This window comes from Balaenoptera acutorostrata, chromosome 2, assembly GCF_949987535.1.
Source record: "Balaenoptera acutorostrata chromosome 2, mBalAcu1.1, whole genome shotgun sequence".
In the NCBI taxonomy this organism is placed as follows: domain Eukaryota; kingdom Metazoa; phylum Chordata; class Mammalia; order Artiodactyla; family Balaenopteridae; genus Balaenoptera; species Balaenoptera acutorostrata.
In genome coordinates this window covers 24,886,105-24,958,193 of record NC_080065.1, presented here as the reverse complement: position 1 = coordinate 24,958,193, position 72,089 = coordinate 24,886,105, and the positions used below count along the sequence as shown (strand labels likewise).

The 72,089-nt window shown below is 33.5% G+C and overlaps 1 pseudogene; it reads left to right on the top strand.

Moving 5' to 3' along the window:
• The first annotated feature begins 40,207 nt into the window (after positions 1 to 40,207).
• On the top strand, positions 40,208 to 42,420 carry LOC130707079 (tigger transposable element-derived protein 1-like; annotated as a pseudogene).
• The last annotated feature ends 29,669 nt before the right edge of the window (positions 42,421 to 72,089 follow it).

Sequence of the window (72,089 nt, the reverse complement as noted above, 5' to 3'; positions counted from 1 at the left end):
AATACATGGGAACAGTAATAGAATTACAGCTTCTAATGAGTAAGTTGAACCTGAGATGTGGTTATTGGCTTGGCGTATTCCACTCCCGCAGCTATGAGCCCTTGTCCTCATCACACATGGTCCTAGAATTCGAGAGGTAAAATGGCCTTGCATTACAGGCATAAATCCCTGTATATACCTAGGGCCTTTTCTACAAAAGCTATTGTATCATTTAGCATTTTATTTCATCTGCGTGTATCAGATACCCCTTAGTGGTTTAACCAAGTACAAGGATTTTTCTCACTCTGTTCAATGGTTTGTGACCCATGGCTGTTCAAAAGCAAACTTCTTTCTGCTCTGCTCTTCTTAGTATATAATTTTTATCTTCATAATTTTAAGGGGGTTTGTCCTCCTTTGCTAATAATTTCCTAATTCCATCAGGAAAAAGAGAGAAGGGAAAGGACAAAAGACATGCACAAACTGATTCTGTCCCTTTTTATAATAAAATGAAAAGTTTTATGAAAGATGAAACGTGGACATGTGGACACGGGGGAGAAGGGGAGGGTGGGATGAATTGGGAGATTAGGTTGGACATAAATGCACTACCATGTGCAAAGTAGATAGCTAGTGGGAACCTGCTGTATATCACAGGGAGCTCAGCTCGGTGCTCTGTGATGGCCTAGGTGGGCAGGATGGTGGGGGGAGAGGGAGGTCCCAGAGGGAGGGGATATATGTATACATATAGCTGATTCACTTCGTTGTACAGCAGAAACTAACACAACATTGTAAAGCAATTATACTTCAATTTAAAAAACAAAGCACAATGCATTTTTCTTATGTATCATAGGGCAGAAGTACAGAGATGGCTAGATGAAGCTACAAGGAAATCAGGTTTATAAAGTTAAATGCACTGATTTTCTCATTAACCAAATCATTGTTCACTTAATGAACTAGACCAAAAAAAAAAAAATATGTGAATCAGTAACTAACTCTATCTGTAACCCTCTCAATATAAAAACTGTTACCTGCTATTTGTATCTTACAATTACTTGCCTGAGAGACCCAGGTCCTAGCAACATGTACTCCAATAATTCAGAGATATTTACCATCATGGAAACCCACGCACAAAACCACACAAAATCTTTTATGATATGGTTTGGCTCTGAGTTATAAGGACCTAAAATACAGCGGTTAAATATGGTGCAGATCTACCTCTTTTTCAGTTACTGTATCCTGGATCGATAAGGCAGTGTGGCACCACAAAAAAATCTCAGGTATCCAACTTCTTCCATGTTTCCACTTCACCATTAGTAGCTATGACCCCTTCATCTTAGTACTCCAAAACAGAGCTCATTCCCTCAGTAAAACAGTACAGCTTTCTCTTTCAGAAGGCTCCTGCAAGCCACTGAACAGTTCTCCTGTTTATCTTCAGTTTTCTGAGGTTTAGTCACTTGGTATACTCACCATGAAGGGAGTCTGAATTATTGGAAATCAGCTAATGAATGAACATTGAGGGTTTGAGGAAAACTAGTAGTCTCTGCAACAACAGTCTTTTAATACAAAAGTCATCATTCCCACCCAGCTCCTGGAATGCCTAGCAACAAGTTAACCTCCAAGATGTTCGGATCTATGCCAGTGCTATACAATGAAATTGTCTGTGATGATGGAAATGTACTTCTGAACATTCCAGTATGGTAGCCACCAGCCACATCTGGCTATTAAGCACATGGAATGTGTTTAGATTGACCAAGTAATTTAGTTTCCTTTTTGAATTAATTTTAGTTAAATTAAATTTAAATTTAAAAAGCCACATGTAAATAGCGGCTACCATACTGGACTATGCAGGTCTAGATTTTCCAAATAAGGAAATTAAAGGATTAAGTTCCTCAAATGTGAGTTATGCTTTTGCAATAAGGGTAAATCTTCAAACCGCTTTCACTAGAACAAAGAAAATAATGTAAAGATCCATCAAGATATTTTTAACTCAATAATTTGCTCTTTACATTTTTATTTTGTCATTGGGTTATACTTTCATGTGATAGAAAACTAAGAAATCATTGCTTCTATTGGCAGTTGACTCAGTAAATTTTAGATAAGAACAAACAGAAAATGACAAAAAACTTTTTTTTGTTTGTTTTTTTGTAGCTCTGTTCATGTGTATTTTGAGGCAGAACTTTAACCCAGGTTTTCAGAGAGTAAGAACATTTCCACAAACACCCTCTCCACTATAAGATCCTTATATAAATCTGCTGCAAAAGTGACCTGCAAAGCTATAACTTACTGAAATGAGCCCTCAGAGTCTTGCTCAGGATCTGGAGCCCACAACGAAGGATTATTGATGTTTTCAGCAAAGAAGCTGTCAATTAGATGTACAGTTGGCCATAACAGCTCCAGGGTATAAGCCTGAACTCTTCTGTGAATTTGCTGGATCTACTTTGCAGCCACAGGGCCTAGCACACAACTCTCCATTTGCTTCAGGAGATCCAGATGTTCACCTTATTTGGATGTGTGCCAGAAATTGGATTGTAAATTTGATGCATTCTGGCCTTATAGCATTATCGGGTTTTAGCCTAATTGCTTATTTTTAAAAGTATGTTAATTTTTTTCTGACTATAAAGTGATACATGTTGAACGTGGCTAATTTAGAATGTATGAAAAATATGAACAAAGTTATTGTTACTTGTAATTCTACAACATAGTGATAAGGACTGTTATCATGTATCCTCTAAGTTGAGAAAAACTGCTATTTTCATTAACTTTGCTTTGCTATGGAACATTTTAAAAGTGTTTTCTTCCCTCTGTCTCTTGCTTGCTCATTTATCATTCATACTTCTCAGTGCACTGCCACCTGGCTCCCTTTCTGTCAATCCATTGTGACTTTTGTTGCCAAGGTCACCAATGTTTTTTTTTTAATTATTTAATTAATTAATTATTTATTTATTTATTTTATTTTTGGCTGTGTTGGGTCTTCGTTTCTGTGCGAGGGCTTTCTTTAGTTGTGGCAAGCGGGGACCACTCTTCATCGCGGTGCGCGGGCCTCTCACTGTCGCGGCCTCTCTTGTTGCGGAGCACAGGCTCCAGACGCGCAGGCTCAGTAGTTGGGGCTCACGGGCCTAGTTGCTCCGCGGCATGTGGGATCTTCCCAGACCAGGGCTCGAACCCGTGTGCCCTGCATTGGCAGGCAGATTCTCAACCACTGCGCCACCAGGGAAGCCCCTCACCAATGTTTTTTGGTCACTAATTTGAACGGACGCAATTCAGTCTTTATCTTACTTGAATTCTCTGCAATAGCTTAGAATCCTGCCCAGTCACTTAGGGAAGTTTGTAAAAGCTGCTGAGTCAGACTGCTTCCAAATTACTGCTTAAACTTCTGAGACTCAACCCAGTCAACTTTTTGTGCCAAAAGAGAATAAAGACTAAGTCTATTTTGCTTCACATGCTAGTTTACCTCAAAAAATCCCCAAGGGGCAAGTATATCTGCTCAAGGCTTATAAAGTAGTCATCGTTGGCATTGCTTTTTGCCCATTTCTCCCCCATGGTTATCTTATCTCCCAGAACATGCCTTTCTGGGGGAAAAAAAAAAATGTGGTTAATCGCACCCAATACAAAAACAGACATATAACTCTGATCCTTCTTCTTGAATTCCAGTCTTCCACAATAGTGGTCATTACAGAGTTGAGCATAAGTCTCTGCAGTGTCAGAGACATTTGGGGGCACTGAATGTAGATGTGACAAATTTTAAGGACTTGAAGCGCAGAGAAGCTGATTTTTGCACGTTGGAAGGAACTTGATGGAAATTGAAGCAAACACAAAAGCGAGAAAAGCAGAAAGGAGAAAGCAAAAGATACCTGATAAAGTAGTTTGAGCCCGGGAATCTAGCTAGCTCTTGGTATTTTCATTTATGAGTCAGTGAACTACTTTTCCAGCTTTTTCCTTTTTCTCTCTCTCTTTCTTTCTTTCATTTTCTTTATCTCTGCTTCCTCCCTTCCTCCCTCCCCCCCTTCCTTCCTTCCTTCCTTCCATCTTCCTGTCATTCTTCATGTATGTATGTATGTATGTGTGTGTGTATGTATGTATGTATGTATCTATCTATCAAATCATCATGGTAAAGCAACAGAGCTTGGACTGATAGCTCCTGAACACTGCTCCTGAAAACTTTGCATAACTTCATATGCACCAACTCTCATCTCTCTCCTCTTGCCATATTTCCCCTATTCCATCTGGAAATCCTGAGCCATAATGACAAAAATCATATTTATTTTATATTTCCTTATTAATTTCTCTGCCTTCTCTTTGCTTTTCTGAAAACTGACTATTAATTTGAGGACCTACAGCTGTCCCAAGCTGCTAACTTTGGCTAACATTGGAACCATCAGGATGGCTTGTTAAAACACAGATTGCTGGCCTCCCCACAAAGTTTCTATTTATTCTAGTAAGAGGCCCAAGAATTGTCATTTCTAAAAAAATATTGATGCCCCTGATCTGTGATCACAGTTTTATCTGTTATCGTGGTAGAGTGATGACTTCCTAGTTCCTTATTTGTCAGACCAGAAACTAGAAGTTTCTGTCAGTCAGACTTTATCAACTTATGTGAAGGTTAACCAGTAACCTTCTTTTCACTGAAGATATGCTGAAGAAATTACCACAAATATGGAAGATTTTTAGGAATAACAATAATCCTTATAAAACTAAAAAAAAAAAGTAATAATAATTTGAACATAAAAAAGCTAAGCAAACATCACATTTATATTGAATAAAAAGTAAAAAAGCAATTAAAATAAAAATTATGAAAATTTTAGCAGTTATTTGAAATATATACATACATTAATAAAACAAATGCGATTAAAACTGATATGATTAAACTGTATAAAGAAGATAATAATAAACCAAAAAATACAATTACACAAAAATATTTACCTGTAAAAATAACATTTACAGTGCTAACCATTCTTTGCATTTTGTGATTAGGGGATTTTCTAATGTAAAATCTTTGTACAGTATCCACATTTTCTATACTGAGCCTGTTGCTTTTACAACAAAGATTATTTCTTTATATGTTATGAAAAAAGTTAATTGCTCACTCCTTGCATATCTCCAAGGGAACCTGGAATCATGTTGACCCTTGACCAACTCTTGGGAATGTGGCCCTCAGAAGGGTCTTAATGTTAATTATTAAGGATTTTGTTGTTTACACCTAGAACAATGGGCCATGCTGCAGCAGCTTGTCAAGCTTCCTTGGCACAAGCCTCAAGAGTGATGATTTGCATCGTGGCTCAGTTGGTTAGAGAGTGGTGCTAAAAAAAAGATTGATGATTTGCACTTTCTGTGCTTGTTGGGGGTCCTGACTTTTTGTTGCCATGGCTGGGAATATAATAGGATGGGCCTATGTGACCTGCCTTCCATACATCCCCAAATTCTTAGACTTAAATGGATTTCTATGGGCAGAGAAATTCCACATATATTCTGGTAGTATGCTTCTAGAAAAAAAAGCATATTCTGTGTAGCCTTAGGTGAGAAAGAACTTAGATGCCTGTGTCTTTTCTTTGTGGACTCCACCCAATGTACATTTGTTTTCTGCTGCTTTTGATCTGTATCGGTTGCTGTAATAAACCTTAGCCATGCATATAACTTGCTATTTATGGAGACTTATGTATCCTTACAGTGACATCAAATTTGAAATGGTCATTCAACCTCCAAACAATATCTATATATGTATGTATGAATGTAGGTGTGTACGTGTGTGATGAACATACAGCAAATGATTATCCAATAATTCTGTTCCTATCATAGGCAACTTATATACTTTATTAGAAATAAACGGTCCCTGGGAACTCTACTCAATACTCTTTAAGGGCCTATATGGGAAAAGAATCTAAAAAAAAAAGAGTGGATATATGTATACATATAACTGATTCACTTTGCTGTACACCTGAAACTAACACAACATTGTAAATCAATTATACTCCAATAAAAATTTAAAAAATGGAAAGAAATATAAAGGGTCAAGTATACAAACTATTAAACAATTTAATCAGTCACACCTGTAAGTTTCCTGAAAAATTTCATTCATTTATGCATGAATTTGTTAATTTATTTAACAAATACTTTGTTAAATAAATATATTATATGCTATATACTTGGTATATAGCAGAGAACAAAATAGTCCTGCCTTCATTTTTACAATTCTTATTTTTAAAAAACTAAAGACCATACAGAACACTGCAATGCAGAGTTAAAAGTTACATCAATAAAGGAAATCAATAATATCTTCATTATTGTTAGTGCTAGTTTATATTTGTTGAGGAGTTACTCTGTGCCAGCCAATATTCTAAGCATTACCATATAATATTTCATAAGTCATATAAATTTCTATGATGTATGTCTAATTATGATTCAGATTCTGCAGATGCAGAATTGTGTCACTGAAAGATTGAGTAATTTGCAAACCATCACAAGACCAGTACTGGGTATTGCGATTTAAACGCAGTTTAGTCTGATCCTGGAAACCATACTCTTCACCTACATCAATACCACAAATTGTTTCAGAAATATAGAGATTTCAAGTCTTTTGAAAGGGTTAGTTGGAAAAGGCACCATAGATAAACTATACATTTACAAAACCCAAAGTATGAGTAGAACAAAGTTTACAAAGGGCACTGAAGTTTATAGGAAGGAAGAGGATAAGTGTTCTAGACAGAGGGAACAGCATGTTCAAAGACCCAACTCTGAAAGCAGGGATGGCTTCAGGGATATGTCCTTAGAGGGACTGTGTACTTGGGTTTTAATGATCTGTGATTACCATCTTGAAATGCTTAATAATTTTATCTTCGAATTTGTGTTTCAAGAGAAGTCTGATCAGTCAATAGAGCATGTGCACTGAACTCCCATTGCCTCTCTGTCTCCTTGGAAAAATTCTCTGTAGTTCCCCTATCCCGGGAGCCCCAGGTATCCCACTTGGCTTCACTTTCTTGGCCCTGATCCAGTGAAGTCTGCCACACTTAGTCTTTGGTGGGGATCTGGGCAAGGGTGCAGGGAGGGTCAGAATTGGCAAGTCCCCTGCAGCCTTGCGGCAGAGCATGATGGAAGACATCTCTATCATGGGGTAGCAGTGCCATACACTTTCCCAAGGCTACTTGGTGGGAGTGAGCCTGTTGCCCACCACTGATTCAGGTACATGTCCTGACACAGAGTTTCCAGTCTCTTGGGTGTTCCTTTGTGGGTAGGGAGGGGAATCATGAGACGGGGAGATCCTTGCATGAGGCAATTTGATATTAAATAGAAAATGAAAAACACTATGTTGGGTTGAGAGTGAGGGTTTAGAAGAATGGAAAATCTTTTGTATCTTAATACCATCAATGGCACTCTTTACTGGCTTTTTGAACAAGCGTACCAGCAGTCTTTCATTTTGCACTGAGCCCTTCAAATTATGTTGCAGCCATGTGTGAGAGTCCATGGTATGCTATGCTTTAATAACCAAAAAGATACCAGTATGTGTATCAGATGGTCTTTAATGATGTGACTAAATTCTGGAGAGAAAAAGGAAGAACAAATTAGATCATACAGGAAGTTATATTCTAAAAGCAATGAAGAATGAGTGAGATGTTTTAGGTATAAGAATCTGGTGAACATATTTGTGAAATACATGGCTAATTCTCACTTATATTCTTGAGATGGATTTTATGGAATCAAGACTAGAATCAGAAAGGCTTGTTAGGATACAATTACTCTCATTTAGATAGTAGATTATTATGACCTGAATGGAGTGATGACAATGGAGACAACTGGACTGCCTTAAAAATTTTTTGGAGATGAAATAGACAGAAATTTATGAATGAGAAGATATGGGGGATGTTACAGGGTCAAGAAACATAACTTGGATTCTTGCTTGGCCACAAATATATAGAGGTGTAATTTACTAAAATTGTGGCAAAATCTTACTTTGAGATAATAGTTTGGAAATTCATTAACATAAAAACAATTATTTAAGCAATGAGAATAAAGTAGATGACCTGTGGAGTGTGTCTTATTTGAAAAGATAGGAATGATTGAGTCATTACCTCTAAAACCGTGCTGTTTATTACATTAGTCACTAGCCACATATGGTTTTTTTTATGATATTAATAAAATTTAAAAATAACTTCCTTAGATGCACCAGTCACATGTTAAATGTTCGATAGCCACATGTGGCTATTGGCTGCTGTATTGGACATTGCAGATTACAGAACATTTCTTTCATTACATAATGTTCAACTGGACCGCACTGTCTAAAACTTCTGGATTTCAAGGATAGACGAAGGGATAGTAATTATCATACAAGACTGAGAACTGGTAGCTAGAAAAAGAGGAGAAAAACAGAAAGAAATGATGTGAAGGAAAGAGAGAGAGTTTTTCAAGGAGAGAATGTTCAACCACATCATATGCTAAGGGGAGTTCAAACAGCATTAGAATAAAAAAGGTCCTTTCTCAATCCCAAAACATTCAACTGGTTTTATTACTGACTTTCAAAGTCAAGCATATAACATATTAACTGGCTAGAAGATGCTTAGACAAGTGAGATTTGGAAGTTACCTTTGACATATATATATATTCTGAAAATTTTGAAAATTTTTGCTTCCTCACTAATTTTTCTACATTCAGTAAGCACTATACTATACTATACACTATACAGTACATTACAAGAAGGTGTAAAGAGCAAGATATAAACACTTAATGTTTAAGTAATGAACCAACAAATTTTCAAAGATTGTTTTGCTCATCTGAGCAGATTAAGATAATATGTACACAGGATCATTTCCAGGAAAAGTTAAGGGTCATTAATATTGCTAAATAGAAATAATACTGTCATCACAATAAAAGAAAAGTGGGCTTTTCTAGCAAAACACGTTACCTTTCTACACTTTAGAAACATTGCTGAAGTGGAGGCTGAATTTCTCATCTTTTATTCTGAAAAATATTGGTTGTAGAAAATAGTTTTGAGAGGCACTAAATAAAGTATATTCCACTTGCTTTTATTTGAAGGTGAGAGTCCTTGAAAATGCTTTATATACCTCTTGTTACACATAATCATTTCATTCCTGGAGACTTTTGTTCCTTTTTTTATTGTATTGCTGGTATTTTATTTCCATGCAGGCTTTACAGATTTCTTCTTTCAATATGTAATATTGAATATCTCCTTTCTTTAATATTTGATATAGAATTATCTTCATAGCTGTCTGTGAATGCCAAACTCTCCTGACATTCACCTACCTTCTCCATTTTCTCCATCTCTTTTTTTTTTGGCTTGAAGATCTATTTATGTTAGGAAAATCTTTTCACATTGCTAAAATGATAACTTTCTGGGGAAAAAATGAATGTGTAGGAATAAAACAAGCCAAGGAGAAAAAAAGAGGTAAGAGCATATCAATAACATATATACACCAGGAAATAAAGAGACAGATATTTATAAGTGTGTTTACACGCACACACATAAATAAGTCCATTTAACACAAAGGAAGATTTGGAATAGTAGTGAACCATTTTATAGGATGTATAATAATCATAGAAGTTCTTGAAGAAAAAGAAAATGCAATTAGAGTTGTGAAAACTGATTTAGGATTTATGAAGCATAATTATAATTTAATAAAATGTATATTTATGTGATACTTATTAAAACAGTTTATGATTTCTAGAAACAAACTTGTATTTAGCATGACAGTGAAATATTAAAATTAATGAAATTATAAGATCATTTGTGAAAAATCATTTTGGAATTGATACAGCAAATAAATAGTAAAAGCTAATAAAATATGTGTAATCTACCATGTTTATTTGACTTTGGAAAAGCTGCTTAACTTAGTCAACACTATAAATTCTATTAAAACTTTTAATTTGTTTGTTTATGTACATGATTTTTTAATGTGGAAATTATAACTTTTCTCACTACATACAGGAGCTTTATGATGAGACAAGGCAACCATAGAATGAAATAATTGAAACATTTGAGTCTATACTTAATTATTTTTCTTAATTGATTTTCCCCTTATTGACATGGCAGAAGAAACAAATACTGTAAAATATTTATTGTGCCAAAGTGTGTCTTTTAATGCATCATTACTTTTGAATAAATATATCCAAAAGAGAAATATTCTTTGATTGTACAGTATTATATAAAAATTAGCAACAGATAAAAGCTAATAAATATTTGAAAAATTCTCCTTCAGTATTTGTCTTGTGAGAGTTATTCAAATGAAAATAATCTATTCTCAAAAAATCTCCTTTTGAGTGGTATAGAACTTTTAGTATACCATTGTGCTGCACATTACAGTGTACCCTGAAATTACAGGGTTAGGCTCAAATCTTCTTGCTTAATTTTTGCGTGTGCCTTTGGGAAAGGTTGGTTCTTTGCTGTACTTTTATCATTTGCAAAATGGGGATAATTATGCCTAACATGCAGGACAATTACAAAGATATTAAGTAATAATACACTTAAAACATTTAGTGCAGAATGTTGTACTAGATATCTGTATGTTATTTCTCTTAAGTATATTCAAAACACATGCAAATAAGTGGGTAGGGTTTGACATTAAGGAATTGTTGGCAGGCATTGTTTTTTTTTAAGTCTACTGTATTTTTGCATTTCTTACTATTGTGAATAACAAAGATGTTTGTATTCAGTGAAATGAAAATGTCTATACTATAAATGAAAGACACACTTGTAATAGTGAAGATAGAAAATGCTTGCACAGGATGATTATGTTACTATTGTGAACATTTAAAAAATTATATGATATAATTGATCGAACATATAAGTTTAACCATATTTATTATATTATTTAGTCCTGAGGGGTCACCTTTTTTTTTTAAACTGGGGAGAAAAATATTAAACAGAATCTCACTGAGATGTGATTTCCCAGATTGAAATTTGAATCTGGATGAGCCAACTCACCAAGTTTCCTTTGGCTCTCCTTTTGAAAGGACTGTTCATTGTCATTTTACATTCATGAAGCAATCCAATTTAATACTGAAAAATGAAATCTAAATTCTCAAAGGCACAAGAAAGAAGATTGTTGATAAGGTTATTTGTGTATGAAACACAGAATATTTTTTCTACAAAACAGAATAATCCTCAAAGTCTTTCAGTACTTAAAGTGACTTATTGTTCTTGGTATTATTTGAATAACACACACATATGCACAAACTAAAGAAAAATCATTAATTACTATATAATCATCAGATTTCTTATTTTTAAAAAAATGGTAGCTTAAAAAGTTTTCACTTTAAACTAGTGAATTCCTACTTTAAAAAATTATAGCTTTAAAACTTTAAAAAAATTTTATCATAGAATAAACTTCATTTGCTCATTCTCTGGCATTTTCAGTTTAAATTTTTTTACATTTAAATATTCAATGTTTTTAGAGTTAATTCTGGTTTTCTTATGAGGTACAAATTAAATTACCATTTCTAAGTCTTTGAAGTTGATTATGCAATTTTATTCTTTTACTGATTCATCTGAATATTTACATTAATAGATTTTCTAGTAATGGATAACCTTTGAAATTATGAAATACATGTCTCGATTATTATGTGTGACAATTTTTAAATGCAGTTTATTCTGTTGGAGAGTATTTAATTTTAGTATTTTATATCCATATTAATATGTGAAATTGGTTACTATTTTACATTTTTAGGCAATCCCGATCAGCCCTGAACTTTTAAATAAATATAATTTATATGGTTTCCTTCGTTAACCATTCTCAAAAACCATGTAAATGCAACGGAATTACCTGCCATTAATAATCTGAGTAGAATTATCTGAAATATTCTGGTCTGGTTCTTTGGAGCATTATTCTTTGAGAACTTTTTCTGTTTTTCATATGGTGATAGATATTTTTGACTTTGTACCTCTACAGTGAATTTTAATGCAGCATTTTTCAAGAAAATTACACATTTTTTAGGACTCAAAATTTATTTTAAGATGTGGTAAAAAGTAGTCACATTATTTATTATTCATTGCCCCCCCCCTTTTTTTAAACACCTTCATTGGAGTATAATTGCTTTACAATGGTGTGTTAGTTTCTGCTTTATAACAAAGTGAATCAGCTATACATGTACACATATCCCCATATCTCCTCCCTCTTGCGTCTCCCTCCCACCCTCCCTATCCCACCCCTCTAGGTAGTCACAAAGCACTGGGCTGATCTCCCTGTGCTATGTGGCTGCTTCCCAGTAGCTATCTATTTTACATTTGGTAGTGTATATATGTCCATGCCACTCTCTCACTTCGTCCCAGCTTGCCCTTCCCCCTCCCCGTGTCCTCAAGTCCATTCTCTACATCTGCATCTTTATTCCTGTCCTGCCCCTAGGTTTTTCAGAACCACTTTTTTTTTAGATTCCATATATATGTGTTAGCATATGGTATTTGTTTTTCTCTTTCTGACTTATTTCACTCTGTATGACAGACTCTAGGTCCATCCACCTCACTACAAATAACTCAATTTTGTTTCTTTTTATGGCTGAGTAATATTCCATTGTATATATGTGTCACATCTTCTTTATCCATTCATCTGTCGATGGACATTTAGGTTGCTTCCATGTTCTGGCTATTGTAAATAGAGCTGCAATGAACATTGTGGTACATGACTCTTTTTGAATTATGGTTTTCTCAGGGTATATGCCCAGTAGTGGGATTGCTGGGTCATATGGCAGTTCTATTTTTAGTTTTTTAAGGAACCTCCACTGTTCTCCATAGTGACTGTATCAATTTACATTCCTACCAACAGTGCAAGAGGGTTCCCGTTCCTCCACACCCTCTCCAGCATTTATTGTTTGTAGATTTTTTGGTGATGGCCATTCTGACCGGTGTGAGGTGATACCTCATTGTAGTTTTGATTTGCATTTCTCTAATGATTAGTAATGTTGAGCATCCTTTCATGTGTTTGTTGGCAATCTGTATATCTTCTTTGGAGAAATGTCTATTTAGGTCTTCTGCCCATTTTTGGATTGTATTGTTTGTTTTTTTGACATTGAGCTGCATGAGCCGCTTGTAAATTTTGGAGATTAACCCTTTGTCAGTTGTTTCATTTGCAAATATTTTGTCCCATTCTGAGGGTTGTCTTTTCATCTTGTTTATGGTTTCCTTCGCTGTGCAAAAGCTTTTGAGTTTCATTAGGTCCCACTTGTTTATGTTTTTATTTCCATTTCTGTAGGGGATGGGTCAAAAAGGATCTTGCTGTGATTTATGTCATAGAGTGTTCTGCCTATGTTTTCCTCTAAGACTTTGATAGTGTCTGGCCTTACATTTAGGTCTTTAATCCATTTTGAGTTTATTTTTGTGTATGGTGTTAGAGAGTGTTCTAATTTCATTCTTTTACATGTAGCTGTCCAGTTTCCCCAGCACCACTTATTGAAGAGGCTGTCTTTTCTCATTGTATATTCTTGCCTCCTTTATCAAAAATAAGGTGACCATATGTGCATGGGTTTATCTCTGAGCTTTCTATCCTGTTCCATTGATCTATATTTCTGTTCTTGTGCCAGTACCATACTGTCTTGATTACTGTAGCTTTGTAGTATAGTCTGAAGTCAGGGAACATGATGCCTCCAGCTCTGTCTTACTTTCTCAAGATTGCTTTGGCTATTCAGGGTCTTCTGTGTTTCCATACAAATTGTGAAATTTTTTGTTCTCGTTCTGTGAAAAATGCCATTGGTATTTTGATAGGGATTGCATTGAATCTGTAGGTTGCTTTGGGTTGTATAGTCATTTTCACAATGTTGATTCTTCCAATCCAAGAACATGGTATATCTCTCCATCTGTTTGTATCATCTTTAATTTCTTTCATCAGTGTCTTATAGTTTTCTGCATACAGGTCTTTTGTCTCCTTAGGTAGGTTTATTCCTAGGTATTTTATTCTTTTTGTTGCAATGGTAAATGGGAGTGTTTCCTTAATTTCTCTTTCAGATTTTTCATCATAAGTGTATAGAAATGCAAGAGATTTCTGTGCATTAGTTTTGTATCCTGCTCCTTTCCAAATTCATTGATTAGCTCTAGTAGTTTTCTATTGCCCCCTTTTTAATTGTTCTTTTCTCCTAGTTACATCTTATTTTGAATATTGTTAGCTTTCTGTTCTTTTTCTTTATTAGAGGAGTTGATGGTTTTCTCTAGTTTTTAAATGTTTTAAAATATTGTCTGGCTTTCCCTATGAATTCTCTTTTTACTGTGTTCTAATAAATTGGTATCTGCTTTCCTTTTTTTGTTTATATTGTTGTACTTCATTTAACTTTTATATCTGATGGCTAAATCTAATAGCTAAATATATATACCTATGCACACAGACATACATATGTATAATGTGTATATATATACACTAATATCCATAGCATATGTGTATATAATGTATAATGTATGTATAATGCATATATACACATACATATAAATATATATTTAATATATATAACATACATATTGATTTTAAGTGTTTAAGGCTTTAAATCAATCCTTAAGTATTGAATTATGTATTCATACATATATTAATATATGATATTCTCAATGTCATTTTTTTAGAAAAATTCTATAATTTTAATTTTTGTCCAAGAGTTATTTGATAGACGTTTTGTGGTATTGCTTTGTTTTGTTTGACTTTTTTTTTGTGAGCATGTGTATGTGTTTGTTTTTAACCCAAGGTAGTCAGAGAATGCTGTCCATATTTTTTTTTCTAAATTAGTAAATTTAGTGAATTGATCTTTTATCTTTTGCAATATATGGAAAATTTCCATGACTTTCCATGGCTACTTGCCAAGAATATATATTTTCTTTTATTAGGATTACATATTTCAATACATATATTTATAAGATTTATTTTTTACCTTGCTATTTAGATTGCCTATATCCACAGTTTTTTGACCATCTCATTTCTCTTGACTGTAGACATGTTTCAAAATCTACAATTAGTATATATTTGTTTTCTTATATATCCTATAGATGTTAATATATTTAAAATTCTTCTATGATATTTGTTGCATAGATATCTCTAACTTTTAAATAGTCTTTTTAAATTGTATCCTTTAGTCATATATTTTTTGGTCATAAATGCCAGTAAAATTGATAAAACTTTTGGAAGTCTGATTAAATAAATATGTGGAAAAGGAGAAAAAACACACATAGATATTGGAAACAAACAAAGAAACAAAAATTCTGAAACTATTTTCAGGCAACACTATGGCAAAAATCAGAAATCCTGGAAGCAATGGTAAATTCTGCCAAAACAGAAATTTTGATAAATAGAAAGCAAAGATTATAATTTTCCTTGAGTAAATAGTTTTGAGTTTTGTTAACTCAGACATGTTATTTCTTTTATGCAATCCTTCATATATTTTATCTGAAAAATAGTGCTAATTATTGATAATTATGGCACCAACTTAATAAGATTTTTGTAATTATTAAATGAGTTAGTTTATGGAAGTGCTTAAAACAGACTGGCATATTTTAAGTGGTATATATGTATATGCTATTATAGTCTTATTATCACATTTATTATTAATAGATAGCTACCTTTTTTTAAACCTAAAAACAAATGATGGCATTTGAGGATCATATTTAAAGTTTCTAACAGTATTTTCTTTATATTTATTTTTATATTTTTACTTATTTCTGACTTTGTAAATCCAGAAAATTATTGAAATTTGCCTTTCTTATTTTTATGAGGCCAGCAAAGAATTCTTTTAAAATATGTATGGAGGGTAGTGTCAAGAAAGAAACATTTAACTAATCTTTTAAAATAAATATTTAGTAAAAATTGTAAAAAATGTAAAAATTAGGGCTTCCCTGATGGCGCAGTGGTTGAGAATCTGCCTGCTAATGCAGGGGACATGGGTTCGAGCCCTGGTCTGGGAAGATCCCACATGCCACGGAGCGGCTGGGCCTGTGAGCCACAACTACTGAGCCTGCGCGTCTGGAGCCTGTGCCCCGCAACGGGAGGGGCCGCGATAGTGAAAGGCCCGTGCACCGCGATGAAGAGCGGTCCCTGCACCGCGATGAAGAGTGGCCCCCACTTGCCGTAACTAGAGAAAGCCCTCGCACGAACCGAAGACCCAACACAGCCAAAAATAAAGAAATAAATAAATAATAAAGTAGCTATAAAATTAAAAAAAAAAAAATGTAAAAATTAAAGAAAAATATTAAGAAATTAAACAATACACTATAATACAAAATAAGATACTGTATTTTAACATAATAATTAAGACATAATAAATACATAATAATACATTGTATGAAAAAATTAATACTAATTGACTAAGTAGTTTCTAGTCCATAAATGCAAGAATGGCTCAATGAAGTTAAATATTAAAAACAATCAAAAAAATAAAATGAGGGTAGTTAATAGCATAAAGTTTATTAATCACAAATCAATTTATAAATATAAATCCAATTAGAATTCTGTAAATTAGATTAAATATTTTATAGTTCCAAAGTAATAAAAGTGATACGAGGATAGCCTAGAAACGTTAAAATCACCACCATATTAGAATAGTTAAGAGAACAAATTCTGGAGTCAAATTCTGGGGTTAAATTCTGAATATGCAACCTTACAATTTTTCCCTTACCTATAAAATAGAGATGATGATGATGTATCCTTAATTGGATTTTATGAGAATTAGTTGAGTAAAAGAGTTGTAAAAGTCTCAGAACAATGCTTGGCACATAGTAAGTAAAGACTCTTTGTTGAGTAAATAAAAATAGAAAAAAATATGCCAAGTAGGCACTGGACTTAAATGTTATTAGTATGATTAAACAATGATGTTAATGGCATAGGGATCAACAAAATTATTGGTGAAAGAGGTTAGGAACACACCCAAATAGTTCACTTTACATGCCAATAAATCACTTTCTTGTACTTAATCTCTTGCCCTCATTCCCACCCCTGTTCCACATTACTTCTTTGGCTACTAGCTACCCAAGTATTTCTTTCCCCTCATGTTCAGCATATGTAATTGTTGTTGAACTGTTATTTGATAATTTGTTAACGTACCAATTAATAATACTATACCATATGAAAGAAAAGCATTACAGTCTACAATCATTCCTGTTCATTGTGAACAAAATTATTGGTAAATGTAGATATCAATTTTTGTAACTGAACAATGGCAACTAAATTATCTTACTTGTCTTAATTCTTAGTGACTATTTTAAAACAGAATGCAGATCTCATTTCTAAATCCTATAAATCAGTACAGGAAGAACGTTTGCATACTGGAGAAACTATTTGAAGGATTGATAAATTGATAGTATTTGTCCAAAAAATTACTATTCTTCTCTTTAGAAAGATTTGGAACTTTGTATCAAAGACAAAGCTTGAAAATACAAAAAAATAAAATGTAATAAAATTATCTAGGAGCTTATGATAGACACATTGTTTAGGCATAGGGAAGTATGATATTTCCCAGCCCCATTTTGGTTAGATGAGAATCTTTTGATTGAATTCTAACTAATGGGATGAGGGTGGAAAAAGTATAGCATTTCTAGACCAGACCATGAAATCATTTACCATATTACACACCCCTTCCCATTCTTCAACGACCATGGTGGCTATGTACAATATCATAAGATGGAAGAGGCCACAGTTATCTAACTTCAGAAAATGTAAATACACTAATTGGAGGAGTACCACCAAGGATAGTGGTTCAAACTCATTCTCGAAAGGGGTGTGAAGGAGAAATAAGATTCTCTTGAAAAATGTTACTAAGATTGGGGGGAGGGGATGTTTACTACAAAGAACTAATGTTAATTCTGCTACACAATACTGAGCCATCTAACTTAATATGATGGATGCCCACAAGTATTAATCAGTATCCCCAAAAAATGTTTAAAGGGGAAAGTCATTAAAAACTTATATTTGAATCATTTTACATTAACTAGAACATAAATACATCTATTTTGAGGAAGATATAGGTCCAACTTTTTTTCTTGGAAAATGGATATTCTAATTAGAATTCCCTGTTTTTCCTTGCATAAATTGCATTGATAGTGTAAGACTAGCACTTAAAATTTGATATCTTTAAAGGGAAAAATAAGTCAAAAATACAAAGGAAAAAATTTGAGTGCATAGGTGGGTGTATATAACCTGTTTCCTTTTATTTTTAACTAAATAGATACCATTTTTTTAGCTTCTTATTTTTATAGAGATTTTCAATAAATACAATTTTTTCACACACATTACACTATATTATGTTTAGGAATGAGGCATTTTCTATATACAGTCCATTCTAATACAATGCTTTTTTTAAACAGGAATTTGCTCCAACATGATTGCTATATTAGGGGATATTTTGAGCGTAAGGCTAATTTCACCTTTGCTTATGTGTGACTTTGAGTCAGGAGATAGATGGGCTCCAGGCTAGGCATTTACAACTGGCCTCCTGTTTACATTTTTTGGGGTGAGAAAAAGATGGGCTTCAGGCTGGACACTTAGAACTAGCCTCCTGTTTGCATTTCCTGAGATAGGAGATAGCTGGACTCCAGGTTAGGCATTTACAGTCAGTCTCCTGTTAGTACTTCAAAATAGAAATAACAACAGAAACAAGGTAAACAGCCAGGTTTTGTCTCCTGAGGACACTTTAACATAACAGTCATGGCAGGAGCAGAGAGAGGCTAAACCCTGTTGGAGTAAAAGATCAAGAGGTCACATATTTCCCATCCTTGGGACAAGGGAAACATGCACACTAGCAGAAAGGCTCATTGGGGGGTCAAAAAGGAGGGAGCACCACCCCATAATATGTGATGCCAAGGGTCCCCCATAGGCCTCTGGGCTTGAATCCATCTTGGAAAAAAGTTGCGCATGCATGTTGGGGAGGGTCCTTGGGCAGGTCAGGTGTGGAAAAAGAAACCAGATAATTGGTCAAAGGTAAACAAAGACCCAGAAGAACTGCCCTATATAAATGATTTAACCACCCATTTCCTGTGCTCCTCCTCATTAGGGAGGACACCCACACCCTTGCTCTCTGGGTGCGCATCTCTGCCTTGCTTCGGTCTTAACAAACTGTTTCTCTGTGTGCTCTCCCACTTGTTGTTGTGCTGTGTCTCTAATAATAAACTTTGTACCTGTTTTTACAGTTTTTGCCTCCTTGAGAAATGCATTTTTCAGTGGGGGCAAGAGCCAGGGAAAATTTGCTTCTAGCCTCTAGCTCTTGCTGGTCTAGTGGCTCGGGTTCCTGGTTTTCATCCAGGCTACCAAGGTTCAATTGCTGGGCAGGGAACTAAGATCTCTCTTCAAGCCACCACTCATGGTTGCTGCCTTGCCAAGATCAATTTCATCTCCAAAAATCACTAGGTGATTATAGAAAATTCCACCCAGCTGAATAGAGCCTTCTAGGAATACACAAAAGCAAACACACACACATACACACACACAAAGCATCAAGCATCTACTAGTTACCTTAGTTCACCATATGTGCTATAAGCCATGTTCATTCATACCTGGTGTTACAACTTTCCTTCTGATTTCAGATAACCTTTCCATCACGTCTTCATAGTAACTAGTAAACTGTAACTCTTCTGATACTCACAAACAAATTTTAGGGCTTTTCCAAGGTGGAATACTATATCATAATTATGCATTTAACTGTTAATGTGTGTAAATCTGTGATATTATTTTATTAGGTTACTGTCAATTTTGTGTATGTGTCACTGAAAAAGTTCTGATGGTTTTGCCCCAACCTTATTTTTCCCTATGGTCAATTATGCATAGTGAGGTGACCTTTAGGAACATGTATATTATAATATAACTGACTGTAAATATAACTTATTGCATCTCTCCAAATGTCATAGAAAAAGTGGAAAGCATCAGTTAGCCTGGCAAGATTGTTCAAGAGGATTTGGTTAAGAGAATTCTAATGTATTGATTTTAAAAAAACAAAACACAGTGATGAGAATAAGATAATACTTCTTACTTTGAAATGTTTATTGGTAAATATCTGTGTCGTCATGGGTCCTTCCTCAGCCATTCTTAGGCCTTGAAGTTTGTTACCATTTCAAGAAGTCACAGAAAACCGTTCTCAGAATTTACTGTTCAAGAAGATTGCCTGATGGGCATATACTTCCCTGTACCCTCAAAATTCTATTCATAATACATACATATGATAATAAATGTATAATATACTGAATACAGAAAGGTGTGATGTCAGCAAGTGAGATAATTTGAGGAATTTCAGGACAAAAATTGTTTCAAACTAGGGCACACCCTAATGACCACATTTAACCTTAATTACCTCTTTTGAAATTAATTACATTTAATTACCCTATTTTGAAATACAGCCACATTCTGAAGTAGCGGAGACTTCAACATGTGAATTTGGATGGAAGGGTGCAAAATTCAGCCCATAACACTATATCATAAAGTAATATTAATTATTATTATTAATCAAAATAAAGTGAGCATACATTTTGCCAAGGGAGGTGAGTTAAATAATTCACATAGTTTTCCTCATTTATTTATAAAATTAGTGGTTTAAAATTTTAGAGAGTTAACCTGAAGTAGACTGTATGTGCTCCATGTGCACATACATTAATGGATGTTTCACTTTGATTTTTATAAAGTTGCTATCTAACTTCATAAAAGGATTAAAATAATTTATTTTCTTTACTGTTTAATCACAAAAAAGCACCATAGTATGTATTTCTTGAGGGGTTCTTTTCTTCAAATGCTATTAAAATGCTCCCTTGTTTTCTAAACTTAACTGTTGCTTTAGGGACACATGAGGTCAATAGAATGTGTCCTGTCTTTTTAGAGAATTGCCTATTTTGTGACGCAAACAAGACTATTTTCTTAATTTTAACATTTATTAAGTATACTTATATTTTTCTAATTGTTTTTAAATGTTTCAATTTTGGGGAAAATAATGTTGTACATTATATTCATTTGCTTAAGGAAATACTTCTTAATTACATAGTAAACTATTTTTGTATATTATTTAATGTTATTCTATTTTTTAGGAATATCAATTATATTTATGTGGAATTCTCAGTTATCTCAATAGTTATCATTTTCTCTAATAATTTTTATCTTTATTTCCTTTTTATTTTGTGTCAAATTCTGAAACATATTCTCTACTCCCATGAATTTATTTTTAGCCAAGTCTGTCTGTTTCTTTCTGTAGCATGTAACTTTAATTTTGTTAAATTAAATAATTAAAATAGGCTTACTTTCTATTTCTTTATTAAATCTTCCCATTGCATTTCATATAATTTATTATCTTCAGTAATTAATCCTCCTTTCTTATTTACATATTTCTAAAATTATTCCATTTTCTTTATAATGAGTTGTGATCATCTGCTTGAAATTTTGTTCAGGGTCATGAAAATTTTTCCTGTTATATATCCTTCATCTAGATTTTTCTTGATTTTTTGTTTATTCCATTTTCTTTGTAACATTTATGCATGGGTGTACTTTCTGCTCAATAGCAATATTGGAATAGGAACAGATCTGTCTATATCTCTGTTTACTCAACAAAAATATTTGTGTTTGAGGCAGTAGCCTGGGGGGAAGGGGAAAAAGTAACCGGTAAGTTTACTTTTTGTATATAATTTTAGGCTAGGTTACCTCTCATCATATGTAGGTCTTCTTTCATTGGGGGTGTATATCTTCCTGTACTTTAGGAACTCCTTTTGGGACGAGCATATGCTCTAGGTAGGAGATCACCATGATGACAAACTGTAGACAGAGTGCTCTCTGGTGATTTACAGTGCATTCATTACTCTTCAGCCGACTTTGGAAAGCAAAATTACAGGTCACTGACACTTGATCTCTTTTCTCCTGTGATCTTACCTCCAGGCCATTTTGTTGTTGTTGTTGTTACTATTGCCTGTGATGTGGTAATGGATCAAACCAGGAGAGTTCCTTCTCTTTTCCAATGCCCCATTCTCATCTGTAAACCTATAAAGCATCATTGGTCAGGTTTGTTTGTTTTTTTCCCTTTTAGAACCATTTCATTTAGCTTTATTCTAATTTTGCCCCAAATTTAGTTATTTGATAGATATTATTAAATTGTATTATTTATAGTTATATAATTTAATATAATATGGATTTTTTTCTAATTTTGTATTATCTGTTTGCTTTCAGAAAAATATGGGAAAAGTAGAATAATAATAGCTAGATTCTGCTATCTTTAAAAATATTGCGTATTATAATTTTAAAGTCATTTTAAATAACTATAAACTGTATATTCATACCCATCAGTTACATTTGTTTGAATAAGGCAATATCCACCTTTGTAAAATATAAAAGTATGTAATATTAGTTCATATATATAAAGAAACTACATATTTTTTATATCTGTCTTCTAATTTTCCCATTTACTCCTTAAAATGCAATAGAGTTGTGTGTACATTTCTTATAAGTAACATTTCAAAGGCACTTTATTTTTGACAGGGTATATTCTATCTAACCTCTTCCCTCCTGTACTTTGTTATGGTGAAAAGAAACTATGAAAATTAGCTCTTTAGAAATTAGATGCATAGAAACACTTTCCCTTATTATGTCCAGTAATATAAGTAAGCAAGCTCTAAAGTAATAAGAATTACTTTAAAAAGTGCCAGAGACCAATAACTTATTTGATTTAGATGTTCTTATTTACTAATTGTATGTTGTTACTGACATATATAACAATTGCTTGATAATAAGCACACAATTTCCTTGTTCTCAAGTCTTTAAAACACCATCTAACCAGGGAAAGATTTATTGGGAAATTTTGAATCTGAATCTTAAAAAGTGAAAGTTATCGTAATTGTGGTTAGAAAAACTCACTTCCAATTCCTCCTAGATTTCTTCCTCTGAGGAACCACCCACACAGTTATTACAGGCAGCAGAGTCATTGCAGTAGTGTGGCCAAGCAGCTTTCCTTCCTGCCTTCAGGCCCACTGCAGGCCATGTTCAGTTTGAAAGCTGGCACAGTCTATTATGTGTGCAGAGAAACCCCATAAATGTGCTGCAACTACATGGTAGAAAAATCATTCTCTCAACATACTGCTCCTATCACTACTGAGACATGACACATAGATAGCCTCACATGTTTTCTATGTGTTTGTAGTTATTTTTTCTATTTTTAAATGTTTTAAATAGAAATTTAAAAGCACTAACAAAAATGGAGAGATGAATATAGTAAGCATCTATATGCTTGCCATTCACATCCAAGAATATCAATGTTTTGACCATGTTATTTGTTCTACTTCCTGTGCTTTGCAATTGTGCTTTTTTCTTTTTTCTGGAATATCGTTGATTCACAATGTGCAATTATGTTGTTTTATTTTTAAGTAAGCCCGTGACTTTATTTTTTTCCTGTAAATATCTCAGTATGAGTGTCTAACTGATAAGGAATTTGATAAAACCGCTGTGACATTTATCATATACCAATGGGTAAATTATATCATTTCTCCCACTGTACTCTCTCTCACCTAGTTTGGATCACCATTATTCTATCTAGTTTCTTGCAACAAATGTCTAACTAGTTTTTTTCCTCCAGTATTGTTTTTCTCTAATCTATATTTTTTTTAATTTTTATTTATTTATTTATTTATTATTTTTTTTTTGGCTGTGTTGGGTCTTCGTTTCTGTGCGAGGGCTTTCTCTAGTTGTGGTGAGCGGGGACCGCTCTTCATCGCGGTGTGCGGGCCTCTCACTGTTGTGGCCTCTCTTGTTGTGGAGCACAGGGTCCAGACACGCAGGCTCAGTAGTTGTGGCTCACGGGCCTAGTTGCTCCGCGGCATGTGGGATCTTCCCAGACCAGGGCTCAAACCCATGTCCCCTGAATTAGCAGGCAGATTCCCAACCACTGCACCACCAGGGAAGCCCCTCTAATCTATTTCTTAAAGCGCACCTGTTCTGGTCTTTTGAAAAGCAAATCTGATCATGTCACTCCCAAGTTTAAATATTTTTAAGAGCGATCTATGACTTTCTGAATAACTTTCAGATTCCTTAATATGCCTCATATGGTCCTTTATAAATTGGCTGCTGATCACTTCTCCAGTCTTATAACCGATTCAATTTAATGGCAGCATAGTCAATATTTTATCTGATATTAACCACTGGGTGTTTATATACACCATTCCTTGGCTGAAATAATCATTGCCCATTCTTTGCCAGTCCTTTAGGCTTAACTTAGATATCCATTTTGGCAGGTTGTGTTAACTGGTCTCCCAAGTCCTGGTTATCTATCCTTTCTGAATATTCACATAGCACACTATAATTACCTCATCACTTACTACACTGCAGAGGAAGTTCCTGAGCACTTGTCTCTATTATTATTGATTTATCTTTTAACCCTGTAGCTAGTCAGTCAGTAGACTTGGTTGATCTTACTGCAAAGCAATTTGAATATGTTGATTTCTCTGCATATCCACTGCTTCTAACCTAACCTAGTCACATGTTATGACTTAATTACATTACTAGTCTCTGCTTCATTTCTTACTAATTCTACAAATATTATCTACAACATGATTTTTTAAATTTCAGGTGAATTTTCCTATCAGATTATTTTTAAATCACATGATAATGATTAGTCTTAGATTAAATTACTTTTTTTCCAATATGCTCTATATGGTCTAGCCCTTGCCTACCCCTTCTCCATCATCATTTTATGTCCCTGTCCCTTTCATATTGCTCAAGCCACACAAGTTTTATTTTTTCCTAGAAAACATTAATTTTTTTTTGTCCATCCAAGGGAATTTTAAATTCTGCTTCTTCTCTGTAGAGTGTTCTTCCAACAACTTTTGCAAAGATGGCTCCTTCATATCCTTTGTGTTAAATGTTGTGATCAGGGACATTTTCCTTGAATTCTCCCATTTTCTCAACAACATTTTATATTTTTGACCTATTAAATTTGTGTACTAGAATATGGTTGAACCTTAAATGACACAGGGGTTGGGGCACTGACCCCCCACACACTCAAAAATCCATATATAACTTTACAGTGAGACCTCCATATCCATGGTTACATATCTTTGGATTCAACTAACTGTGAATCACAGATAGTATAGTATTGTAATATGTATTTATTGAAAAAAATTCATGTATAAGTGGACCTGTGCAATTCAAACCCATGCTGTTCAAGGGTCAACTGTATAACCAATTTTCCTTTGTTGCTTGTGAATATTCTAACAATTCTTGAAAAGAAGGTGTAGTCTCTTTTTACTGGAGGTCTGTATTAGTCAGGGTTCTCCAGAAAAACAGAAAAAATAGGGTGTGTACATATACAGAAAGCTATTTATTATAGGGAATTTGCTCACACAATTATAGAAGCTGGCATGCCCAAAATCTGCAGTGTGAGCCAGCAAGCTGGAGACCCAGAAGGGCTGATGTTCCAGTTCAAGTGTGAAAGCTATCCACTGAAGAATTCTCTCTTACTCTGGGGTGGGTCAGTCATTTAGTTCTATCAGACCTTCAACTGATTGGATGAGGCCCTATGGAGGGCAATCTGCTTTACTCAAAGCCCACCAATTTAAATGCTAATCTCATTAAAAAACACCCTCACAGGAATGCCTAGAATAATGTTTGACCAACAATTTGGGCATCATGGCCCAGCCAAGTTAATACATAAAATTAACCATCACAGGGTCCAAGTTCCATAATTATATATAAGAACTTTTTTACCTATTATGATTATGTGGTTTAGATCTACTCCACCCTACCTTTTTCTTCACTTTTTGTACTTAGATTGAGAGAGGTATGTTAATGACATTTTTGATACTATGTCATTTTTTTTTCTCTCTTACATCTCAGTTTCAGATTTCTGAAAATTGGGGTTGTACTGTTTTCTAGATGAATAATTAATAATATAAACTGTATAAACTTCATTGTTATTTGTAGCTTATATCATAAAAAAGTTTTGTGCTTCATTTAATTTTATTATTTTAGCTTTAGCCTTTTAAACATCTCTAGGCATGTTACTTTCATTCAGAATGATTTTAGATTTTTCTTTGATAGTCAATCTGAAAATATTTTTAATCGATGAGTTGAAGCTATTTATATTTATTTTATCAACATTATTGATGTTTATTAACCTCAGTTCCATCAAGTAATTTTACATTTCATTTATTTGTAATGAAGTTTATGGTAGTATTTACTGTCTCCTTTTTTGTGTTTTTCTTTCTTTAAAACATACTTTTTGTTTATAGGGAAGGTTTGAACATTTTTCTAATGGCTACATTTATACTAACATTTCTGTAAAATATCCTTAGTTCCCTTTGTTTAATAGTGTTTATTGTTACTCTAAGCAATGATTAAATTTTCTGGTAACATTTCCTCCCATCCCCTCCTGGTTTACACCTATTTAATCATAATTATAGGGCTTTCAGAAAGCCTTATCTATTTTGACATATTGTATTCATTCTTCTCTCTCAGGTTTTGATAGTGTACTGGTTCTACCTTATTAAAGAAAGCATCTATTGCAAACAATTTTTTCTTTGTAACTATATTTTAGTCTTATTGCAAAAAGAAATATATATGTGGAGATCAGCAAAATTCTTTATGTTGACATTATTTCTAGTCATTTTGGTTGTTTGAAGTCCTTTTGATAGTTGATTTTTTAGGAAGCCTCAAAAATAAAATATTTTATGAGACTTTATGTTACTAAAAGCATATCTGTGGCCTTTAAGTTTGAAAATGAGTGTGTTTAGATATACCCTTGGTTCACAATTCCTTTCTCTGAATATCATAAATAAGTTAATTTATTGTCTTCTGGCATGAGGTGCTACTATTGAATAATATGGCCTACTAAATTTTTTATTTGTTTGTTTTCATTTTTTATTTTATAATTGACTTGATCTTTTTGCCTACCAGCAAAGAGTACTTTTCAAAATTTAGCTTTATTTATTAAAAAATTTGTTAATTAATTTTAGCTTTTAATATTTTTCTAAGTACAGTGTTTGTATTGTATTTTTGTATCGGCTTTAGTTTTCCTCTTCAGAAATTCATATTCATTAATTTTGCCTTTGACCACATGAAAATGTGTCCTCTTCTCTTGGAACAAGATTACACCTTCCAATATTTCATTTTTAGTAACCCATTTTTCTTCTTCTGCTTTCAATTTTTCTTGACATTTCTGTTGTATTTTTCAGTGTTGTTTTCTTTCAGTTTTAGACTTATTTTCTAAATTGATATTTTTTTAAACTCATAGATTTCTAATTCATGAGATTAATCACTTAACATGAGATTAATCACTTAATTTCTGAGTATTACTAATTTTGATTTATCTTTTTCATATATATTATGGAATTTCAAAAATTTCTGTTAGTCCATTTGAAATATTCAGATGAAATCTGTGTTTGTTTTATGTGCAAACATTTTTGTGTGCTTTCATGATCTCAGAGGGTAGGATTCTGCTCCAATTCCTCCCAGAATTTAATTTCTCATAATAAATGGTCATGGGTTTTATAATAACCCTTTTATTTGACAGCTTTATGAGAATTAAATGGTGTTGGAATTTTTAAGGGAGATAAACCTCAGGATATATGTATTTGTGACACAAAAGTGTTAGTCTAAAAGCTAGCACTATCTGACAAAGAAGTAAGGAAAGGAGTCTCTTTTACAAGAATATCAAAAACAATAAAATACTTAAGAATATATTTATCCAATGAGGTGAAAAATCTCTACATTGAAAACTATAAGGCATTGATAAGAGAAAGTGAATATGACACCAATAAATGGAAAGATATACATGTTCATGGATCAAAAGATTAAATGTTGTTAAAGTGTCCACACTATCCAAAGCCATCCATAGATTCAATACAATTACTATTAAGATTCCAACGGCATTTTTTACAGAAGTAGCAAAAAATAATGTTAAATTTCGTATAGAACCACAAAAGACCCTGAATAGCCAAAGCAATCCTGAGAAAGAAAAAGCTGAAGGCATCACACCTCCTGATTTCAAACTATATTATAAAGCTGTAGTAATCAAAATAGTATGGCACTAGCATAGAAACAGACACACAGATTGATGGAACAAAATAGAGAGCTAAGAAATAAACCAATGCATATATGATCAACTAATATTTAACAAGAATACTCAATTGAGAAAACACAGTCTCGTCAATAAATAGTGCTGGGGAAATTGATTATCCATAGGCAATAGGATAAAATCTTACACCTCACAAAAAATAAAAATAAAAAACTTAAAATGATTTAAAGACTTAAATGTAAGACCTGAAATCATAAAACTCCTAAAAGAAAACATAGGGAAAAAGCTTTTTTTTTTTTTTTTTAATTTTTTTTTTAAATTTTTTTTATTTATTTATTTATTTATTTATTTATTTATTTATTTATTTATTTTTGGCTGTGCTGGGTCTTCGGTTCGTGCGAGGGCTTTCTCTAGTTGCGGCAAGTGGGGGCCACTCTTCATCGCGGTGCGGGGACCGCTCTTCATCGCGGTGCGTGGGCCTTTCACTATCGCGGCCCCTCCCGTTGCGGGGCACAGGCTCCAGACGCGCAGGCTCAGCAGCTGTGGCTCACGGGCCCAACTGCTCCGTGGCATGTGGGATCTTCCCAGACCAGGGCTCGAACCCGTGTCTCCTGCATTAGCAGGCAGATTCTCAAGCACTGCGCCACCAGGGAAGCCCGGAAAAAGCTTTTTGACATGGGCCTTTGCAATGATATTTTGGATATGACACCTAAACAGGAAGAAAAATAAATTCGACAAGTAAGATTACACCACACTTAAAAGCTTCTGCACAGCAAAGGAAACTATCAACAAAATGAAAAGGCAATCTACAGAATGGGAGAAAATATTGGGTTGGCCAAAAGGTTCCTTTGGGTTCTTCTGTAAGATGTTACAGAAGAACCCAAAGGAACCTTTTGGCCAACCCAATATTTGCAAACCGCACAAATGATAAGAAGTTAATATCCAAAATATATAAAGAACACATACAACTCAATAGTAAAGAAATAAACAATCAAGGAAATAAACAAAAATTTTTAAAACTTTAAGTTTAAAAATTTAAATTTAAAAAAAAGAGAAAAGAACCCGAATAGACATTTTCCCAAAGAAGATATTCCAGCAGCCAACAGGTACAACAGAGGTGCTCAACTTCACTAACATCAAATGCATATCAAAACCACAATGATATATCACCTCACACCTGTTAGAATGGTTATTATAAAAAAGACAACAGATAACCAATGCTGTTGAGAACGTGGAGGAAAGGGAACAATTGTGCCCTGTTGGTGGGAGTGTAAATTGGTACAGCCACTATGGAAAACAGTATGGTAGTTCCTCAAAAAAATTAAAAATAGAACTGTCATATAATTCAGAAATTCCACTTCTGGGTATTTAGCCAAAGGAAACAAAAACACTAACTCAAAAATATATATGCACCTTTATGTTTATTGCAGCAATATTTACAATAGCCAAGATATGGAAGCAACTTAAGTGCCCATTAATGGATGAATAGATAAAGAAAATGTGATTACACACATACATACACACACACACAATGGAATACTATTCAGCTATAAAAAAAGGAAATCTTGCCATGAAAGAACATGAATGGACCTTGAAGGCACTATGCTAAAAGTGAAATAAATCAAAGACAAATACCATGTGATCTCACTTATATGTGGAATCTAAAATTTTTTTTAAAAAAAGAAGAAGAAATAAAAAACTGAACTCATAGATACAGAGAAGAAGAGATTAGTTTTTTCCAGAGTCAGAGTACAGAGCGTGGGTGAAATGGGTGAAGGGTGTCAAAAGGTACAAACTTCTAGCAATACAATGAATAAGTCCAGAGGATGTAATGTGAGAAATGGTGACATAGTTAACAATACTTTATTATATATTTAAAAGTTGCCAAAAGTGTAGATCTTAAAAGTTCTCATCACAAGAAAAAATTCTTAACTACGTATGGTGATCATGTCAACTAGACTAATTGTGGTGATCATTTCACAATTATATCTCAAAAAAAGTTTAAATAGGTGAAACTAATATTTAAAAAGACATTACATTTCAATGTGAAATTTCTATCTAAAAGGAATTCAAAAGCAAGGAACAGAAACAATCCATGCCAATAAAAGTTCTCTCAGTTGAAGAAAGTTTCCCATCTAGAGAAAGTCGTGAAGCTTCAGATTGAAACATATGTAGATAAATACACTCATATTTAGAGATATCATGGTAAAATTTCAGAGCCGCAAGAACGATGAGACAAAGTAAAATGCCAGAGAAAAGGGATAGAGACAATGAAAATGAGAAACAGAATACAGAAGAGAAGGAAATAAAAAGCTACCATATGTAGAATTTTGAAAATCAATGACTTCAATTTCTTGAGAATGCACAGTAGAGAAATGTACATAGATGAACTTATGTATAGAGTCCAAGCACAAATCAGTAATTATAAAACAAAAATTTTAAATATCTAATAAAGTATGGGAATGTGGTAGGTGGAGAGGGAATTTGTCAAAGTTCCTTATTTTGATGGAGATTTAAATTGATTTTTGATGTTGATAAAAATATATACATTTATAATTATTGATAAAAATTTTAAGGGAAGTTACATAAGTAATAGAAATAAAATGTGAACTTCTCAAACTATGAGAGGGGGAAATGCTAACAATCCAAAGAAAGTCAGAAATAAAATGCAATCAAGAAAATCTGGTGTATAGAGCACATATACTAATATGACAAGCCAACTTCATTTGCTAAATAAAAATAAGAAAGAACAAAGGAAGTGATAAAAAAAATACACCTTTTGTGATACAATGCAATGGAATGATCACAAAATCAATCTATAGAACAGAAACGTCTTTCCCAAACACTATGCCATCTGGAATCAAATTAAGGAAATATTTTTCATAATTCTCAGGCTGGCAGCAGAAACCATAAGTAAACTTCTTATAAACAGGTCAAGGAGATCTGAGGTTATGAATAGGACATGGGAGAGGGGCATGGCCCCAAAGAGACCTTATTACACACCGCTTAGATAGATAAGGAAGGAGACAGAATTCTGCTGGAGTCCTTTTATTTTCTATGACCTATTTCCTCTTTAGGGAGCCTAAAGCAGTGAGGAGGATGAAGAAGGCAGTAACCACCAAAGCACAAGAGAGAGAGCCTGTGTAAAGGCTGAGTTTGGGGTCAAATTATCCCATTTAATAACATTAAGGTACATGTACTTACATATAATAATGATAGTACTGACAGGGTGTTTGAGAGGATGAATAATTAAGATGTGTTGACTGTTTCAGCTCATTCTGCCTACAGTCACCCTTAATTAAACGTTTTAACAATGTAAAAATACTAGAAGAAAAAATAGGAAAACTATTTAAATAAATAATATTCAGAAAATGATGCATTCTTGAGTTTTAAAAAATTGGAAATCAAAAAGTTGGCATTTGGTATAGCTGATTCACTTTGTTATACAGCAGAAACTAACACATTATTGTAAAGCAATTATACTCCAATAAAGATGTTAAAAAAAAATTTGGTATTTGCATAGATTTTGTTAAACAACAATCCTAGGTGTTCCACTACTCTGTGTCTGTTGTAAATAAGGGATTGGTCAAGTGCAGAAAAGGAATACACTAAAGGAGACTAATTCCTACACCGTTTGCAAGAGAAAAATTAAAAATGAGGAAAATACGTAAAACCCATTATTACTAGGCTATGTATTGTGGGACACTGCAGCAACTGAAATAAAAAGTCAGATTTATACCCTTTGCTGAGACAGATCATAGTATGGAGTAATGCAGTCACTCAGTTTTTGACTCAAAGGACAGGTTTCTCAAAAAATTATAACTTATAATAAAGCCTCCTCAATAAGTATTCTAAAGGTTCCTACGAGTCTTCTGAGTTTTCTAAACTGAATTTTACTCCTTTTCTTAAAATTTAATAAATGATATGTATCTATTAGTATTTAATAATATTTGTAACATCCATTTATAAATACAACTTAAAAATATTTGCTCAGGACTCATAGTGCCAGGCAAGGTACGGATAAAAATATTTCCTATGCACTTAATTTCTTTTTTACTCCTGATAACTTTTCTCCTTGCCCTGGAACTGGGTTCAACTTTCTGATTCAGTAAAACCTCTAAATCCTTAAATGTTTCCCTTTCTGAAGTTCCTTCCAAACCCTTGCACTTAATCTCACAAATTTGAAGCAACATTGCAGAGCTCCTAGGAGTTTTTGTTACTGAATGTTTGTAAGAGTGGTGTCTATTCATTTTCCCAACTTATGTACAGTCCAGCCAAATATTTTACATATATTATATAGACACAAAAATTATACGTGTGTGTGCATGTGTGTGTGTGTGTGTGTGTGTGTCTGTGAGAGGTGAGAGAGAAGAGGGAGAGAGAGAGATTCCTGCAAACTGATAAAAATGTCATTGGTTCTTTTGGGCTTACAATGAACTGTGCATCCTATAAGGGACCCATTCTTGTATATACATGAGGTATGAGCTAAAACATTTGAAGTATTGTAAGGGAAACATGCCAGGAAAATAAGAAAATGTTCTGATTAACCACTGAGGAGGAAGCTGTGGCATTATGCTTAGTGGACAGAGAGAAGGTGAATAATCAAATAAGTAAAGACATGGAGAAGCAGAGGAGGAACAGTACTGTACAGTGCACTGGAAGCCAGGGGGAAGGAGAATTTCCCAAGACCATCTGTTTAAGAGCATTAATACCACAATCAGTGTTTTCCCCTTTCTCCTCACTTACTAACTTTCCATACAGCACTCAGAAGAGTTATTTTGTAATTTATGTCAGAATATGGATCTCTTGTGCTAAACCTATAAATTAGCTTCTCATCTCACTCAAAATAGAATCCAAAATTTTTCCTTTGGTCTCTTCTTCCTTTGAGCCCAAGTAACCTGGCCTCATCACCTAACACTGTCTCTCCTGACCACATTATTTTTGATCCTCTGTAAGTTCTTTAAACAGACCAAGCTTGCTTGTGCCTTAGACACACTCTCTCCTGCTTCCCTTGGGAGAACTCTCTCCTTTCCCACAGACTTTGTCTGAAAGGTTGCCATAGGAGAGAGCCTTCCTGATCTTTCTATTTACAAGACCACCTTACATTCCTCTATTCACTTGCCAGGTTTTGTTCATCCATAGTGTGTTTTTTAATTTTTAATTTTTAATTTTTTTACAGTAGGTCCTTGTTGGTTATCTATTTAAAATATAGTGTACATGTCAGTCCCAAACTCCCCATTTATCCCTCCCCTCACCCTTCCCTCCTGATAACCATAAGTTCATTCTCTAAGTCTGTGAGTCTCTTTCTGTTTTGTAAATAAGTTCACTTGTATATATATTTTTTTAGATTCTGCATATAAATGATATATGATATTTGTCTTTCTCTGTCTGACTTACTTCACTTAGTCTGATAATCTCCAGGTCCATCTATGTTGCTGCAAATGTCATTATTTCATTCTTTTTAATGGCTGAGTAATATTCCATTGTATATATGTACCACATCTTCTTTATCCATTCATCTGTTGGTGGACATTTAGGTTGTTTCCGGGTCTTGGCTATTGTAAATAGTGCTGCAGTGAACATTGGGGTGCATGTATCCTTTCAAACCATGTTTTTCTCTGGATATATGCCCAGGAGTGGGATTGCTGGATCATATGGTAGCTCTATTTTTAGTTTTCTAAGGAACATCCATACTGTGCTTTTTATCACCTGAAAGATCATTTATCTTTCTACTCATCGAAGTTCTAGCCACCACATTTGAATGTAAGCTTTCTACGTTAAATGGCCAATCTCTCTTGTTCAAGTCTGTTTTACCAGTACAGTTACCTAATGTTTGTTGAATGCATGAATGGATGATGATGCCCTTTTGGGTTTTCATCTCTGTAATAGTAACATTTAAAACAACAATTTTAATATGGTGATAGGCAATAAGACACATTCCAAAGAGAGTATGTGAGTGATTGGATATGCAAGTGGTTAACTTGAATCAATGCTTTTTGCTTGATAACTGTAGTTCATTGGCAAAAAGAGGGAGCACCATTATAGATAAAAGCATGTTAAACATATTTGACTGAGGAAGAGATTGATTCACTGCAGGTAAAAATTTGATAGATTAAGAGCAAGATGTCGAGAGACTAATCGGTCAAACAACATGTTTATAAAAGCTAGAAATTGATATAAGAGGAAAGAAGCAAGACTTAGTATAAGTTAAACAATACAGGTATTTTGCAATGTAAAATAAACCAGGGAAGTGCAAAAACACTTTTGAATTATCCTTTATTTTCAACATAGGAATTTCACATTGCTCCAGCAGAACAGATTGAATGATTCAGTATTCACATGGTTTTTCTCTGGTATTTATACTTTCTATTTTACTGACTGCTAGCCTGAGAATGCTCTGCAACTTACTCCTCCCCACAAACACACACCCACAAACACACACACACCACGACCTGCCTGTCTCCAACATCCTTTGCTACTGAATTCTCAGAAACTTGACTTGCTTCATCCCTCATTCTCTATATGTGTGAAAATCTTAACTAACCTGCTGTGTTTTCCTATTAAATGCTGAATTTGATGCTGGTTGTGTTAGGATATTCGGAGACAATATTAAAAATAAACACAGGATCAATTCCTCTATCAGCTCTTATCCCCCTTGTAAATAGCCTATTGCTTAAATGGGGAGGGGGAGAGGTCAGTTTCATATAAACTATGGAAATATTAGTGGAGCCATAACTGTTTTTGAACATATGTCTTATGCTGTAATGACTCTTGGCTTCTGGTAGTTAAGTCTTTATCATTTTAATAAGAGTAATGCTAAAATTAATGAAAAGCACAAATGGCTCTAGAAACATTTGATAATGTAGCGGGATAGAATTCTCCTAATAGCAGTGATTATTCTTTATTTGTACTAAGTCAAGCTGGATTATAAGAAGTAGATTCTATTTCATGCTATTAATTTCTCCTGGTAATTAGTAATTAAGTTGATCTGTAAAATCAATCTAAAAGTCCTTTTTTCACCTTTATTATTATTTTTTAAACATATTATGATTATTTTGTTCATATTTAGTTGAACATCAAAAACTTTAATGAGTTATATTCTCTGAGAAAAATTCTTCTAGTACTCTATTTTTAATATTTGAACTAAACATAGTGCTAATTTCTAAAGCGTTCCCTTTTTTCAAGAGTGGGTATTGTGCAAAATGGAATGATCGATTATGATATTATCAACCATACAGTTCTAATTGTGATTTATTAATATGATCTAGAAATTGGCCATTATTCTGTCAGACAATTAAAAAACACAGTTTGCAATATGTAAGACAAAGTGTTGTTTATTTTTTTTCAAAGGATGAATAGCTAAATACAAATATTCTTAAAGAAGGGCAGAGAATTAGCAATGGATAATGAATGAACAAACCAACAAATTGAAAAGCTAACAGACATGCCATATTTAAAAGTTGAAGATTTTTAGTGATTTTTCTAAGGTTTGGATAGATCTCAGATTTATTATTATAAGTAATAGTAGCATGCAATCATATTTAAACAGCTAAGGTAAGAGCATGAAACATGTTCACCAGAGTAATACCTCTGAAACTCCTCACCCTCTCACTTCACGTATATCAGGACTGATCTAGAGGCTCATTTGCAAAGAACACTGTACATAAGATACTTGGAGGTAGTATAATAACAGATCTATACCACCCTATACCTTCAAGAATTTCCTATATTTTTCTTCATCTTCACCTGAATGTGTTCCTTTCTAAGGGCTCCACAAATAATGCCTAAGAAGCTCAAATCCACAGTGTGCTGTATAGTTTTTTTTGTTAAATGTCAGACCAGTTGAAGCCAGCTCAAATGTCTTCTCATTTTAGGAGAGAACTTGGACGTTTTTTACAATAACATGGCATTCATGGGGTTTGGATCATATTACACTTATGTAGACAAGGCTTTATATAACAAGTATGCAGTAAATGTATTGAATTAATATATTATTATCTTTTCATGGAATTTGCATAAATTTAGGATATCTTTAAAAGTTACATATGTTTAAAAGCTTTCTCAACTTCTGATATGCTACAGTTCCATGCTCTCTGGCCAATTAGAAAGGATCAAGGCCCTCAAAGCAGTTTATGTGTTCAATAGGGGGATTATTTTTTTAAGTATTACATAGCTAAAATTATTTTTAGAAAATTACCATATGCCTCTAGGTTACAAAAGAACTAATATGTTTCTGCTTTCAGCTGATTTTTTTCAACATCTAATTTTTTTAAGATGAAGGGTATTTTTTAAAGTATATTTATTTTTCAGAGGCTCAGTCATTTTCTTTTCTCCCAGAGTAATGTATGGATTCGCAGGCATTTTTACATAATCTGCTAATTTATTCTGTGTTGATGAAAATTAGTCCTTATTATTCCCCATTGGGGTAATCAAATTTGATGAGTAAGTTAGCTGTCTACAGTGTTAAAGTTGTATGGGCCTTTATGTATTTTTCACAATAGATTTGCTTATTTAGCCTAGAGATACAGTTTACTGTTGTAATTGGCATTTAGTGAAATTTGTTTCCGGTAACCTTCAACTCTCTTAAATTTTTTTCATTTCTTTTTTTTAATAGTACCTGTTTTATTAGCTTTATGTTTTCCCTTTCAAATGCCTCATCAGTTTTTGAAAATCTTTTTTTTTTCAGTTAAAGAAAATTGCCAGTTACACAGAATCTCTTAACCCAGTATAACCTACTTGACCTATTATCGTTTTTATAAGAGTTTTTTACTATAACTTTCTTGTGATCATTACACACTGCCGTAGAGAATATTTTCAGAGTTCTTTCCTCAACAAACAACAAAATAACAATGAAAACAAACGATAACTTCAAACATGGACAAAGTGAAATAATGAAATTTTCTAAAGACACAAGTTTAAAAGCAGAGTCAGAGAAAATAGAATATAAAAAAATGAATATATGGAGATGAAAGATGATGAAAAGAGGCTTTTTAGCTCCCCAAAGAGAAATATCAATACATTCATATTTGCTACTTTACTAGTCAGTGTGAGCCCTGCTTATAGAAGAGACTAATGTATTCATATCTGAAGTTATTTGAAAGTTTAGTTTTTATCTCATTGTTTGTAGGTAAATATAAAAACTACCTATAGAATTATTTACAAAGAGAAACTTTAAAACCTTCTGAAAGGTACACAGAAATATTTTTATACACACACGTGCACACAAACACACAATGATGGACCTAAAAATACCAGTGCAAATCCTAAATACATATTTTCTCTCATATTCTCAATAAAGAGCTATTGGTAATGAAACTATGAAAGTCAACAGCTACTTCTACTTTCCTAGAAGTAAATTTTACCTCTAGTGAGTATCTTTTAACACGTAATTTAAGGCTATTCACATTTACTTCTATACTTTATCTACATTGGTTAATTTCTTATGTAAAACGCATGTATTTTGTATGATATCTGAATCAATTTCTTAACCTTGAAATCCATACGCTGATTTATCTTCATTTATATGAGTCTGAAAATTAAATTTTTTAGAGAAATTAAACACTATCTAATAGTGTCCTCATATTCTAGGAAAACTTGAATAAGACAATTTGAGATCATGTGAAATTATATATACATGTTGTATTTCAGGATTAGCAAGAGGAGAAAGCTACTTTTATGCCAATGATGCAACACCAGTGAAGAATACTGTTAGCTAATTACTAGGGAATTTTATAGGGAAATATATTAAAATTATAATAAAATGTAGAGTTAAAAGCACAGACAAGTGTACTATAGTAATGAAATGTGAACACTCTTACTCGTTCTATAAAGTGTAGTGATCCAGAAAGGTAATTCCTTTGCTATTTCCCTTGTGTGATTTGACCTTTTCATTTATTTTCCCCCCGGTTATTTTCCCACTGATTATCTCTTCCACTAGATGTCAGGCAAGAGGAGGGAGTGGTAATGAATCTAAAACTAAGAACACATTTACTTTTAAAAGTGTTAAAATTATGACTAAATGCAGCCAAACGGAGTAGTGATTAGGCACATGGAAGATAAAATGCTCTGATAATTAGTTTGAACTAAATATTAATAACAGCAGCTGCAGGAGGAACCATATTCTTTTATGATAATATCAGTCTTTATTTTGTCTTCCTCTGGGAAATATTCCCTGTTTAGAAAGTTTAGCTCCACTTATGCTTTCCAAAAACAACATGTATGTGTCCTTTGTAGCACTCAATACAATTTTAATTGAATAATTAATTTTGTCAAGGTCGATTTAATGCACATCCCACTACCACCTCTCACATGTTAATCTCGTAAGGTAGGGACTAAGGCTGTTTTGTCAATTTCTTTATCCACAGACTCAGCATAATACATTGGGAGAGTGTAAATGAAAAAAAAAAAGTGTATTGAAGGAGTGACTAAATTTAAAAAAGGAATAAATATGAGTGAATGAATGAATGAATGGATGGATGGCATTATAGAGTTATCCACTTCAAATAGAAATACAGTCTAGGTTCATTGTTTGAGCTCGATTTACATATATTATCTTAACAAATAAGACTCATAACAATGATATATGAAGGCTTTGTGGTCTCTTTATGAGACAGCCTATAATATTTTGGTTAAGATGTCCTCAGTAGGACATAAATGATGGTATTGACACCAAATAAAAAAGACAGAAATTAGGAAGATGTAGCCAACGCACAACAGGTATATGAGCTCTCTGAGCACATTATCCATGTTTTACCATATTGTAGTTCACTTTGTTGCATGCCAGTTCCTCTGATGAGGACTTTAAAATTGTACAACAGAAGATAACTTACGATCCTTGCTGCTTCTTGTCCAGCTCATGTCCCGTGCCTTTGAATAAACTGTCTCTTCTCCCTAGAAAATTCATCTTCCTCACTCTTAACAGCTGTGAAGATTTTCTTACGGATTCCTCAGGGGACATCTACATACTACCTTCTCAATAAAGCATTTCCCAGTTTCCTAGGTATATAATTGCTCAGTCCTCTGTTCCCATTGCACATTTTGTAGCCTCTGCAATTAAACTGAGCAAATTTTATCACAGCTTAGCAGTTTATTTGCATGTTCCCCCCTAACTATTGAATCCCCTTATAAAATGGCCATCTCTGTATCTAGAGTACTTTGCAGAGTTCTTGACAGGAGTTGAACTAGTAAATTTGTCAAATAAATTAATAAAGTAATAAAGTACATTTAGGCTGAGGGGGAGCTAAGACCTTCATCATTGAGAGTAGGCATTGAAATAGTATAATCAATCAAAGATTTAGTCCCATTAAATTATGTAATTTGAGTATAAGACAATTATCAGGTTTTAAGAGTTGCATCCCTATTTTCCTTCTTTGATCTGATATTTAGCTCTTTACCTTCAGGACTATGGCATATCTTATTTTGCTACAGTTTCCAGGAATAATTTTCCTTTGCTTCATGACTTTAAATTCTATATTCCTTTGATGCCTTCACCACTCCACAAGTATTTCTTCTTTAGGACTTTGTGTTGTTTTTCAGAGTTCTAAACATTTCAACTGTAATATACATGGTTGCCAATCATCAATCAATAGTAAATTTAATATTAATAAACTTCACATTGTCTTTCATGTACAGAAAAACATGGTTATAACCTACTACAAAACATGAAGTTTAAGTGGATTATTTATGCTCACAAAAATCTAGCTTTTCCTATTTTGAGAAAATTCTATTATGGTAATAAATGTATGAAAATAGACTCAAGAGTGGATGAATAACTTCTATACAGAAAAAGGAAATTATTTTGTAAGTTTTTTCTCAGTGCATTGATTAAATGGGAGACTTAGGATTTCAGTAGAATAAGCGTGTTACGGTGTTAACCAAATTTATCTCAAACATGTCTCATTTTATTATGCTTCATTTTATTGTTCTTCACAGATAATGCATGTTTCACACATTGGAGGTTTGTGGCAACGTCTGTCCAGCAAGTGTATAGGCACCATTTATCCAATAGCATCTGCTCAGTTTGTGTCTCTATGTAACATTTTGGTAATTCGCACAATATTTCAAACTTTTTCATTATTATTAGATTTGTTATGGTGATCTGTAATCAGTGAACTTTGAGGTTACTATTATACTTGTTTTTGGGCACCACAAACCATGCCCATATAAGAAGGCAAACAATTGATAAATGTTACATGTGTTCTGCCTGCTCCACCAACTGGTTGTTCCTCCTATTTGGACCTCCCTATTCCCTGAGAAATAATAATATTAAAATTAGGTAATTAAAAAAAATTAGGTAATTAATAATCCTACAATGGACTCTAAGTGTTCAAGTGAAAGAAAGAGTTGCAGTTCTTGCACTTTAAATCAAAAGCTAGAAATATTTAATCCTAGTGAGGAAGGCATGTTGAAAGCTGAGATAGGCTGGGCTTCTTGCACCAAATATTTAGCCTAGTTGTGAATGCAAAGAAAATGTTTCTGAAGGAAATTAAAAGTGCTACTGTAACAGGGAAGAGCCAAATCAGACTACATGTTGGATCTGTTTCTTTTACTTTAACCTTTGCTTTCCACTGCTTTTGTTCACTAAAAAGATACTGTCTATACATAATGGCCTGCCTCAGGGAACCCTGCCCCTCTGCCTGAATGTTAAACCAAAGTGCCTTTGTTCAGGGAAACATCCAGACCCTGTTCCACCTGCAGATGACTACAGGAAAGAAGAATTTTTTTTAACACATCCCCTCCCTGAGGCTGACCATTCAGGGGATATTTGCAAAACTTATAGCCTTTTTACTTTACTTCCCCATCTCCTCCCCATCTCTGTGCTATAAAAGAAACTGGCATCCAAACCCCGATAAGATGGTTATTTTGAGACTTTACTCTACCATCTTCTCGGTCTGCTGGCTTTCCGAATAAAGTCATATTCCTTGCCTCAACACCTCGTCTCGGATTTATTGGCCTGTCGTGCAGCAAGCAGAGTGAGCTTGGACTCGGTAACACTACTCCAGTGAACACACAAATTATAGGAAAATGAAACCGCCTTATTGCTGGTATGGAGAATGTTTTAGTGGTCCGGATAGAAGATCAGGCCAGCCACATTTCCTTAAGCCAAAGCCTCATCCAGAGCAAAGCCCTAACTCTCTTCAATTCTATGAACGCTGAGAGTTTGAAGCTAGCAGAGGTTGGTTCATGAGATTTAAGGAAAGAAGCCATCTCCATAACTTCAAAGTGCAAGGTGAAGTAGCAAGCGCTGATGTAGAAGCTGCTGCAAGTTATCTAGAAGATCTAGATAAGATAATTAAAAAGGTGGCTATGCTAAACAAAAGATTTTCAATGTAGACAAAATAGTCTTCTATTGGAAAAAGATGTCATCTATGACTTTCATAGCTGGAGATGAGGAGTCAGTGCCTGGCTTCAAAGCTTCAAAGGACCGGCTGACTCTCTTATTAGGGATTACTGCAGTTGGTGTCTTTAAGTTGAAGCTAGTGCTCATTTATCATTCCAGAAATCCTAGGGCCCTTAGTAAATTATACTAAATCTACTCTGCCTCTGGACTATAAATGGAACAACAAAACCTGGATGACAGTACCTTTATTTATAACATGGTTTGCTGAATATTTTAAGCCCACTGCTGAGAACTCCTGCTCAGAAAAAATAATCTCTTGCAATATATTAGTGCTCATTGACAATGCACCTGGCCACCCAAGAGTTCTGATGGAGATGTGTCGATACAAGGAGGATAACATTGTTTTTATGCCTGCTAACACAACATCCATTCTACAGCCCATGGATCAAGGAGTAAATTTGACTAAGGCTGCCATAGATAGTGATTCCTGTGACGGATCTGGGCAAAGTCAATTGAAAACCTTAATGAAAGGAGTGACCATTCTAGATACCATTAAGAACATTTGTGATTCATGGGAAGAATTCAAAGCATCAACATTAACAGGAGTTTGGAAGGAGTTGATTCCAAACCTCATGATTGACTTTGAGGGATTCAAAACTTCAGTGAAGGAAGTAACTGCAGATGTGGTGGAAATAGCAAAAGAACTAGGATTAGAAGTGGAGCCTGAAGATGAAACTGAATTGCTGCCATCTCATGACACAACTTGAACGGCTGAGGAGTTGCTTCCTATGGATGAGCAAAGAAAGTGGTTTCTTGAGATGAAATCTACTTGTGATGAAGATGCCATGAAGACTGTTAAGATGACAACAAATGATTTAGAATATTACATAAACTTAGTTGAGAAAGCAGTGGCAGTTTTTGAGAGGATTGACTCCAGTTTTGAAAGAAGTTGTAGTGTGAATAAAATGCTATCAAACAGCATTGCCTGCTACAGAGAAATCTTTCATGAAAGGAAGAGTCAAGGGTTGTGGCAAAGTTCATTGTTATCTTATTTTAAGAAATTGCTACAGCCATCCCAACCTTCAGCAGCCACCGCCCTGAACAGTCAACAGCCATCAACATTGAGGCAACACTTTCCACTGGCAAAAAGATGACAGCTTGCTAAAGGCTCAGATTATGGTTAGCATATTTTAGCAATAAAGTGTTTTCAAATTAAGGCATGTGCATTTTTTGGACATAATGCTATTGCACACTTATTAGACTACTGGATAGTGTAAAAATAACTTTTATGCACACTGGGAAACCAAAACATTCATGTGATTCACTTTATTATGATATTTGCTTTATCATGGTGTTCTGGAACCAAACCCATAATATTTCCCAGGTATGCCTGTATCCTCACTTAAATGTATTTTCAACACCTTGCATTTACAGTTCAACTGCATCCACATGTTGGAGTGAGTTCTAGTCTTTACCATTAAAATAAAGAACAAAATGACACACACACAGGGCAATAACAAAGTATCTCTTTTCTCCCCATACTCCTGTACTCTGCTACTAGCTCATTTCTTTAAAGTTCTGTACTCATGATTTCTCTTTCGCAACTCTTATTGACATATCATTACACATCAATGAACCTAAATTTTTATCCATAAATTTACCATTGACTTCCATATTACTAAATTCAGTGGACATATCAGTTTTCATGTTTGGATTAGCTCAGCATTGTTCTTCTGCACTGGAACTTTTTTCTGTGTGTGTGTGTGTACACATATGAGATGAGTTTTTAGGGATTATATCTTCTGTTCTTAACTGTACATGACAAGAATGCTTAGCCTATAAATACTTCTCAATAAATACTTATTGAATGAACAAATAAAAATGTAAATTAATAAATTATTGAATTCGAGTTACAAATTTTCCTAGTGGAATAATTTTAGAGATGTTAGTCTCTAAATTTATGTTCACAGATATAGTAAAGGGAGACATGTCTTCTATATTGAAACATTGTTATGAAGATTACATTTGACTATCTATTAAAGGAACACTTAACATATATAGTCATTTCAATTTGTTGACCCTAAGGTACTTATGGTACATCCAAGTGAAAGTCCAAAACTACCTGGCAAATTATTCAGGAGAAAGCTACTTAGGAAGTAATTAGAGGGAGAAATCTGTACCTTTGCTCTCAGAATTTTTCAACCATTCTGCATTGTATAAAATGTGTGTGTGTGTGTGTATGTGTGTTTCTGGCAAGATTCTGTTTTTGAGGTTATGTATTATTAAAAGTGAAATGCTTAGGCATGGTCTTAGATACAATTTTTTTCTACCTACATCACAGGATCTCAGTTGTCTTTAAGTGGCTAAAAGAAAAAACATCCTGTGAGTTATTAGGACCATGCTCTATCCTAGTGAGCTTACTGACCCAAAACATTCTGTTCTTATTCTCATACAGGAAATGAGAAAGCTGAGACATTAACATCATGTCACATGTTTATGGTATTTCCTCACAATTAGCATAACCTTTGTTGAACTAAAACTAGTGATAGCTATTTCAGAATGAATGAAATTTTACTCACATATAGTCTATCATCCATCATTTACTGCCTGCCTTCTATAAAATAATATGATCAAAGCTGTCGTCTTATGAATATGCTTTATGTTATGAGTATACTTTATGTTATGCCTCATTTTTTCATGAATATATTTCTAAATGCCTACATTGCTGCTATTATTTATTAATAACAATCTCCAAAAGAAAAATAAAAACAGCAGGTTGCATAAGCGATGGTAAGCTAACATGTTGACAAGGAAAACATTTCACCAAAATTGCATTACACGGTTGAGGAGTTGAAGACAACATTGTCACCCATCAAATGCATTGATGATGTTTATTTAGGAATTGGAGTTTAGAATTACAGCAGATATTCAAGAAGTATATGCTCTACATATGAAGAAAGTGTTAGGATAATTCTTGGTATCTGTAAGAACATAAAGCAAATATTTTGATTTTAAGTATGTGATACCAAGATCAAGGGCTCAGTAGGAAATGGAAGCTAATACTGAAATATGTGGAGTAAAAGTACAGATGTGTTATAAAAGAATAAGAAATAGTAAGTGGTTATTTAAAAAAACATTTAATACTGAAACATTTGTAGGAATAATATATATCAAGAATATGCCAGCATATCAGAGATAAATAAGATAAACAAGTCCTTTCCCAAATAGGACTTACATTATAATGGAGGAGTTAGAAAGTAATATATATATAGTAATTTATATATACACATGTATATATACACACATACAAATATACAATGTGGAAAATATACAAAAGCAGTAAAGTGGTAGAGAATTACTGGGGTGGAAATGTTAATGTAGAAAATAAAATCAGCGAATGTCTGGTTAAGGAGTTTTCATTTTATTACAAACCTGAATGAATGAAGTGAGATTGAGAAACAAGTGAAATTACTGGGAGAATGTTCATACAAAAGCCAGTACACAGGTGTTAATAGCAGCTTCATGTGTAATAGCCAAGAACTGAAAACAGCCCAAATGTCTTTTAATGGTGAATGGACAAACTAGCTCTGGTACAGCCATACGGTGCAATAATACTAAGGAACAAAAAGGAGCAAACTATTGATACACACGAAAACTTAGTGGATTTCAAGTGCTTTATGCTGAGTGAAAAAGTCTATTTCAAAGGGTTATATGCTGAATTATTCCATATAGATAACGTTCTCAAAGACAAAATTATGATGATGATGGTCACAGATAAGTGTTTGCCAAAGTTTAGGGTTGGTGAAAGGGTTTGACAATTAAGAGCTTATGTAAGGGAATTTCTTTGTGGTAATGGATGGAATCCATATACTGATTGTGGTGATAGTTATTCAAATATATTCTATTTATGTGATAAAACTTCGCAGAACTATACACCAGCCAAATCCATACCACTCCCCAAAATAGTGCATGTAAAAACTGCTGAAATCCAAATAAGTTATGTAGCCAAAATAATAGTACTATACTAATATCAATTCCCTGTGTTTGCAATGTCCTATAGTTATATAAGATATTATCCTTTGGTACACTTCAACTCTTTGTGCTATTTTTGCAAGTTCTTCTGCAAAATAGTCAAACTATTTCAAAATTAAAACAAAATAGTAGAAAAAGAGCAACTGTTAGATATCTAGGTGTGAAAAAACATAACATGTTAGAGGAACCTATTAAACTTTTACTGCCCATGGAGAGTACTATGCTCATATTTGTAAAATAAATAAAAGTAATTAAACAACAAATCTTCAAATATAATTAAAGTGAGATAATCAAGGGATACATGTAGAAGAAAAGGTTAGAGGTAACGAGGGTCTCATTACTATTCAAATTTTATCTTAACTGTTACAGGAAAACATTAAAGTATTCGGAGCCAGAAAGTAAATTGAATTCACTTATACTTTACATAATAGCCAGGTTTCCCTCTGAGAGCAGTAATATTCATCATTGTACTAGTGGTTTTAGCCAGTGCAATAGGTGAAGAAGATAGAGAAGGTATAATAAATTTAAAAGAATTGTAATTACTGGAAGATAGTATGATCTATTCTTTGAAAACTGCAAAGAGACTTTCAAGTAAGTTTTATTTGATTTAAGTGGATCTAAAAAGTTTATTGTCACAAGGCCACTGATTGCAATCAATGCATTTCTATATGTCAGTGATACAAAACATAGTTTTAAAAAATGATATAATACAACTGAATGAAAAATATCAAATGCCTAGGTAAAGAATCTAACAGAAGATATGCCAGACTCTGCACAGAAAATTAGAAAGCATTACTGTAAGACATTATTGAAGACCTAAATCAATGGATGGTTGCTTAAAGTATTGTAAGTCTCATCATCGTGAAGATTTAAATTTTCCTCAAATTTATCTATTGATTCAATGCAATTCCAATCAAAACCCTATTGAATTCTTTTGGTAGCTTTTGAATGTCTGATTCTAAATTTTATATGGAGTACATTACTCCAAGAAGAGTCAAAATATTCTTGAAGAAGAAAAAAAATAGAAGATTTACTTTACTAGATATCGTTAAATCTATAACAATGAAATAATGTGGGTTTGTCACAAGTATACACATATAGCCGAACATGTATTATAAAGAGACCAACAGTAGACCAATATTTACAAAAATGGCATTTCAAAGCAGCATAAGACAGTCTTTTCAATAAATGGTAATTATTAAATTGGAATATCCATATGAAATGTAAATAAGTAAAACCTGGTACATACCTCAACCTTTCACAAAAATTGGACTTAGGTAGAATTTATATCTAAAAGGGAATGTTAAAAAATGAAGATTACATTAGATGACATATGAGAATACTTTCACTAATTGAAGAAATAGATTTAATTATCAACCCAAGTTTTTGGATTATGTTTCTGCCGTTTCTCCTTCTAAAGAGGTGAGGTACATTCACCTGTAGTCCCCTCTTGACTTCAGATGTGACCATTTGACGTGCTTTGTTGATTAAATGATCCAGAAATGACAAGAAGCCATTTGCAAGCTTGGCACTTAGCAGACTTGACTGTTTGATCTTCTACTCTGCTCTGCCTAGAGAAGAAGATGCACCAGCAAGCCCTCTAATTCTAAGAGGAGGATGAGAGGCACTTGGAGGGCCATCCCAGCTGAGCTGAAGCCTGAAGCAGAGGCAACACAGCTGCATCACACATGTGCAGTGAGAAGCAGTGTCACCTTGCCAACCCTGACCCTCTGCATACTTGTTAATAAAAATTAAATATCGTTGTTTGAAGCCACTGAATATTGGGGTGGCTTGATAGTGATCATTAGAATAAGTTAGCATAAGTTAGTATTGGGGATAGCTACCATGAATTTGTGGAAGAAAACTATTTTTTTAAACAGAAATCAAACAATTCTCAACATAAACAAAATATTGATAAAATTACATTAAAATTAACAACATTAAACATTAACAACATCAAAAACTACATACGAAAGTAAAATTTAAAGGAGACTTTTTTCCAGAAAACACGAAAATATTTTACAAATCAATAGGAAAAACACATTAAAATAGAAAAATGAGCAAGAAGTTTTCACAGGCACTTCATTAAACAGCATATCCAAATGAACAATAAACATTTGAAAAGATGCCTCATTTTATTATAAATTGCATTAATGTTAATTAAACACAAATCAATGGAAACTCATGATTTCATTAATGCAAATTAAAACAAATATGAGACACCACAAAACACCCCAAAATTAACAAAACTTAAAGGCCTGAAATAACAAGTATTGGATGCGAGACAACTGGAGCTGCCAAATGTTGCTTGTGAGATTATAAATCAGTAGAGCAATGTCAGAAAACCATTTGGTACTTTTTAGTAAATTTAGTAATACATACACTCAAGATTGATAATTCTACTAATAGGTATACATAAGTGTTCATGAACACTGAGATATTATAAGAATGTTCAGAGCAGCATTATTTATAATGACAAATATCTAGAAACAGACAAAATATTCACTGACAGTGTAATGATGGAAAATAAACAAAATATACTTACAGTCAGCAAGGATAACTCTCATGAGATAATGCTGGGGAAAGAAGTCACACAAACAAAGTATACATATTTTATAATTCATGTTATATTTGTATTTTAAACCAGACAAAACTAATACATAATGTTAGAAGGCAAGATGGTGGTTATCGTGGAGTAGGGAGTTTGTATTTGTTGGGATGTAAAACTAGGGTGGCTTCTGCAGTGTGGGTCATCTATTTCTTGACCTGGGCCATGGTTATAAGAGAGCTCTCAAACTGTGAGGTTCATTCAGTTGTTCATTAAAAGAATACACATTTTTGAGTTTGATTATTTTGCTACAGTGAAAATTTACCCATAATGATCTGTAGAGAAGAGACTATAATGAGTCTCAAGTGGAGTTAGAAATGCCAGGCAAGTGCTGGCTGGGATTATGTTATTAGTGGAGGGGGCTAATAGTGATGAGTTGTAGTGGGAAGCTATGGATGCAGTTAACCTTAGGTTAACTTATGATGATCATAGTGATGATCATTTAATGGTTTGTCACAGCCCATGACAACTCCAACAAAATGCTTTTTTTCCCTACTTTTAGGCCCACATTTTTCCCCCCAGTGGTTTACAACAATGTTTGTTTGTTTATTTATTTATTTATTTATTTATTATTTCAGTTATATATATACATGTATCTATTCTTTTTCAAATTCTTTCCCCATTTAGGTTGTTACGTAATATTGAGCAGAGTTCTCTGTGTTATACGGTAGGTCCTTGTTGGTTATCCATTTTAAATATTGCAGTGTGTACATGTCAATCCCAAACTCCCTAACTATCCCTTCCCCCAACCTTTCCCCCCTCATAACCATAAGTTCATTATTTAAGTCTGTGAGTCTGTTTCTGTTTTATAAATAAGTTCATTTGTATCATTTCTTTTTATATTCCACATACAAGTGATATCATACAATATTTGTCCTTCTCTGTCTGACTTACTTCACTCAGTATGACAATCTCTAGGCCCATCCATGTTGCTGCAAATGGCATTATTTCATTCTTTTTTAATGGCTGAATAATATTCCATTGTATATAGGTACCACATCTTTTCTTTATTCATTCCTCTGTCAGTGGACATTTAAGTTGCTTTCATGTCTTGGTTATTGTAAACAGTGCTGCAATGAACACTGGAGTTCATGTATCCTTTTGGACCATGTTGTTCTCTGGATAGATGCCCAGGAGTGGGATTACAGGATCAAAAAACAAAACAAAACAAAAAAAACAGAACTAAAAATAGAGCTAGGCCCATCTTTTTGAAACTTAACAGAAGATGTTTGTTCTGAGGAGTGTAAGTGTTGACATTGCTGCACAAAAGGAAGCTATTTTGATTTTAGAATATCAATACTTTTTAGCCATTGATTAGTTGAATTAATTAATAGGCTTTTTTGACTACTCCTCATTCTCTAGCCAGGCACACCATAAACCCATATGGACAGATTTGTTTATAATAGGCTATCTTGATGGACCATGTATGCCTGCTAAAGCTTTTTATAAATCAAGGCCCTCCATTAATATTCCACTGGTAAATACCATTAGAATGTTTATCAGGAATTCTGATATATTGCATTTTTTTTCTCCAAGAAGATTTGACTTAGATTATTTCTTCTTCTGAGACTTCTGTGATGGAGTAGTCAATGGTAATAGTCCTTATACTTACCTCCATTTCTTTACCGTATGTAATTGCTTTTTTTAAAAATTATGGCTTATACTCTCAAATAATATGTAATAAAAGATATTAACTCACCTATTTAGGTGTTGATATAACACATATTGAATCATTATATGAGAAATATTTTTGTTTTATTTTATATAATATGACTGGCCATATATTTAAAAAAATTACTTTTCAAATATCTAATTAAGTTTTATTCTAACAATTTATCTCCCAAAAAGAAATGGGAGATAAAAAGAAATGACTTTAAGGTCTAATTTTTAAAGATATCAATGAAAAAAGTTGTAAGAAATGATTTAAATATTTAGTTGAAAAGACATGAGTTAAAATATCTTCAATTCTATTATGAAATGCTACATTATATTCCAAGATTTATATTCTAATTAACAGCTTTATCTAAAATAATTAATTTGTAGATTTTCCTGATGTATCCTACAATATTTTATCTTTATTAAATCTAAATTTCCTCAACTTAAATTCCCAATAGTAACAAAATCGATTAGATGGGAACACCACTTCATAATTATCCTGTAAGACTAACACATCTCCCAGGAGCAGATAAGATCAGTAAAAAAAAAAGTAAGGATATAAAATATCTAAACAACATAGTAAAAATGATCTAATTTAGATATAATATGTACTAAAGAATGAGAATTCCCATTGTTTTCAATGATATATGATACATTTACCAAAACTGACTATATGCTGTGTCATAAACTATTGAAATCATTAAAATATGTTATCTGTTTACAGTGGATTAAGCTAGGAATAAATATCAAAAAAAGATAATTCATCCATTTGGAACAAATCACTTCTAAGTAACCTATGATTTATAAGAAATATTTAAAAATTTAAATAAAGGATAATGAAAAAACAACATATAAATCTTGTGGGATGCAGTTACACATTGCTCAGGGAATAATTTTTGCTTTAAGTGCATATATTTATAATGAAAGAAGGTAGAAAATTATGGACAAAATATTTCATCTCAAAATGCCAGGAAAAAAATAAAATCAGGTATTAAAACACAGAATAAGGAAATAATAACAGTAAAATAGAAATTAAATGTAAAATACAGTAACATTGAAAAAAGAAAATAGTTGTTTCTTTGAAAAGATTATTAATTTTGATAACTCCTCCATAACAATGATGAAGAAAATTAATTTAAAAAAAAATTTATTTCAGCAATGAAAGAGACATCCTCATACATTTAATAAGAGACTGTTTAAATAATTTAGATTCAATAAATTTGGCAATTTTGAGTAAATGGAAAGTCATTTTTAAAATAAAATTATAAAAACTGTCACAAAGAGTTGAAAATCTAAGTGGATCTAAACATTTTTAAGGAATCAAGCAATTTTTAAAAATTAATTTATTTTTGGCTGTGTTGGTCGTCGTTGCTGTGTGCAGGCTTTTTCTAGTTGAGGCAGCAGGGGTTACTCTTCGTTGCAGTGTGTGTGCTTCTCATTGTGGTGGCTTCTCTTGTTGCAGGGCACGGGCTCGGGCACGGGCACTAGGCGCGCGGGCTTCAGTAGTTGTGACTCACTGGCTCTAGAGTGCAGGCTCAGTAGTTGTGGCGTACAGGCTTAGTTGCTCCGCGGCATGTGGGATCTTCCCGGACCAGGGATCGAACCCATGTCCCCTGCACTGGCAGGCCATTCTTAACCACTGAGCCACCAGGGAAGTCCCAAAAAGATACTTAATGTACATCTTCCTAATATCAGTGAGAGTGAAATTCCTTTTATATGATTATTGACCTTTTATGTGTCCTTTGTGTGTGTGAACTGACTGTTCACATCTGTCTCTGACTGGTAGAAAGACTGTTCAAGCCACCATTTGGATAAATCATATGAGACTAATCTGTTCCAAGAATAAAGAGGGCAGAGTGTCAGAATACCTCATGGAGGGATCAGCACCATCATCCAGGACAGTGGAGGTCCAGTGTTCGGAGCCCTCCAAAGGAATCAAGAAATTTAAGAGAACAGGCCATAAATGATTGTGCTGCACTTTAGATGTACTTTTATTTGGAAGAAAAATAGTAACAAACATATCTTGTAAAAATAGAAGAAGAAACCATTAAATAAACTTTTTCTATCAGAAATTTTGTAAGAATGATTTTCTCAGTCTGGTCAAAGTTATGAATGAAATTTCTTTTGAAATGGAAGTGAAAGAGATTTTATATGTGATAGCATTTTCTGGAAGAAAACAGAAACTATACTTTCTCATGGCTGAGTGTAACTTCTGTTTCTATATTAAGAAATGCAAAAGTTCATAGCTGACACTCATTCATTTTTAATACATTTATATGAACATCTGCAAGCTGCTCGGCCTCCAATTACTTTTTTATTGCTTTATAAGGAAAGTGCTATATTCTGAAAAACTTAATGCCCTGTATTAAACTATATTTTATATTTTACAAGGAATATTAATCCTCAAAGTAATAGTACAAAATTACTACTATGACTTAAATAAATGATACCAACTTGAGAAACACAGCTTTGTCATTGTGCAAAAAAAGGACACTCTTTTCAAAAACCAGTCAGGATACAAAAGAGAATATCAATTAAATAATATCTTCATGGCAAAAATTGTTTTTCCAAATATTAATATATTAATTACTTCAAAAGTTTGAATCCAGCTATATACAATTCACCAAGTCCAACAACTATCATTCAAAATTATTCTAGCTTTATTCACTTTGAAGTAGTTAAATACAAGATCTTTTTTACTACTTATAGAAAAGCTTACACTATCTTGACCAAACAAATTCATCAAGATGTATGACTTATACCATCTAGGAGATATTATTTCAAATATGTTTTATCATTATATGATATGTGAGTATTTTATGTCAGGTAGTACAAAAAATTAAGATATTACCAAACTCTTTCATTCTACAACTCAATTTCAAAATATAACAACATATGTAATATAGATAAAATTTACTTTTCAAAATAGTAATTACAAACTTGCCATTCTATTTCTAAATAATAACGACATAAAATATGTTTTAATTTTACATTATATATTGAAGGTAGTTATCATTTCTTAATATACTTGTTTAGGATAGTTATCAAACAATGCTAAATTAAGAGGAGAAAATCTCTAACTGCAAAAGTAACTTTGTGCCCCTCGGACATTAAGACAATATCAAATGGAAAGGCAGCAATGATTAGCAGATATTTTAATACAATTATGTTCAGACACTATTTTAATACACGGAGATAACTTCTTATACAACTATTTGATCTCTTAATTTATGTAATTCCATTAATGACAACATTATTTGAACTTCGTTTTAAATATGGATTTTGATATGTTTTTGTGAGGGTTTCTGCATGGTTACATTTTGATAAATCCCATAGTACAGCTTTATACTTTTTAAATTGCCAAAAAAAACAAAAAAATCGGTACTAAAAGTCAGTATGTTGGGTTGTGAAAACAGTAAGTGGAATTATATACATATACATATATATATATAATATGGATAACAATTATATCTATACACATATGTATGTGTATATATATTTGTATATGTGTGTAAGTAGGTGCATATTTATGGATGAAGGATTAAACAGAATGACATTGGTTTTGGTATCAGAAAGAATTTGCAGGTGTTTATTCACTTATCGACCCTCAATTAATTTTAGTTGATTTTTTTTTTAATTATCTCCTTCAAGGCGTTGGATGCTACTTGATCCTTGTACTTTATCGTAATGTATTTTCTACCCCCATGAGCTCTCAGTAAACATCCAGTAATTACAGGAGAGCTGTGTGAATGTGTATGGACCAGTAGAAAGAGCACAGGCTATGGAACTAGTCAGAATGGATGCCTCTCCTTCTAGCATAGATACTTCCTTTAATAACAGAAAACACCTGTTATTAATTGTATTCATTTTTCTTTTACCAGACATAGTTCCTGATATTTTTAAAGCATTTGCTAAATATGTTTATACATGAAGGAGAAAGTGGATGAATAAATAAACAAATGTGTAAGTTCACTATTATAGAATTAGACATTGAGAACTTATATGGGTATATATATATATATATATATATATATATATACACAAATATATATATATATTTTTATATATATTGAACTTATATAAAATATATATATATATTGCATGTATATATATATACACGCAATATATATATATATATATTGCATGTATGTCTTTGTTTTTGATGATGCTGATGCTGTTTTTAAAATAATTGTATGCATTATTAATTGTATTCATTTTTCTTTTACCAGACATAGTTCCTGATATTTTTAAAGCATTTGCTAAATATGTTTATACATGAAGGAGAAAGTGGATGAATAAATAAACAAATGTGTACATTCAGTATTATAGAATTAGACATTGAGAACTTATATATATATATATACAAAAAAATATATATATATATTTTTATATATATAGAACTTATATAAAATATATATATATATTGCATGTATATATATATACATGCAATATATATATATATTGCATGTATGTCTTTGTTTTTGATGATGCTGATGCTGCTTTTAAAATAATTGTATGCATTCACTGATCCTATCTTAATATTTAATGGTTTACCTAGTATTTTTCAGGAACTGATTGAGAGGATGTAGGTGATAGCTTAGAATTATAGCAATGATGATGATGATGAAGAAGAAGAAGAAATAAAAACATTGTCTCTCTATTCATTGAACTTCTATTAAGGAAGAAGTTACCACAAATGCAGAAAGAAGATTAACATGCAGTATAGCCTGAGAAATGTCATGGTTAATATCCAGAAGTAGTTTCATTTCATCTCTCTCTAGTGAGCAGCCTCCAGATACCAACAATAGTTAGAAAAGTCTTCCTGAGTGAAGTGATCAACAAGCTTAGTCTTAAAAACAAGAAATTTTTAGTTTTTCAGTGGTTATTGGGGCCGGGTAGGGAATAGGAGATTAAACTAAAAAAGTATGCCAGGATCAGTTGTTGAAGGTTTTATGCCAATACACACACAGATACACACTCTTAGGTTGCTTCCATGTCTTTGTTATTGTAAACAATGCTGCAGTGAACATAGGTGTGCAGATATCTCTTTGGCATCATAATTTTATTTCCTTTGGGTACCCAGAAGTGGAACTGTTGGATAATATGGTAGTTATATTTTTAATTTTTTGAGGACCCTCCATACCATCACTATACCAATTTACATTGCCACCAACAATGCACAAGTGTTCTCTTTTCTCCACATTCTCTCCATCATTTGCTACCTCTTGTCTTTTTGATGATAGCCATTCTAACAGGTGTGAAGTGATATCTCATTGTGGTTTTGCTTTGAATTTCTCTAATAAGTAGTTATGTTGAGCACCTCTTCATGTACCTATTGGCCATTTGAATATCTTCTTTGGAAAAATGTCTATTCAGGTCCTTTGCCCATTTTTAATTGAATTATGTTTTTTGTTTGTTTGCTATTGAGTTGTATGAGTTTTTTATATATTTTGGGTATTACTCCTGATCAGACATAGGATTTGCAAATACTTTCTTCCATTCCATAGGTTTCCTTTTCATTCTGCTGATTGTTTCTTTTGCCATGCAGAAGTGTTTTAGTTTGGTGTTATTCCAGTTGCTGATTTTTTATTTTTCTTCTTGTGTTTTAGGTGTTTCATCCAAAAAATCATTGCCAAGACCCATGTCAAGAAGATTTTCCCCTAGGAGTTTTTTAGTTCCAGGTCTTACATTTAAGTCTTTCATTAATTTTGAGCTAAATTTCATGAGTGATGTAAGAGAGGGGTCTAGTTTCATTTTTTACATATGAATATTCAATTTCCCCAGTGCTATTTATTAAAGAGGCTGTCATTTTTTTGTTGTTATTTGTGGCTCCCTTGTGAAGTATTAGTTGACTGTATATGCATGGGTTTATTAAGTTTATTTTCTAAAATTTTACAAGGTGAAAACAACTAGATAGAGAGCTTAGATAATAGGAATTGGGGACAAATAAATGTATGGCTTTTGGCCAATGATAATAATAGTTCTTGTATGAATTAGAAAATTATTGTTCTTTTTATAAAATTTTGGCATGTCACGTGACCAAACTAATTTTATTCCCATGAACAATGGGCACTGTGCAATATGTTATCACAAATATTATTTCATGGGAGGTGGGATGGACTGGGAGTTAGGGGGAAAAAGAAGAAAAATTTTTTTCATTTAATTCCCATAAATGATATCCACCTCTTTTCTCATAGATATGTATTTGCTGGATAAATAAAAAAAGCATCACTAATAATTCTACTGATAATCTAAACCCTCTGAATTGAGAGAGGCACTGACCTCAATCATTTTCATTTGATTCTGTGCTGAAAATATATATTTCTGTAAATTCATAAAGACTTTATCTTATAGTTTTATAATCTAGTCTTAAACTGTCCCTCTTTAATTAAATTATTTTAAAAATTGAGGTATAGTCTCAACATCTAGTTTTCTAAAGAAATGCTGAGGGCTTCCCTGGTGGCGCAGTGGTTGAGAATCTGCCTGCTAATGCAGGGGACACGGGTTCGGGCCCTGGTCTGGGAAGATCCCACATGCCGCGGAGCAACTGGGCCCGTGAGCCACAATTGCTGAGCCTGCGCGTCTGGAGCCTGTGCCCCGCGGTGGGAGGGGCAGCGATAGAGAAAGGCCCGCGCACCGCGATGAAGGGCGGTCCCCGCACCGCGATGAAGAGTGGCCCCCGCTTGCCGCAACTGGAGAAAGCCCTCGCATGAACCGAAGACCCAACACAGCCAAAAATAAATAAATAAATAAATAAGAAAATCCTTTAAAAAAAAAAAAAAAAAAAAAAAAGAAATGCTGAGAAGAGCATAGCTTCACATTATGAGTAATATTATTTTACCATTGCTTTATCTAAAATCAAGAAATTATGCTAATAAAGGAAGCAAGAACTTATTCTCCGCAAGAGTATTCAAGGTATTTTAACTTTATATTATGGTCTATTTCACAGATTTTGTGTGAAATCCTAAGGAAAAGTAATGTCTTTTTTAAAGTTTTTACAAGATCCTCTAACTATATAGACATATCTATTCAAAACATTTTAAAATTTTAGAATGTCTTACTGCCTTAAGAACCAAATATCCAGATAAGCCATGGTGATTTAGAAATGGAGAAGAAAGATTAAGATACATAATTGTAGCATTAGTAATATAAGTTTTAAGAAAATCTACTTATGGTAGCATATGAATTCAAGAAATGCTAACCTTAAGGTAATGGAGCTAAAATAAATATGTTCAACATCAGTTTAGGATCAACTAAATATAAACTAAAATTGAGGATAGTATTTTCTCTTATCTTCTAAAAGAACATAAATTAATTTTAACATAAATTTAGCAATTAAATTACGAGTGCCCACAGAAAAGCTCTGTGGTGTTTATTATAAAGTGTTTTCATTAAATTTGAGGATTGCAGTAGGTCCTTGTCTTATTTAGAAAGAACAAAATAAATGGTATATGAATAATGAAAATATGATATGATAATTTGTACAGCTATATCATCATAATGAAATACTTGAAAATGCAATTCCTTCCTTAAAGTGCATATTTGAAGGAAATTACCATAATGACTTGTTATGCTTATCTATGTTATGATATGCATGTAAGAAAAGTATTATTCACTGGATAAATTACCATTACTATGAACAGATGATGATTTACATATATTCTCAAGCACCAAAATATTATATTAAACTTAAATGTATTGCATATTTCTAGCTCCTAAGAATAGTGTTTCTCTTATTAAAACATGCTAAAGGTAAAAATAAAACTCACAGTATGGAAGCCCATAGTTTGGAATCGCAATTAAGACAGAAATAAGTTATATCTCTGCCCATTCCCTCTAGCTGATAATAAAAGGGATAAAGGAAAAACAGAAAAGAAAGCTATGTCTCCTATGCAGCAAGGAAACACATAATTCTAGCAAGAGTTTATATATGAAGAATAAATATTAAGTAATATGAAATAAAATCCTAGGAACAGGCAGATCATGCATCAAGGAAGTATTTATGTGGAAATCTTGGGCACAAACAAAAATAGTAAAGACAAATCAAAACTAAAACTTAGAAAAATTGTATTATGAAACATATATAAATTATTAACAATGGAGTGACATCATGGAATTTGGTGGAGTAAGAAGCTCTAAGAATCAGTTCCTGGACTGAAACAGCTATTGAGCTGGCAAGAACAGTCAGAATAAAATATGTCAGAACTCTGGTGTCTAGGTGTCCAGCGGAGTGTTTATTAAAGTGAGAGGCTGATATATTTCAAATGTTGGTATTTCACATAGTAGCTATCATTCCCTAATTCCCAGCCTATGGAAGACATTCCTAGGGTTGGCAGACTACATTCTTTATGTGGTTTGCTGGTGCCAAGGTGGACATAAAGACCTTGTAGTCTAAAAATTGGGGTTATGTGTTTTAAGCATCCTGGAGGTTCACTGGCAACACAGGCTGGCCTTTGTTTTCACCCCACTGGGCTGAAGTGACTTCCTGGGAAGCATCTGTCAAAATAATTCAAAGAGGCAGAATGCATTTTTGCTTAGCTTGTCTTTTTGGATCCAGACGTTTAAGGAAATCACTCTGAAGTCACTGACTGACTGAAAAGTTAATGAAACAGAGATTTGAGTGACCACACACAGCAAGGAATATCGTCATTGCAAAATATTTTGAAAAGGACACTAAACAAATGGATGACTACAGCTCTCAACCAAACAACAGCAAACAGTGGGGAAAGGGAGAATCTGATTTCCAAGTTTACTAGATTACAATCTTCACTATGTCCAGTTATCAACAACAACAATTACAAATGACAAAACACACACACACACACAAAAAACACAAAAGAAAAAGAAAGAAGAAAAGTGACCAGAGCCTAAGGGACCTATGGAACGCCATCAAAGGTACCACCATACACATTATGTGAGTTTCAGAGGAGAAGATGGAGAGAAAGGGGGGAAAAGAAACATTGGAAGAAATGATGACCTGAAACTACCTGTTGAAAGCCAAACCCAAAGAGAGTATCTTGTAAGTAGCAAGAGAGAAGTGACATACAGGTGTATCAATCAGGGTTATCCAGAGAAAAAGAACCAATAGGATATAGGAGATCTATAGAGAAATTTTATGGAAATGGTTTACAAGAAGATTGTGAGGGCTGGAATGTCCAATATTTGTAGGACAGGCTGGCAGCCTGAAAATTCAGATAAGAGTCAAATAACCCAACTGAAAAATGTGCAAAATATTAGAATAGACGTTTCTCAAGGAAGATATACAAAAGACCAACAAGTACATGAAAAGATGTTCAACATCACTGGTTATTAAGGAAATGCAAATCAAAACCACAATGAGATACCACTTCACACTCAATAGAATGGTTACAATAAAAATAAAGGAAAATAGCAAGTGGTGGTATGTTTGCACTTTTAACCCTCTCACTTAGTTAGAACAATCATTATCGGACCTCACTCTGTTCCTGTTCAGATCCCACTCAACTCACAGATTTTCAAGCTTCAGTGCTCTGTGACTCAGCAATTACTTTGTTGACAAATTACCTGCCTAACCTTGGGATTTATGACTCTTGTATCTGTGGACTCTATACCTGTTCAAGGCAACGTGTAGTCTGTGCATAATCCAGCCACTTAACCACAAAGACCCTTAGATCTCACTAACCTGTCCTCTTGTGAATATTAGTCACCCAGTGACAATGTACCCATCTCATTATTGGTTCTTTTGAATGCAGTCTTCCTTCATCATGGTACCCATTCGGTTCTTTCAGCCATGCAATAGCATGGAAAACCACCTCATGTGAGCAGCTACTCTGTGTTGCCTATGAATTCATCAGCAAGTATCACAAAGAAGAATTAGGCTGTTACTCATGAGCAAGAAATCAGCAGGTACATGGACAACATCCTGTGGAGAAATATACTTGGACTGGAACACAACTGTGTACACTGTGGGTCTGGAGTCCAACAGAGAACCATCCCTCTGTGGCTCTTTCATTTTATAAAACATGCTTGAGGGGTAGTGGTTGGGTTATAGGGAGACAATTGTTTTGGGTTAAGGCACCAAGCAGTCTAAGAAGATAAGAAACGTTCAGAACAAAGAAAATTTATTTTTGATGCCATGGGAAGTTGAGTCTAGATGGGAGTTGTAAGTGGGGAATTGAAAGATTTTGTTGGCAGACAAAAAGAAAGATAGTTAAGCAAACAATCATATTTTTTTCAAATATTCCATTGTAGTCTATGAATTTGGTTTATTATTATTGTATAAAAGAACTATAAATTTTAAGAAGAAATCAAAATGTTTATTATTTTTTGACTTCAGAAATTTTATAGAGTTTGAGTTACCTTTACACTATATAAATATCCACAATTCAATAAAGGATTATAGACACTGGGAAGGCACATTTAAAATAAGGAGAATGAATTCAATTACCATACTTTTTGAATACAGAATATAATTGAATGCACTTCTATATTATCAACTTAAACTGAGGCCTGGATGTTCACAGGGTCTCCAACTTTTCACTTTATTTCTGTTCAATGAATGGGAAAACAGCATTGTAATGCAACAACTCTAAATTATTTTACTTTTTGTACCATTTAAATGAGTGAAGGGATATTTAGCTATTTCTATTGTTGCAGAAAGGCAGTGTTTTTGATAAGGTATTATAATTTATTCATGTTAATTATAAAAGTCATACAATAAAACATCTAATTTAGAGGTCAAGAACCTAAGAACTAAGTCCTATTCAAATGTAGGATAATATGAGTAACTATCCTCCAGAGATTTTGTTGAAAGCAAATCCAAGTTCAAACTGTGACTCTAACACTCTTCTTTTGAATAATTTCCTACATCTCTAAATTTTGTCTTTTAGACTGGCTACATGACTTTTATTCTACTGTATTCTAAACAGTTTTCCAGAGAAACAGAACCAACAGGATGTGTATATATGCAAAGAGAGAAATTTAAGAAATTGCTCATGTGATTGTGAAGGTTAGCAAGTTCAAAATCTGCCAGGCAGGCCAACAGGTTGGAGATACAAGGAAGAGTTGATGTTACAGCTTGAGTCCAAAGGCAATCCGGAGACAATTCCCTCTTTCTTGAAGGATCTCAATCTGTTTTCTGTTAAGGCCTTCAGCTGATTGGATGAGACCCACCCACCTTATGGAGGGTAATCTGCTTTACTCAAAGTTGGCTGATATAAATGTTAATGTCATCTTAAAAATTCCTTCACAATAACATCCAAACTGGTGTTTGACCAAATATCTGGGTACCATGGCCCAGCCAAGTTGACACATACAATTAACTATCACATATACCTAATAATAAAGTAAGATGGACTAATGCATTCCTGATTTTCTTTTCTCTACCTTTAGTATGCAGAGCTTAATGAAGATTCATAAACCTACAGGTGACCAGTTAGTGTTGATAGTGCCTTTGGTTGTATATGCTAAAAGTAAGTCAAAGAACAACAGAAGGCACCAATGGCAAACATGTCAGTTGTAAAGGAGAAGAAAAAAGGAAAAAAAAAGCTAGAAGAAATCACTAGAAAGGAAGAATTGTTAGAAATATGAGAGGAAATATGCTCACATTAGTGAATCAAATTGAGTCAACAGCTTTTGGTCTTAGACAAAGTATACACTATCAATTTTTATCTATCTTCCTTTTTTATACTTCCGTGTTATTTACATTTTCTTACCATAGAAATAACTTTCAAGTCTTTGTAGACTTTTTTTTCAGATATATGAAGGGTTGATGTCAACTGAATTAAAAGTTTAGTGCTTAGGTACTTCTGTACTTTAATAACCATATCAACTTTAAACAGATGCTACCATCTGTTTTTAAAGCCTCCAGGAAAGTTTAAACTAGGTTTAGGCTGTAAGCAAGGGATGACTTACTTCTCATTGAAGAGAAGGAGAAACTAATGATTTAGGTAAAATGATTTAGAGTAATTTACCACTATTCTTCCAGTTGAATGACTGTCAATCAAAATTGTTTACAGAGATTCCACAATGTGAAAAATTTTAGTTCATTTTATGCTCACTCATTTTAAACGTTTTGCCTTTAGACTTGAATCTTCACAAAATCTTTACTTTCCATGTACTTATATGCTATACAACATAGGAAAAAAACAACAGGAAGGTTGAAAATATGATATCCAGTAAAAAGGCAATACAATCTGGAAGAGAAATGAAGGAAAGATTCAGAAATACGTAACAGCATAGAGAGCAACCCATGAAGACAACAGAAAGACATAGTAATCTAGAAGAAAAGATCAAAAAAATAGAATAGAATATCTCAGTTTCTTCAGAATTCTATCAAAGAATTAGAGATAAATTAGGAATAAATATATAGTGTACATGACCACACAGGGCAGTGATTCACTACAAAACAATCATTGTACAAGAAAATGAATGTGATATTACTTCACTTGGCAGTAAGCAATGTGTTTAAAATTATAAATAAATAATAAATATTGATATAATCAAAAAGCTCTTATAAAATTATATTGGGAGAACAAAGTGAAATGTTTATATTTTTGTTGAGGCATGTAAAAGAGATTAAAATCTAAATTGACTATTGGAGGCATTCAATAGATAATGTATATAATTAAAAAAAAGTTATGTAAATAAGTTGGTTAAAAGGAGTTAAATAATGGAGGAAGGGCGGTAGAGATGTTAAAGCACACCTTCTTTCCTTCAAGTCTAGTATCAGAGCTGTGAATTTCCCCCAGTCAGTTCTATATATTCAATTTTAGAGGAAGAGCTCTAGAAGTTCTTCTTGGAATGACAAATGGGCAGTGCTCTTCACCGAACTCTTTTATCACCCCAAATCAATCTTTTACAACTTGGCTTTGTTTTTTATGTTTATCCCACAATCTTAATGGCTAAGATTGTATAGGTTCTCCAGAATCTTATCTGTATGTTGCAAATAAATTGTGGTCTTACAGGAGAGTTACAGTTGAAATTTTTCCAATAGTTTATCTCTTAATTAGCCTTTTGGTAATTAGAGGAACAGTCTGAGACTATTTTCAGAGGTGTTTCAAATCATTCTGTCTTTAGAGAAGATGTCTGGAGGAGAATAAAGGCAAAACTTCAGATTTGAGAATTGTAGCCTTCCCTTCCCTATCCTATCTGGTAACTTTATCTGACATCTTGTATTTTCATTAAAAGTTAATGGTCTATTAATATAAGTAAGATTTATCTGGTATTTTAACTTTATCTGGCATCTTGTACTGAAAGCTAATAATCTCTTCATATCAGATTTTGAACTCTATATTTTCTCTAAATATATATATGTACAGTACATATAATATGAAAGGCATTATATGTTATATTTATATTTATAAATATAATTAAATTATTTATATTATATATATATAGTAGCTCTGAGATATTGGGATTCTAGAAGTCCATATTTTCAAAGGTGCCTTATTACATTTCTTTTTAAATTTTTAATGATTATCAAGTAACTATTCCTTAAAATTTATACAGAACTTTTTCTACAACAAAAAGACAGGTAATTACTAATTTAGGACAACTTTAATAGCTGTAGCTGACAAGCAACCATTTTCTGTGATGTCCATTTGGCTCTGATGAATTTGACTTGATGCCCTCCTTAGGGTTAATATTATGTTTATACAGTTTAAGTTAGGAACTATAGACTACTTTCAACTTTCCAAGCATCAGATTTTATTGCCTGATACAATGGTTGTCCCCTAGATGGAGGTATAATTTCATTTTAATCATTCACTCTATGGAAAGACTCTTGGCTCATTCCATTTAGAGCAAGAAAATTTTTTCTCAAAATTTCAGTGGCCCATATCAAAGTACAGCATATTTTAAAATTCCATACAGATCAGCAAATATGAAAAGGGAAAATGGAAATGGGAAAAATGACCAAATGTTTTACCCACCATTTCTCAACACAGTAATTATCCTCTCACAAAAGGAAAAGCCTCACGTTTTCACTTAATAACATATCAGAGTACTGAATTTACTCACAACCTTATCATGCTGACTATACTAAATTTTTATGGAAATTCTTGCCTAAATAGCAGGAGAGAGTCCTTTCTCCATGCTAGACAATAAGTTGAATTATATTTTATGATTGAAAGATTTGGACCTCAATAAGACAGACAGAATTGATGTGATTTGTATTAAAAATATTATTTTCCCATTTGTTGCTTAACCCAAGATTGTGCTGTCATAGATGTCTGCTCATTGTTTTACTTTCCTTTAGTTGCTTCACATATCTGAGCAGTGATAATCTGTTCTGTTAAGAGTGGCAGACAAATAGAGATTCATTAATTGTGATATTCCATGGATGTGTCCTTTCTACTGTGATTGGTAAAAGCAAAATAAACCACTCAGATTAGTATTTTTAAGAAAAAATTGGTTTATTAGATTGACATAAAATGGTAACATTTAATGAGAATGTTGTGCATGCAGTAGATATTAAATAGCGTATTCTTCCATCTAGCTATTTTTTCTCCCTGATTCTTGGTTGACACTCATTTGTTGGGTCTGCTTCTGCTTTCTAATATGTCTGTCTCTGAAAACAGGCTCAGTGGGAAAAAAAAATAAACAAACAAACAACTAGTTAGTCTAAGAAACCCCAACATAGCCTTTTGGAACTCAGTCTTGAAATGAATGTGAATTTTGGGATAGTTAGATTATTTTTTAATTTAAAATGATTATTATCTTGGGAGGAAGTATCTCAGTATTTTTCTTCCTCATTGGCAACAGGAATGACAAGTTATAAACTGGCAAGGGTTATCTGGAATACATGCTAAAAATATATATAAATATTATAATAATATACTTTATATATACATTTAATCAGAATAGGCCTGCATAAGCCATGTCTTAAGTGAAGGGAGTTTGGACTCCATAATGGACATCAGGCTCCAATGTAATATCTAAGGAGCCAGAGAAATATCTCAATGATGTAGGCATGTATGTTGAGAGGAATGAAAGAAGTATAACCCTATTTTTGGTACCACACTTTGTGTGTTAGTCAAGGACTTGCTTTTATCTGCTTGATATGTACATAGCTCAGTTTAATTGGATACTTGAGGCAGCATCATGAAAAACTCTCACTAGAACTATTCCAGAACTCTTCATATACCCCAATAAGTGCTAATATGTTTGAAAATATATCTTATCTGTTGCAGTTTAATCACTGCATAGAGATCTGGCGTGGATATAAGTGTGTTAATACTTTTGACACTCATGGTTTTCTTCCCTGAAAATATTCTTCCATAAAAGTGGAAGCTCAAATATTCTTGAACTAACTATCATAAATTTTTAACAGTGAAATTCAAACTCTTAAAAGACTGCATTATTATAAAGCATACTATTGGGCTTTTATATTTTTTCCAGTTTTATTAAGATATAATTGAGATATAACATTTTGTAAAGTTAAGGTGCACACAACATGTTGATTTGATACACATATGTGAACAGATTTTTAAAAATTGGTTTTTAAGTATTTCTGGATTTGAAAAGTTTAGGGCAGTGTTTTATACACAGAACATGCATAATTCAGTGAAGGTAATACAGCTGAGCCCTGAGATTTTTTTTGGGGGGGGGCAGGTTTAAAAGTAAAATTGTCAGTGGAAAACAGTCACATAGATATAAGAAATATTGCCAAATAGGAACTATAAACTATATTTATTACAAATTACAGACAAAAGATTCTGAAAATTGAACAATTTCTATAAAAATAAATTGCAACTGGAATGGGTTAAGGCTAGCTTGATACATTCAATGTTTAAGAATTTATTAACTCCTAAATAGTAATTTATTAATCTGCTTCTAATTTCCAAATAATTCCTAAGTAATTAATTCATGTATTAATCAATTTATTGATGCAACATCAATAAATTAAACTTTAAATTTTCTAAACTCTTGAATTTTTTTCTTTGTAGTCATATGATTTAAGTAAATTTTAAGATGTGATGTTGAATTTAAATATCTTAAAATATAATTGACAACTGGCTTCCTAATTGTCATGTAAGATAAATCAATTCTAGGTTACTAATTATGTACAGCAGCAGTTTTGTGGAATTGCACATTGTCACATATCACAAATTAAGAAATCAGTTCCCTTGGGGAAAGAGAAAACTCTAAAGCCCATTCAACAAGTAAAAGATGCAGATTCCCGGGCTTCCCTGGTGGCGCAGTGGTTGAGAGTCTGCCTGCTAATGCAGGGGACACGGGTTCGGGCCCTGGTCTGGGAGGATCCCACATGCCGCGGAGCAGCTGGGCCCGTGAGCCACGGCTGCTGAGCCTGCGCGTCTGGAGCCTGTGCCCCGCAACGGGAGGGGCCGCGATGGTGAGAGGCCCGCGCACCGCGATGAAGAGCGGTCCCCGCACCGCGATGAGGAGTGGCCCCCACTTGCCGCAACTGGAGAAAGCCCTCGCACGAACCGAAGACCCAACACAGCCAAAAATAAATAAATAAATAAATAAAGTAGCTATTAAAAGATGCAGATTCCCAACTTTCCCATTACTTGCATAAGAAGTATCAGGGTTCAAGCTGCTTGTTGGACATCAAGTATACGTACATGATTTAGTATTCCAAATTGCTATAATTGCACATTTTAATAGTGCAAGTGTGAGTGACTTTATCCATGAAATGTTCTATTAGATGATCTGGTACCAGCCTCTTCTGGATTTAGGTACCAGCAAGTCGAAAGAGTTGTCTGTCATCAGCCTTGCCCATAACCTGGAAGTCTTGGTGAATGGGACATTGTAGCCCTCTTACCAGGATGTGGAAGCCACAGGACAAATGGGAAACAGAGGTTGTCTACATGCTCTCTGTGAGAAGAGGAAGACAATTCCTTTCAACTAATGTTGTCCAGACCACTCAAATCAAGATCACAGAGCCATTTTTGGATAATCTGATTTTTGCATCAAGTGACATCACTGTTAATGGTGATATATCTAAGATATACCATTCTGATATGAAAGCACTCCAGTTACTACTGTCGACTGAAAAAAAAATGCACAACCTAAAAGTTGAGAGTTGTGTTTGATTTGGTGCACATTCTGAGGACTTTAAGTCCAGGAGACCAGCCTCACAGATAGCTCTGAGAGGCTGCTCCAAAGAGGTCAGGGAGGAACCAGGATACATAGGAGTTTTGCAACAAAGACCAGGTAGTCGGAACATCGAAAGATTACTGTTAATTAAAGAAAACCAGACATTTCAAGTTAATGAATTTAGTGCTTTTCTATGAATGGGAAGATGCAATAGTCTGAGCTCATTGAAATCATTCCTTTTATATGCACCTCAGCTGTCTGGACCCAGTAACCTGTGCTTTCTCATCCTGAGTCTCCTCAGGGTGCATTGTTGGGTTGGATGAAATGGCTGACTGCTCGATGGTGGGCATCCTGTTTCTATCCTGAGTTTCCTCAAGGCTCACCATCGGCACCATTGTAATGTGATGGCTTGATAGCTGCAGCATCCTTTGTTTACTGTTATGGCAGCCAACATTTTTTTCATTCACACTATTATGTGTAACAATCCACCCCAAACCTAGTAGTATAAATCAACATTTGGTTACTCCTATGAATTCTTTGATCAGGAATTTGGACAGATAGAGTAACCTGTTTCTGCTCTGCTCAACAGTGTGGCACGGGAGTCACCTGGATGCATCTTCGATTAGATGTCTGAAGATTTATGTGTGCTGGAACCTCAGCTAAGCTGTCAACCCTAACAACCCACCAAGATATTCCACATGGCCTTTCTGCACAAGCTTAAGTTTCCTTACACAATTATATCTGTGCTCAAAGAATAAGTTTCCTAAGAAAGAAAGGTGGAAATTCATGACATTTTTATAATACAGTCTCAGAATTCAAAAGCATCACTTTTGTCATATTCTATTAATCAAAGCAGTCTAAAAAGCCCATCAGATTCAAGGAAGGATAAAGTCAAGGAGCTCCTCCTTATGGGGGAGTATCAAGGTTCAAGAAGAGCTAAGGGATAAAGGGATAATGTCTTGAAATCTTTGGGAAACATAATATGCTACAAAGAGTTAAAAGCATTTACATGGGGCTTCCCTGGTGGCGCAGTGGTTGAGAATCTGCCTGCTAATGCAGGGGACACGGGTTCGAGCCCTGGTCTGGGAAGATCCCACATGCTGCGGAGCAACTACGCCCGTGAGCCACAATTACTGAGCCTGCGCGTCTGGAGCCTGTGCTCTGCAACAAGAGAGGCCGCTACAGTGAGAGGCCCGCGCACCGTGATGAAGAGTGGCCCCCACTTGCCACAACTAGAGAAAGCCCTCGCACAGAAACGAAGACCCAACACAGCCATAAATGAATGAATAAATAAATAAATGAATAAATAAAAATTAAAAAAAAATGGTATTATTAAAAAAAAAAAAAAAAAAAAGCATTTACATGATACAATTATACTCAAATTATTGTAAAAACATTTAAATTTACCAGCTCCATTTCCTGCTTTTAATCAAATTCACTTTGTTTCTGCCTGGAAAGTGTTTTTGTTACATAGGTAATAGAGACTTAAAAGAGAGAGTTAAAGGATTACCTCGGAAAAATAAAAATAACTGAAAATTCTGAAAGGGCCAAGCACAATATATTCATCTATTAATTGTCTAACAAAGAAATAAATCTAGAACAGCTATTAACCCTGGGCTAAGAGGATAATGAAACTTCCTCCTTCCCTTCCTTTTTATTTTATTTCTTTTTTGTGTTTCTTTTTGTAAGAAGAAGAAAAAAAAAAAAAAAGGAAATCTATCCATCAGGCTTTTGTTTTGTACCTCTAGAGAAACTTTATAAGGAGTAGATTTTTGTCATCTGAGATTTTGTGCTGTGTTTGTCTTTATCTTAGCAGAAATCTTCAGTCTTTGGATTTTAAAGGGGCCAAGGCCATCAGAAAATTTCTTGTGGGAGGTGATTACATAAAGTTTGTTCTACTTAATAAGAAGGTGGCAAATAAATATGTGTGATGAATTCTGTTCCCTAGATTTTCTTTCATATTGCTTGGCTAAAATAAATAGGGTAGGAAGGTAGACAATGATTGATTCTATTTGTCAAAATCACGAATTTAGTACATAAAGAATTTAGTACAGGGCTTCCCTGGTGGCGCAGTGGTTGAGAATCTGCCTGCCAATGCAGGGGACACGGGTTCGAGCCCTGGTCTGGGAAGATCCCACATGCCGCGGAGCAACTAGGCCCGTGAGCCACAATTACTGAGCCTGCGCGTCTGGAGCCTGTGCTCCACAACAAGAGAGGCCGCGATAATGAGAGGCCCGTGCACCGCGATGAAGAGTGGCCCCCACTTGCTGAAACTAGAGAAAGCCCTAGCACAGAAACGAAGACCCAACACAGCTATAAATAAATAAATAAACAAACAAACAAACAAACCCAAAGTTAAAAAAAAAAAGAATTTAGTACATAATGTAGTGAAGCATAAGAAATTCTAAAAATATTTAACTATAATAAGGAAACATTTAATTTTATAATTATTGAATTTATTAATATGTCAATCAACATTATAGTTACATTGTAGAGGCTTGAGGTAGCATTCTACATATGACTATTTATACTTTTAATCAAAATAAACTGTTGGACTTGTCAGTTTTTTGAGTCAACAGTACAATTACTTTTGACATATTCTTGGTATTTAAAATTGAAAAGAATTGAGGATTGAGTAGCAAATAATTCAGGGCATCAAAACAGGAGTAGCAAAAATGATAATTTTAAAAGGTGCTATTTTTACTTTGAAATAATCTGTATAGTTTATTCTGTAATTCTTTATATTCCTGTGCTATAAGTGATATAATATGTAACCCCTCTAATTCATATGGATTTTAAAACCTAAACTCATGCTAATAGATGCAAACTGACTGCAAGGTTTTAACTTCCTATAGTTAGGTCAGAGTCTATTTTCAAGTAGAGCAGACAGTTAACTCTACTTATCACCTAGCATCCATTGTCATGTAATTGTAGGTTAATTAAGATTTGTTAAGCTGCTGCTCTAATAAAATGTTTTGACTATCTCTGTGGATTATGACAGAGGTATATTTATAAACTATGCTATACTTTGATCCCAATTCAGGCCACTATTAAGTTTAACTGTATCAAAATATCCTTTGTACACCATAATAGCACATACCATTTCATATGAAAAAGGCTCTACCATTTAGCCAAAAAAATTCTCTCACATTTTTTATTCTCCCTGAAACTTTGAAGGAATATGTGTAGTTCTCATAAGATGTAGGCTCTTAGAAATAAGGCATTCATATGTACTAAGATTTAACTATTGTTCATTGAAATTAAAAGAAATACACAAAAATTACTAGGAAGAAAATAAAATATTGAGTAGATTTTATAATTATTTCCCAGATTTACTGAAGAAAAATAATCATTTCTGTGAAGTTGTATTTATAATGGGGTACACAGGTTATTTAGATTGTCAAAGATAAGACCAAACTATTTGATTGCAAAGTTTAAATCATCAACAGAAAAAATGTAATTTAAACTAACAAGGTCTTATTATTGGCATAATAATCTTCTGAAGCTCTTCTGTTGAAAGCAAGATTCCATAAATGTCTGAAATCCACACATGACCCAAAGGCCTTCTTAAGTATATAATCCATTGCTGAAATGAATGAGTACATCTAATCTAAGAATCAACATTTTTCAGAGATGTGGATTTAAGTGCCCTCATTCATGATCATAGTTACTCATCTAGTGACATAGAGGAACTCATGTGATAATGGCAGCTCTGATCCATAAAAGCGTATCTATTTGAACTTTATAAGCATTGAAATTTTTTCTGTTTCTAAATCAAACCTTTTATTGTGTCATATTCTTAGTCCATTAATACACTGACATATGTTTAAATTACATGATATATCTCACTCTAATTGATATAAACTGTATCACTTACGTCTTATTTCCCTTCCATTTCTGATGACACCATCTAATTTATTTTACCTTATGCTAACACCCTCCTCCTGATTTCTGAGGGTCCCTTCTTTCCAAACACCAACCAATTATGTTGCCTCCAGTGATCATTTCTAAGGACATAATGGTTGTATTATATTATTTCATCTCTCAGAAATATTTAGTGGACTTTTATACTCTATTAAAGAAAACAATCCTACTCTCCTTACCATCAGTACTGACATATATATATATACATATATATATATATATATACATACATATACATATATATATACACACACATATATATATATATAAAACATACACACACACACATAAAAGATATAGCCTTTGTATTTTCTATGCCTCCATACTCCCTTCAGTCATATCTTCTTCTCAAGAATCTGCTTGCACATATATTATCAAGTGGACATTTAACAAAGGAATTCCTACAGGGCTAATATTTCTCTACCAGTAATTTGTAATTTGGTCACAGTAATTTGAGTCAGTCTCATGAATATTCAGTCTCAGAAAGGCATATAGAAAACTGGAGTAGGCATTTTCCATTGTTTGTGTAGAGAAACACTGAACCGTTAAACAATATTTATGTACAGACAGTATGTGCCAAACAACATATTAAATAGTATTTAATACAATGGGAGCCTCAAAATAGTCTCTCCCTTTTGAATCTAGTGCAGACATCCAATCCTTAAACAGTGGGAAGAATGAAGTAATCACTAAGAGAGAAGAGAAAGTGACAGTGCAGGTGGAAACTGAAGCTGGTTCTTTAGTTTCTGGTTGCTTTCCCAGTTCCATGTTCCAGTCTCCCAAAAAATCTAGCTTAACGTATTTACTTCATTTTTTTTTTTTTTTTTTGGTGAGATTTCAGAATCCTCTTTCACAGATGAGCCCATTGTCCATTTACTCAATGTAGGACATGCAAGATGTTTCCAATTTCTCATACATTGTTGTTTCCCTAAGGTAGTGCACCTGCACTGTTATAGGCAATGATGGGGTGTGAGTTGAATAGCTTTTTGACTTTGGAGCATTTGGATGTCCACTCTATTATGAATATATTATTTTGCAGCCAACTTTGATTTATGTCTCACAGTGTGCTACCTACTCAGCTAGCTCATGCCATAAACTCCAAGGTTTAAGAGTTATATTTCCCTCTTAAAATATTCTATTCCTTGACAACCTGCCTCCTCTTTTCAGGTGCAAACATTTAATGTAACTAATTAGCCATAAGAGAACATTAGAGAGTTACAGTGATGAGACATGGAAACATTTAGGATTTTGGGGATAAACACAAGGGGTATTAAATCTATGATATTAAATATATCTTCATAAAAAGTAAGTAGGGCTTGATAATCAGAGATCATAAGCCTAACAAAGATATTCTCTTATTTAATTTTTTTAAAATGTGTTTTCTTACAACCAAGTGATTCCTGACTGCAGTTATATTCTTCAATGTTACCTGATTATTGTTAGGATAATATATGTTCTCCATAAAATAAGTTAAAAACACCATATTACTTACCTCTCTGATACTATATCCCCATATAGATGCTCACTCACTACCTGTCCCTTTTCACTAACACAAATCTTACCTACACTAAAATTAGCTCGCTTTTCTATTCA